Source organism: Pseudorasbora parva, chromosome 2 (assembly GCF_024679245.1).
Source record: "Pseudorasbora parva isolate DD20220531a chromosome 2, ASM2467924v1, whole genome shotgun sequence".
In the NCBI taxonomy this organism is placed as follows: domain Eukaryota; kingdom Metazoa; phylum Chordata; class Actinopteri; order Cypriniformes; family Gobionidae; genus Pseudorasbora; species Pseudorasbora parva.
Genome location: NC_090173.1, coordinates 1,148,291 through 1,217,720, shown reverse-complemented (window position 1 = coordinate 1,217,720; position 69,430 = coordinate 1,148,291). Strand labels below are relative to the sequence as shown.

Below are 69,430 nucleotides of genomic sequence, written 5' to 3'. Positions count from 1 at the left end.
CAGCCCATAATTCCCTCAGTTCAGTCTTAACTCCTTTCCAGTCAAAGATCGTATACGGCCCCAGATTACAGATGTCAACATTCAATACACGTTAAAACATCACACTCTAACTTCATCTGGAAAAACTTGGTACAATTATAAAAAAAGCCTTCAGCTTCGTTATTCGAACAAGGTTTATGAAAAACTAAGTTTGCAGTGACAATAATTTCTTAATGTCAGGAGTGCATTATAATCGATCTGCTATGAATGATATTTTGAATGGAATATCAACAAGAATCAAAAGCCAGTCACGTGTTCTCCATTTTATTTCTGATCTCATTCATGCACTAAACAACATCCGCTTGGGCACTTAGTCATGTGCGCATATTTGGACAAATATAGATTTATCAACACGTTCTCAAAATATTTCGTTATATAGAATAACATTTCTATTAATTTCTCACTGAATCTGTAGTGAAGTCAAACTACAATCAATATTTCAACTGGTTGAGGCGGCCAAATATGAATCAGATTCCGATCAGAGAATCAGGAATGGAGAAGAGATTGTTGGTAACGAAGCATTTATTTGCAATCTTGAATATGCATCTGTGGTATACAGCTGTGATATTGTATGGTCTACAGAAAGAAATAAACAGAAATAATTTATAATGATATTCGTCTAACACAGTGGTTTTCAAACCCTGGGTCGCGACCCTCGGGTGGGTCGCGAGACCTAAAAAATGGGTCGCCAGGACAATTAAGAAAAATGGAGTTAGCTTACATTAAAAATTAAAAAATATATATTTTTAAAAAAATCATTCTATAGGCCTATATAAAAGTAATAAATACATTAAATATATATTGACTTAAATAATTAACAGATTAACAAACAAAACAAAAAGGACAAGAAATGTGTGACAGTTGCTGCTGACTGGTTCATTATCGTGAGGCGCGACGCTCCTCCAAACAAGTTCACGGAACGGAAACCCAGAAGACAGAAAGCAAATCTTGTTTTCTTTAGGCTATTTTATAGCACAATGTAAGTAAACACTTTTGCTATTTTAAATAATGTCCTTCTCTTCTGTATGACTATTACAGGTTTTATTTGTTTCCTCTGCTCTTACGCACGGGCGCCTCGATCACGCGCACACAACATGCGAACTGTGATGGCATTGCAAACTTGACATCGCAGTCAGTTCATTATCAAAATAAAAGAGCCAACCTGATATATAAAGTTACACAGCTCAGTTTAAATAGCCAGTAGTAGCCAACACTTCGTGCCATTCAGCGTGAGCACTGCTCCTGAGGTGTTTCCAAGTAGAGACCCGCTCGCAACATGCATGTTCTGTCCCGCTCCTGGCCGCATACAAGTATAATAGTTTTTTTTTTCTGCGTGGTTTGGCGTGGCAGAATACGCGCAAAGTGCGCTCGTTATTCCAAAAAAGCTCATCTCAGTTCAACGCGATCTCACAAAGCTCTGTTATCAATAAAAATGACTGCACAATGAATCTTTTTTTATAATGTCTAAACTTTCTTTGTTATAATCAGAGGATTTGTCAGCATGGAGAATTCAGCACTGCACAAAAACTCTTGAGCGGTGAAGGGATTCTTCTCTTAAATGCATCTGTTTGGCCATTGCGTTCTAGAAACCAATATATTGGTTACATTGCACAACGCGGCAAAAACGTGTTATACTCTGCCTCCATCTGTAATTTGTTTTTATTTTCTTTTTAGATTTTTTTTTATTTTGCTGTAGGCCTAGTCATGCAAATAGTTTTGTTCTCCCGAAATCCGCACACACACACACAAGTAGCTACCGCCCGCACTCAGCCATCAAATCTAGTCCAACGCCGCACTCTATATGCGTTGGGTTCCGCGAGTCCCGCGCCTCACTCTATATGCGTTGGGTTCCGCAAGTCCCGCGCCGCACTCTATATGCGTTGGGTTCCGCGAGTCCCGCGCCGCACTCTATATGCGTTGTGTTCCGCGAGTCCCGCGCCGCAGTCTATATGCGTTGGGTTCCGCGAGTCCCGCGCCGCACTCTATATGCGTTGGGTTCCGCGAGTCCCGCGCCGCACTCTATATGCGTTGGGTTCCGCAAGTTCCGCGCCGCACTCTATATGCGTTGGGTTCCGCGAGTCCCGCGCCGCACTCTATATGCGTTGGGTTCCGCGAGTCCAGCGCCGCACTCTATATGCGCTGGGTTCCGCGAGTCCCGCGCCGCAGTCTTTATGCATTGGGTTCCGTGAGTCCTGCGGCGCACTCTATATGCGTTGGGTTCCGCGAGTCCCGCGCCGCACTCTATATGCGTTGGGTTCCGCGAGTCCCGCGCCGCACTCTATATGCTTTGGGTTCCGCGAGTCCCGCGCCGCACTCTATATGCGTTGGGTTCCGCGAGTCCCGCGCCGCACTCTATATGCGTTGGGTTCCGCGAGTCCCACCCGCACTCTATATGCGTTGGGTTCGGCGAGTCCCACCCGCACTCTATTTGCGTTGGGTTCGGCGAGTCCCGCGCCGCACTCTATATGCGTTGGGTTCGGCGAGTCCCGCGCCGCACTCTATATGCGTTGGGTTCCGCGAGTCCCGCGCCGCACTCTATATGCGTTGGGTTCCGCGAGTCCAGCGCCGCACTCTATATGCGCTGGGTTCCGCGAGTCCCGCGCCGCAGTCTTTATGCATTGGGTTCCGTGAGTCCCGCGCCTCACTCTATATGCGTTGGGTTCCGCGAGTCCCGCGCCGCACTCTATATGCGTTGGGTTCCGCGAGTCCCGCGCCGCACTCTATATGCTTTGGGTTCCGCGAGTCCCGCGCCGCACTCTATATGCGTTGGGTTCCGCGAGTCCCGCGCCGCACTCTATATGCGTTGGGTTCCGCGAGTCCCACCCGCACTCTATATGCGTTGGGTTCGGCGAGTCCCACCCGCACTCTATTTGCGTTGGGTTCGGCGAGTCCCGCGCCGCACTCTATATGCGTTGGGTTCGGCGAGTCCCGCGCCGCACTCTATATGCGTTGGGTTCCGCGAGTCCCGTGCCGCACTCTTAATGCGTTGGGTTCCGCGAGTCCCGCACCGCGCTCTATATGCGTTGGGTTCCGCGAGTCCCGCGCCGCAGTCTTTATGCATTGGGTTCCGTGAGTCCTGCGGCGCACTCTATATGCGTTGGGTTCCGCGAGTCCCGCGCCGCACTCTATATGCGTTGGGTTCCGCGAGTCCCGCGCCGCACTCTATATGCTTTGGGTTCCGCGAGTCCCGCGCCGCACTCTATATGCGTTGGGTTCCGCGAGTCCCGCGCCGCACTCTATATGCGTTGGGTTCCGCGAGTCCCACCCGCACTCTATATGCGTTGGGTTCGGCGAGTCCCACCCGCACTCTATTTGCGTTGGGTTCGGCGAGTCCCGCGCCGCACTCTATATGCGTTGGGTTCGGCGAGTCCCGCGCCGCACTCTATATGCGTTGGGTTCCGCGAGTCCCGCGCCGCACTCTATATGCGTTGGGTTCCGCGAGTCCAGCGCCGCACTCTATATGCGTTGGGTTCCGCGAGTCCCGCGCCGCACTCTATATGCGTTGGGTTCCGCGAGTCCCGCGCCGCACTCTATATGCGCTGGGTTCCGCGAGTCCTGCGTCGCACTCTATATGCATTGGGTTCCGCGAGTCCCGTGCCGCAATCTTTATGCGTTGGGTTCCGCGAGTCCCGCGCCGCACTCTATATGCGTTGGGTTCCGCGAGTCCCGCGCCGCGCTCTATATGCGTTGGGTCCCGCGAGTCACGTGCCGCACTCTACATGCGTTGGGTTCCGCGAGTCCCCTGCCGCACTCTATATGTGTTGGGTTCCGCGAGTCCCGCGCCGCACTCTATATGCGTTGGGTTCCACGAGTCCCGCGCCGCACTCTATATGTGTTGGGTTCCGCGAGTCCCGCGCCGCACTCTATATGCGTTGGGTTCCGCGAGTCCCGCGCCGCGCTCTATATGCGTTGGGTTCCGCGAGTCACGCGCCGCTCTCTACATGCGTTGGGTTCCGCGAGTCCCGTGCCGCACTCTATATGCGTTGGGTTCCGGGAGTCCCGCGCCGCGCTCTATATGCGTTGGGTTCCGCGAGTCACGCGCCGCACTCTACATGCGTTGGGTTCCGCGAGTCCCCTGCCGCACTCTTTATGCGTTGGGTTCCGCGAGTCCCGCGCCGCACTCTATATGCGTTGGGTTCCACGAGTCCCGCGCCGCACTCTATATGCGTTGGGTTCCACGAGTCCCGCGCCGCACTCTTTATGCGTTGGGTTCCACGAGTCCCACGCCGCACTCTATATGCATTGGGTTCCGCGATTTCTTTAGTAAATTATTTTGTTTTGACTTTATATAGTTATAGCCTTCTGTTCTGAATACCGTTAAATTTGAAGGATTTGTTGTGGAGTGAGGGGAACTAAAATAACCTATGTTTGTAGTACAATATTTCGCTTTATTTAGCCTACTGGTATTATTATGAAAGCAATCAAATGCGACTTATTCGTGACTTACCTGTTTTTCTCTCTCTTTCAAAAGTCTTGTTGGTTAACAGTTAACCAGTTAACAGCGTCCCATAGATATGCCTAGCTATCAAATTAGTGCAGAATCAACTTTGCGTTGCGAACGCATCAAGGATCAAAAGCAGTTGTGTGGAAAAGTGCTGAGCTGAATATTTGTGCCATCTAGTGGTTTAATGGAGAATACAGTCAAATGGCCCATTGTATACAAGGATTGTTATGCTTGGCTTGACTTATTTGAATGTAAATGTAAATTAAGGCAGAAAAAAGCGGAAAAACTTTAACAATATAAACATCGGAAACGATCAATCACATGCAGGACATATACAGATATGATATAAATGTACATATGTACTTACATGTATTGCATTAACGCATTAAACATTGCATAACCAGCAGCATAAACGAAGATTGACAGTCATCTTCTACCGGTGCGCGTCACTATAAACGGAACGTGCGGAAACGATAACATTAGTTCCTAGGACAGGCTTTCTGACAGATTCTGAATGCTGATCTGAAGGGCTATTTCTCTGAAGCGCAATCTATGAGTCTATTTATGTCCTACTTCACGTCACTTATGATCTCTCTCAGAGCTTTCTCATTCGCTGTTCAGCTGTCAATCATCTTATGTTCTCAGAGCTTTCTCATTCGCTGTTCAGCTGTCAATCATCTTATGTTCTCAGAGCTTTCTCATTCGCTGTTCAGCTGTCAATCATCTTATGTTCTCAGAGCTTTCTCATTCGCTGTTCAGCTGTCAATCATCTTATGATCTCAGAGCTTTCTCATTCGCTGTTCAGCTGTCAATCATCTTATGATCTCAGAGCTTTCTCATTCGCTGTTCAGCTGTCAATCATCTTATGATCTCAGAGCTCTCTCATTCGCCGTTCAGCTGTCAATCATCTCATGATCTCAGAGCTTTCTCATTCGCTGTTCAGCTGTCAATCATCTTATGATCTCAGAGCTTTCTCATTCGCCGTTCAGCTGTCAATCATCTTATGATCTCAGAGCTTTCTCATTCGCTGTTCAGCTGTCAATCATCTTATGATCTCAGAGCTTTCTCATTCGCTGTTCAGCTGTCAATCATCTTATGATCTCAGAGCTTTCTCATTCGCTGCACAGCTGTCAATCATCTTAAGCCGGGTGCACACTGTGCGATTTTGCCCACGATTTGGCCGTCTGAGACAAATTTAGCAAATCCTAAAAGATTCCTCTGATCCTAGGCTAAAATCGGACGTCTTTGGTCGTTAGTTTGACATGTTCACCGGCAGCCGATTAATGAGCGCTGTGATCAAATTTTACCTCAGGCGAAATTCTGGCAGTGTCAGAAGATTTGGCGCACTTCTTCAGAGTGACTTCTCCTATGACGACAGTCAAATCTCTGTTTTTCTAGACACACTATGACCAAAACGAGAACTAGAGATTTCTCTGTGGCCACCATTTCAGTCCCGCGTGTAACGCAGCTCACCGCCACCGAACGCCTCATTCATTGATGATATAAAACTCCGGACGAGTTTTCTTGTGCGCGTCCGGAGTTTTAGCGCCGTCAATATCGTGCAGTCTGACATTAATGATAACTGAGATCTTACAGTGTGCCATGACTTGCATCGGGAATCATGTTCGTACAGTCTGACAAGGGACAATTACAAATACAAATCTTATACACGGAAGCTTATACACGAATGTTTACAGTGAATTATTTCGGTTTTAAAATCAAAATGGTTCCACGCCACACTTCGCGTGTGACCTCTTCATGAGTAACGTTATTCTTTTGAAATCAAAACGGAAGATCACTGATAACAGAGTATGGTGTCAAATATGGCACCCTGGTGGTAAAATGTTTAATTGCTGCCACACAGTGAAATTCATTTCATTGCTTCAAGACTCACACTACAACCTGCATTAAAAATAAAATAAAAAATGCATTTGATTAATCGATAACTATGGAGCCCCTTACATGACATGCAAGAATAAAAAAGGTAAATAGTGCGCACAATTTACTATTTTGTTCCCTCGATTTATAAATTGTGCGCATGATTTAATAAATCGAGGGAACAAATTAGTTAAACGTGTGCACGATTTAGCAAATCGAAGGAACGAAATAGTAAATTGTGTGCACGATTTAGCAAATCGAAGGAACAAAATAGTAAATTGTGTGCACGATTTAGCAAATCGAAGGAACGAAATAGTAAATTGTGTGCACGATTTAGCGGGGCTCTATAGATAAATTAACATGATCACTGAAATTCTTAATGATCAACTATCGATCGATGATTAATCATGCCCATCCCTAATGGCCACACTTGTGGCTTCACATTAGTTGTGGTTATAAGTTGTTATACTGGAAGTCACATAATAATTTTATACATTTAAAAATATTTTTTATTTTTGTTTAAATGTTTGAGCCTACATATCTTCATATTTAAAACAGTCTGAGTCATTCTGAGTCTTGAATTGTAAACCCTTAAGCGTTGGCTTTCTAGATATATGTTACTTATGTGTCTACTCATAAAGACTTGCGAGCACCAGCCCTTTTATTTGGGGTATGTCAAAATGGCTCATTTGCCAAAATGGGGTGACAGGCAATGAGTTAAACTTCATTTTCATCAAACGTTGTGTGTTTCAGATGCCGTCAGTACATAGATATTCCACATTTCAGTGTTCATGCAAACTTAGACATGAGTGTGTGCTAGAACTGCACTTAACATGAATATGTGTGAATGAATAAAGCATCAAACAGATTTATTTTTGATTTCCTGAGATTGAAATAAGATGATAATAGATGACAGACGGATGACGTGCTGCATTATGTTTGAGCTGAACTAACACACATGATCCACAGATCCAGGAGAAACTGAAGTCAGTGTGACTGCTGGATTATTAATCAGAGGTACGACACGTTGATTTATTCTGACAGCTTTATATCACTGAAACTATCAGTCAGTCTGTGAATGTTCATAGTTGAATCCCCTTGACTTCAGTTTCTCCTCTTCCTCTCATGTTTCCTGCAGTGATTGTGAGTATTGTTGAGATGGCAGTGTTTGCTGCTCCTACTGTGATTCTTCTTCAGATCATCTGTGCAAGAAGAGCTGGTGAGTTTGAGCCGCACACAATCTGATCATTCACACTCATCTGATCTGGATCAATCTGCAGTCATGATAAAAACACACACCAGAGGTCAGAGGTCAGTCAATGGCTTTATTTTACAGGGAGGAAGGACTCGCAGCGGCCAGAGGAAATAGAGATGCCTACAATATTACAAGAAAATACTGCTGAGCTGGAGCGAGATTAACAGGCCAGATTTATTTTCATTTTATGGGTTTTATGGATATTTGCCTACAGTGTTGAATGTCATTTTCTTGTGCTTCATATGTAAACTGCTTTAAATATGAAATATTAAATACAGTAACGGACAGACTCAGACTGTGTGTAAAAGCTGATTTAGTGATTTTTATATCATGTCTGCTCATTCCTGTTTTTAGCTTCTTTTTTATTTTGCATGATTACTACTAGATGTCTTGCATAACCATGTAAGAAGTGTTTTATCTTGACTAAATACCATGTAAGGAGTGTTCCCTTTCGATACGGTTCACTGTCATTGTGTAAGAGTTTTCTCTCTCTCGCTATGGGGAAACGGCGTTTTCTCCAAATACTGAATCCTGATTGGTTCACGTCTGTGAATTTACTGGTGCCGCCCCCACAAGCTCACAGCTGACTCAGGCAAAGCACAGAAGAGCATTTCTTCTAAAAGAACAGCGACATCGGATGCAACATTTCTGACCGTGATTGTAGCTCTGCTGTCACTTGCCAGCAGGGGCGTAGCCATCTTTTCAGAAGTGAGGGGGACAGAAATGTCGTAATACCATTTTTTTTTTTTTTGGACCAATATAATTTATCGCATCTCTTGCTTTTAATTGGGCAAGATATCAAATACACTGCTGAACAATAACCAATAATTAATATCTATAATATTATTCTCCTATTCTCCTTTTTTTGTGCCAATTTTATGATTGGTTTATATACTACAAACACTTCTGCATTAAGACTCCATAGATTTTATGCAATGTAAAAAATATATATATATTCTGATGTAACTCATCTGTTCTCTATGTGAATATATAGTAAAGTGTGATTTATTCCTGTGATCAAAGCTGAATTTATCATCATTACTCCAGTCTTCAGTGATCCTTCACTAATCATTCCCATATGAGGATCTGATGATCAACACACATTTAGGATTATTATCAGTTGTGCTGCCCATGGTGATGCTTAATTTTCTAAACATTTGTGGTAAAATTAAAAAAGAGAGAAATTAATACTTTTATTGATCAGACATGCATTCAATTGATCACAAGTGATATTTTTAATATTACAAATTAGATAATTTATTTAATAAATGCAAATAAATGCTGTCCATTGAACTTTCTATTCATTAAAGAATCCTGAAAAATAACATGTAGGCTATCATGGTTTCCACAACATTTTGGGAACTGTTTTCAACACAGATAATAATCATAAATGTTTCTTGATTATGAAATCATCATCTGAGAATGATTAGTGACGGATCATGTGACACTGAAGACTGGAGTAATGATGATAAATTCAGCTTTGATCACAGGAATAAATTACTATATATTCACATAGGGAAAAAAAGCGGTTTTAATTTGTAATAATGTTCAAAATATTACTGTTTTAACTATTTTCGATTACATAAATGCAGCCGTGGTGAGCAGAATACTAAACATTAAAAAAGCTGCATTATTCATATGATACTTTATTGTCAATAAATAGCCTACATTGAGATGACTTAAAAAACACACATAAAGCATATATTGTCGCACTCGTCTGATTGTCGTCGTCACGTTTCATCATCATAACGATTGTTTTCCTTCAGCTGCAGCTCCAGCGTGACTGGGTATTACGAATCCACTTTTGGACTTTCTATGAGAGCGCCCTCCTCATATTAAGATTCGGAAAAAATGACAGGTCATGCATAGATAATTTTTTGTCTCTGAGTTTAAATCTTGATGTATTCACATTGGTTTCTATGTAAATACACTTGCCCCTGACCTCAAGAAGCGTGCTATCAACCGAGTTTAGAGAAGGCTGTCCTTAGCGTCCCTGTTAACTTGTCCGCCCCCGCACAGGGTAACACCGGTTTGAATCCCGCTCGGAGCGGGTCGACTAGGATCGGTGAGACCCAGTAAAAGTGCGGGGGACGAAAATAAATTTTATTAAAAGTGAGGGGGACACGTCCCCCGCGTCCCCCGCGTAATCTACGCCCATGCTTGCCAGCCATGAACACGATCTCTGATCCAGGTCACCTTCTACCAGGCGCCTCTATAGACAAAAGTGGGCCATATTTTCCGGCTGGTGCGCAGCCTGGCTTATAAACCCCATATCCTGTGAGATCGAGTCCATTTTCTCTTTTCTTCAGGAGCTGTTGGGTGGGTAAAGTATAGATGGTAGCTGTTGCAGTATAGCACACACCTATAGCTGGCCTGTCATTTGGGAAACACGACCTGGAGGTCAGATTTCTCAAAGGTGCCAGGAGGCTAAACACGCCTCGTCCCAACTCAGTCCCTTCCTAGGACCTGTCCATTGTCTTGAGAGCACTCAGATGCCCTCGGTTTGAGCCACTCAGACAGCTGACCTTCAGCCTCTGTCACTAAAGTCCACTCTCCTGCTGACATCGGTCAAGTGAGTCTGTGACTTTCAGGCTGTCTCAGTGGACTCTTCCTGCCTGCTGAGGGTGAACAGACACCACTCTGCCCAGTACGGGCTTTTAGGGTGTGCATTGAGCACTCTAGCCTAATCAGGTAACCAGAGCAGCTGTTTGTGTGCTTCAGAGGCCGTTCTAAAGCGCTGCCAGTTACAAAGCAGAGATTGGCCCATATTGGTTAGTGGACACAATAGCGCTAACCTACAAGTCTCTGGACTTACAGTGCCCCATTAAAGTGAGGGCTCACTCCACCAGAGGAATGGCCTCCTCTTGGGTCTGGTCTAGAGGAATATCCATGGCTGATATCTGTGCAGCGACCGGCTAGTCTTCGCTGTCCATCTTTATCAGGTTCTACAACATCGACGTCTGGGTTTATCTGTTTTGTTTTGGATATTCTGAGTCCTTGACTCTAGAAGCCTGCCCTCGTCTCTGAGTGCTCCTGGGCTCCGGCTGCACAGCGTTTTGCAGTCGCTCCCCACAGCGAGAGAGAGAAAATCTCTTATGTAATACAAGTGAACCGTATCAAAGAGGAATGCTCCAGTTACTGACGTAACCTTCGTCCTTGAGATAACAGGAACAAGCATATATATCTCACACAATGCTTGATCAGCCTGAGATTACGCCAGTAACCGGAAGTAAACGCCAGTAAACTAATACCATGTAAGTTGTGTTTTCTCTGATTATCAAGAAGCCCTCACCCATCCTCTGTGGACGCTGGGTGGCCTATAAATATGTGACTCTGACTTCCCTTTCCTGTCTCATCTTGTACTGCAGATTATGTCTGTATGTCAGAGGGAACTTATTGCAAGAATAAAGCCTTTTAAAGACACCTAGTTTGTTTTTCTGAATCAGCCTCATCATGACTTTACCACACTTCACCTTCACTCACAGCCGGGTTACATGAGCACAGTTATTGGGTTTAGGCTTGTAAGTGCAATTATTTTTAAAAGATTTTTAAATGTGTACAGAACTGAGGAAGTTAACTACTACTGGAGGAGCTGATGATGTTTAAAGAAAGAGCTGTAACTATATGATAAAGAGAATGAATGACAAACAGAAAATGTCTGATAAGTGTGAGGACACAACAAGACAGAGACAGGCACCCTGTGCTAACTACACGCAACGCCGCGACATGCGATAAAATGTATCTTTTCCATGTTTATTTCGAGTTTTTGTCCTAACCAGCCACGACGGCGACACGATGGATCTATTTTAGAAACTATTTTTGTGTGAGACGTTGCGGATAAAACAACAACACAAAACAGGCAATGTTAATCTCAGGTAATGTTTATGTACTTTATTTAATGTTAAAAGTGTGTAATGTTAATTTGAATATCATGTAGCGCTCCCAGCTTTGTCATACTAAAAGCAGCCAAGGATAATTCACCTCAGATCTTGAAATTAAACACAGAGTGTTTAAAGTGTGAGTGTTCAAACTGTGAACTATCTGTGAACAATAAAGTATATTCCATGACAACGATTGTTTTAGTAACTCAGTATATATTTTTTGTAGTTTAAATGGTTTAATATTTGTGAATTTGAATATATACTTATTCATTTCCTTGCAAATGTGTCGTCAACATTAATCTCTAGTGCTCTTGCCGCTAGAGCTCCGTCCACTTGCTGTTTTGATTGGCTGTGGTTTTTAGAGCTTCGTCCACTTGCTGTTCTGATTGGCTGTGGTTTTTGATTGATTTGTTGCATCTCGTAGTTGCATCACGTCTGGTGTGGACAGACAAGTTGCTTTTCAATGAAATCTTATCACGTTGCGTGTAGTTAGTGTAAAGCTAAGCAGAAGCTGACCCATCCATGGAACAAACAAAACAAGCCCTGAAAATTGATAAAAGAACACATATTATACAGACACTTGATATTTAATATTATTAGATGATTAGTTAATTGCATTTGATAGATTAATTATTGTTCAGCCTCTCTGAAGCATTGTGTTGGATCCTGCTGTACGCATGCTGTACGCATGTAAGCTTCCATTCATTTTTCACTTACTAGACGATTTTTTGTTAATTGACTTTCCATCTTCCCACTCTTCAGTTCTCGATACACTTAAGCAGGTTTTCACTAACTTAGCCGTTCCCCTTCTCCGAGGAAAAAAACGCAGGGTCCCTCTACTTCGCTAAAATTCTTAGGCATTTTTCTTGATACAGTCAATTTGCAGGCTTCCCTTCCAAATGAAAAGCTCATTAGAATCAGGTCATTTCTGGAAACATTCTCCACCTTGCACGTCTTATCAAAGCGTGACACGCTCTCACTGCTCGGTCATCTTAATTTTGCTACGAGCATTATACCTCAAGGCAGGGCATTTATTTCTCGGTTGTTAACACTAGCTCACTCCGTACCAAATCTAAGTGACAAAATTCAGCTTGATGAAGGGTGTTTGTCTGATATCAGATTCTGGACTTGCTTGTTAAATGAATGCAATGGTATCTCTTTTTTCTATAATGACATTTTTGAATCATCCGAACAACTAAATTTATATACCGACACTTCCCCCTCTATCGGCTTTGAGGGATTCTTCCAAGGGAAATGTTTTGCAAATAAATGGCCAAACGGTTTTCCCAAGCCGGCATCTGGCTCTGTTTCATCCGCGCTTCATGAACTGTACCTGTTGACAGTAGCTAGCATCATCTGGGGCCCGGCGAGATCTAGGAAACGCATAATGATGTTTTGTGATAATGAAGCCACAGTCGCAATCATTACCAAAGGCAGATCTCATTCCCAGACAGTCATACCTTTCCTGAGAAAATTGATCTGGCAATTAGTCACTTTGAACTTTATCATCAAAGCTGCATATATTCCAGGGCATTGCAACATCATTGCTTATTGCGCTTCCTCGTTTTTGTTTTCAGACATTCAGCAACTTTGCCCCTCAGCCAACCAGGATCCAACACCCTGCCCTCCACTATCAGAAACAATGCTAAATTAGACGATCTGCTCAAATCAGCTAGACCACTCTTAAAGCTTATACTTCTGCCTGGTCTGCATTTTTAATGTTCTGCTTTTTCTTTCAGATTCCTCTTTTTCCCATCCTGATTAGGACAGTCTACTCTTTTCTCGTCTACAACCATGAAAATCGCAATTAAAAATGTCTTTCATTCGTAGATTGCTTGCAGGTATTCAATTCCATGCAAAGTATTTTAATCCTACATATCCAAGCATATTCACTATTCCTTCTGTTAGGTTATTACTCAAAGGCCTGGCTAAATCTTTAGGTACAATGCAAGGGAAATGTCTGCCAGTCACATTGCCTTTATTGCACAGACTAATTTGGGCCATTCATAGTGGCTGCTTTCCCCTATATATTGATATTTTGCCAGAAGCTGTGTTTCTATCAGTCTTTATTTGGTTTAATGCGTTTAATGCGGGGAATTCACCTCGGAAACTAATCAATTCTCTCCTACTCGCGTTCTTTCCTTTTCAAATATTCACTTCTCACTGAATTTATGAGTGATTCAGTGAGGTCAGGGTCCCGTCAACCCATTATTTGTCCGATTACCTACTATTCTTCGCTTTCCGTGGCTTTCCATTGGACCAATCCTTGGATGAGTGGGTAATGCCACGCCCCATCCCACGGACAAATTACATGGACACGAAAGGACACGGCTCCTTAATATTCGAGTTCCTGGCCCCGCGGGGGCCCTCCAAAGCGCGGAGCTCTGTGATGTTGCGAAAATTTTCCCTACGTCCCAGGGCCACGCCCTTTAGTTATGCTGTTCGCCCCCCTCCCCTCCCCTACGGACCTCCATAGAAAAATCCCTCTGCCACTTTCACAAGGGGCTCGCCAGAGCGGATTCGCGGACACCACTTTGAGAGGGCCGATCGGAAAGGGGGTGGCATTCTTGCCTCTTCCCGGGGGCGAAAGGTCAAAAAAAGAGGCAGAGCGTAAATCCAGATTCAGGCAACCTCTGAAAGATCAGAGACGAAAGATCGCGCCACCGTGAATCGTGACAAGTTAGGTCTTCCGGGGAGAGAGCTGGCCCCTCGCAACTAAGAATCTCTCAAAAACCTCTGAAGTCACTTTGAAAGGTCCTATCGGCCAGGGGGCGGCGTTTTTCTTCTTGCTGCAGCCCCCTGAGTCAAGGTGGATGGATGGGTCACCTGCCTCGATGGATGTTAGTCATCCAGAGTTCCAGAGTGTTCAAGACATTCACCCAAGCCCAGCAGAGGCTTCACTGTTAGAGTCAGACAAGGTGGACAGATGGGGTCACCTGCCTGGATGGATGGAAGTCATCCAGGGTGTTCAAGGCAGTCACCCAAGCCCAGCAGAGTGAGCCCTCAAAATCCTAACATGCCTGGGAGCTTCATGCTCTCTGACCTCCCTGGCCAGCCCCAGAGAGGGTGCCCCTTCCTGGGTTCGGTCGGGTTGGCGGGGCCTTCCCTGGAGGGCAGTGGAGTGCCGAGTCGGACTCAAAACATCCCTGTCTGATCTCTGAAGGGGAGAAGGGAGTGGAGTTGAGTGGAGTCTGGAAGCCTGGAAGAGCAGATCCAGGGCGTACAAGGCAGTGAAAACAAGGCCTGCCCAGGGAGGGTGCCTCGTCCCTTGTCTGGAGGGTGGGTGCGAGCAAAGCCGGACTCAAAACGACCTGTCAGGCTTTTGTCGGGGTGAAACTGGACATTGAAACGCGCACCTGACAACCAGACCCAGGGAATGGCGTGCTGGAAAGCCTGTAAAAAGAGATTTGCCCTGGGTTGGGCTAGAGACTTCCAGGAACGAACCGCCGGGAAATGAGCGGATCCGTTAAGAAAAACGGACAGATTCCGAAAGCTGTACTTGGTGAAAAGCTCCAAGCTGAGGAACCTCCCCAGCTGGCGACCGGGGAGGGTGCCTCCGTCTCAGGCACGGTCAGAACGGTGGGCCCTCCCGGGGGTCGGCAGAGCTGAGACGGATTTAAAACAACCGTCAGGCTTTTGTCGGGGAGAGGACGAAACTGGCCGTCCGGGTTTTGTAGAGGAGAGGGCACAACAAACCCGACGTTGAAACACAGATGAACGAGGATGAGGATGTGCTGATGTGCACACCCGCCACCAGGCCCTCTCGAGTGATGCTTTCTTTTTTTATTTTCACCTGGTCGAAAGGAACTTGAGACGTGCCAGGAGCAGGCCATTTCCCGGTTCGACGAGAACCGCTATGGGCAAAGTGTACCTCCCTGCTCAGCGCGTCGAATGTCAGGCACCACTCCGGCCAGAGCGAGCATCGCCCACAAGAGACTCAGATGGTCCGTCAGAAACAAAGGTTCAGAGCTGCGTTGGCACACATGCCGAGGCAGGCTCGGGCACCGGGGGCTCTGCTGACACACCCCCGGCCGGAGAGCTGAACTCGGCCCACGCCCTCGCAAAGAAAGCACCCTTTCCAGGTTACGGCCTCAATCCAGCGGCCAACCCACTCTGTGGGGGTGCGCCTGGGCGGAGCGGGACCCGTGTGTAGGAAGCCAGAGCATCGCGGTTCTCCGTCCCGGAGGCAACCTGGTGGATCCTGCCAGTAGCATATGCTTGTCTCAAAGATTAATCTCTAAGTGCACACAGTTCAGCGAAACTGCCAATGGCTCATTAAATCAGTTATGGTTCCTTCGATTGCTCCAACCGCTATTTGGATCCAGAGCTAATACATGCAAACGAGCGCTGACCTGGCCCTCTCGGGGGTCTGGGAATTTATCAGATCCAAAACCCATCCGGGTGTGTCCGGGTGTTCTTAACCGCTTTAGTGACTCTAGATAACCTCGGACCGATAGTGCCCCCTCCGCGGCGGCGACACCTCATTCGAATGTCTGCCCTATCAACTTTCGATGGGACATTCGGCGCCTACCATGGTGACCATGATAATAGGGAATCAGAGTTCGATTCCAGAGAGGGAGCCTGAGAAACAGCTGCCACATCCAAGGAAGGCAGCAAGCGCACAAATTACCCATTTCCTACACGGAACGTATCGTAAACCCATGGGCGAGGACCAATTGTAGGGCAAGTCTGGTGCCAGCAGCCCAGGTAATTCCAGCTCCAATAGCGTATACTAAAGTTGCTGCAGTTAAAAAGCTCATAGTTGAGATCTCGGGAGTGGGCTGGCAGTCAGCCGCGAGGCGAGCCACCGCCTGTCCCGGTGCCTCCCGGCGCCCCCCAGATGCCCTTAGCTGAGTGTCCGGTACAGGGGCCCGCAGTGTTTACTTTGAAAAAATGTGTGTGTTCAAAGCAGGTGTAATGGAATAGGAATAATGGAATAGGACTCCGGTTCTATTTTGTAGGTTTCGGGAACCCGGGGTCATGATTGAGAGGGACGGCCAGGGGCATTTGTATTGCGCCGCTAGAGATGAAATTCTTGGGCCGGCGCAAGACGGATGAAAGTGAAAGCATTTGCCAAGAATGTTTTCATTAATCAAGAACAAAAATCGGAGATTCATAGACGATCAGATACCGTCTAGTTCCGACCATAAACAATGCCGACCCGCGATCCAGTGTGATTATTCCAATGACCCGCCGGGAAGCGTGCAGGAAACCATGAGTCTTTGGGTTCCAGGGGGAGTATGGTTGCAAAGCTGAAACTTAAAGGAATTGACGACAGGGCACCACCAGGAGTAGAGCCTGCGGCTTAATTTGACTCAACACGGGAAACCCGGCCCGGACACGGAAAGGATTGACAGATTGATAGCTCTTGCTGGACTCTGTGGGTGGTGTTGCATGGCCGTTCTTAGTTGGTGGAGCGATTTGTCTGGTTAATTACGATAATGAACGAGACTCTGGCATGCTAAATAGTTACGCGGCCCCGAGTGTTTGGCGTACAACTTCTTAGAGGGACAAGTGGCGTTCAGCAATGCAAGATGAAGCAATAACAGGTCTGTGATGCCCTTAGATCTCCGGGGCTGCACGCAAGCCACAATGGGCGGATCAGTGTGTGCCTACCCTGCAACCAGAGGTAAACTGCTGAACCCCGCTCATGATCGGAACTGGAGATTGAAACTGTTTCCCATCAACAAGGAATTCCCAGTAAGCGCGGGTCATAAGCTTGTGTTGATAAAGTCCCTGCCCTTTGTTCACACCACCTGTCGCTACTACCGATTGGGTGGTTTAGTGAGGTCCTTGGATCGGCCTCGCCAGAGCTTATCAACTCCACTTCTAGAATAGTTGGCTCTAGAGTGGAGTGTCTGCAAGAAGTTTGGTCATTGGCTTAAAAGACACGCATTCTCTGTCTGGACAGATAATAATCCTCCAACATATATATTGACTAAAGCGAAGCTTGATGCCTGCAAACATTGCTGGGTCGCAAAGTTAGCCCCTTATACCTTTTGAGATACATCACATAGCAGGCAGCAAGAACATTGTGGTTTATTCTCTTAGCCGAGACCCTTTTTCAAAGACAATTGGCCATAGGGTGCTCAACGAAGAGTATGACATTTTGCTGTCTGAGGCTGAGGGAGTCAGTGAAGAAGGGATACAGGATACTTTTCGATTGGAAGCATTGAATTGCATTCATGATCTAGCTGGACATCGTGGGCAAAGGAGAACACTTCATTTCGCGAGTCAGCGATTCTATTGGCCAAAGATGGAGCAAGACATCAAGTCTTATGTTAAATGTTGCCAAAAACATATTCTCGCTAAATCGGAATAAATGTGCGATTTTATAGGACTCTAGGAGCTATGTTGTGTTCTCTGCTGGGCCCACACAAAGTTTTATATGAAAAAGAACATTCTCTGGGTCAAGAGTCTAGGTCTCTGTTCCATCTCTGCAGGCAGCTCTCGATGGGTCGAAGTCTTTTATATCGGCTAGCTTCTCTAAATACCTCTGCTTGGTGCAGGTAGTGAGTTTCGCCCTGCAAGGGCCCGTTTCTTTTGCTGCCTTCTCCATTTCTTCATTTGTTCTCATTAGTTATCGTGTCTGCTGATGTCTTCTCTTTGATCAATGTTTGACAGGAGAAGGCTGATTAACTTTGCACAACATTGAATGCAACATATTTACTGCATATTTTCAACTCATGCAAATAAAATAACCTCTGAACCAGCAATTCGACTCTTTATTCACCACACAACACAACGCAACGCAACACAATGCAGAGTTGTAGCCGAGCCGTGGTGACAGAGACACGCGAGCCCAAACCGGCTAGACTGACAGCAACATAGGCAGTACAGAGACAATAAATACAGAAAGACCGTAACATACTGCACAAACACAACATCATGCCGACAAACACACTGGCATCATCTTAATCAGTGAAAGGCTTCTGTATCATAGAGACAGCACTAAACACTCAGATGGTCAGATCAGAGGAAGTTAATAAACCACAGGAGGAGCTGATGATGATAAAGGAAGAGATGTGACTATATAAAGAACAGAAAGACTGACAGAAACAGAAAATGGCTGATAAGTGTGATTTGGGTCTGCTGGGACTGATCGTCCTCTCTTCTCTTCTCTCAGGTAAACACATCTGTTTATCTATAAGATATCAAAAAAGATCTGTATGATGTGAACATATTCAAAAACTGATAGTTTTTGACATCGACAACTTTAATCTCTTCTGGAGTCAGAGACAATTCATCCTTCAGCTGTGTGTTTTAAAACACTCAACCTGATATAGAGTATGGATGACCACAGGAAAAAACCCCCGGCATAAACGGGTTGAGAAAGGCAGGACACTAGTCAGTAGGAGGCTAAGACTATTTTTATTTGACTTTACACACGGCACACAGCCACCACTTTTAATAAAGTGATTAAAACTAGGCAACACTACACATTTGTTAATTAACCGTTCTCTCATATCATTTAAAAGCCGCGCTCGAAACAAAGAACATCACACAAATATATAAAATAACATTTTGATAAATAAACCAAAAACAAATACCTGCCTAGAGAGGAAAAGAACACTTTGAGTGCGTTTAAATGCACGTTCTTAAGCCGATTGTGCCTGAAGGGGGTCTCACACCGGACTGAAGCTCAGCGCCGTGTCTCAGGTAATGTTATCTCACTTCAGGCAGACGTGAACATTATATACGCGCAAGTTTAATTTTGAATCGACTTCTGACAGAAGATCTGCACGATGAGTGTCTCTTGTAGTACAGGGTGAATTCAGCACGTACATTCATGATTTGAGGGAAATATACGCCGTGGACAGGCGTCGAATGTCGCCGTCGGTGTAGGCTATATGTGTTCGAATTTTAAAGGCGCGGCGCGTCCGGTGCGAAGCTCAGTGCCCTTAAAGGGGCGATCGCTCAGCACCGCAACACGTCTTTATAACACTAATATTGAGCACCCACATATTGCCAAAATGGCATGATCCTCGTTTCATAACACCCGCGAACATTCGACCATGAGATCAGTGGTCGAATCCGGTCCTGCATATCGATGCATCGAATCTTCGACTATTAGGGGTCACCCCTACAAACAACCTTGATTTATTGCTTTTAAATGAAACTTGGCTAGAAGAAAACTGTAGTGCAACAGTCCTCAATGAAGCAGCCCCTCCTAACTTTACTTTTATGAGTATCTGCAGAGCTGTTAGGAGACGAGGAGGTGTTGCTGCTCTTTTTAAAGATTTCTTTCAATGTAAGCAAGTATCATTTGGTGAATATTTGTCTCTAGATTATTTGGGTATTGTGTTAAAAGGGGCTCCACGCATCCTGCTTATCATTATTTACAGGCCTCCGAAGTACTCTGCAGGCTTTATTGAGGAATTTACAGAACTGTTATCAATAATTTCCTCAGAGTTTGACTGTTTTGCTATTGCTGGGGATTTTAACATTCACATAGACAATATCTATCAATCAATCAATCAACTTTATTTATATAGCGCTTTTACAATGACAATTGTTTCGAAGCAGATTCACAGTGTTAAATAGGACAACATTGCAACAAAATTTTATTTGGCTAGTTTAATTTGGGTAGTTTATAGAATCAAATATGAACAAATGAATACATTTTATTTGTATATTTAGTTAAATTGGATCATAATTTTAGTGTCCCCAACTGAGCCATCCAAGCCAAAGGCGACCAAAGGAACCAAAACTCCATCAGGGCATGATGGAGAAAAATAAACCTTGGGAGAAACCAGACTCAATCGGGGTGCCAGTTCTCCTCTGGCCTATTAAGACACCATGGAGGATTATTATTCTGGCAACCTTACAGGTCAGAAATCATATTAGAAAGGAATATTCAAAATTTTGGGTATCACGTAAGTGACGGGTTCATTTAGGATAGTGCGTCGATTACGCAAGAATATGAATACTTGAAAGATCGGAGTTATTCCATAGACGGGTTTATTGAGGATGACGTGCCGGTAAGGCAAATTCAGAGAAGACATCAATTGACACGGTCTCAGCAGACACACCAGGATGAGCTGGTTATATCCATGCGCAGGTCCACAATCCGATCTGGACACGGCCTGGATCCGGCCGACTGCAGTAAACCTCGGGTTAAACATAGAGACTAACATTAATGTGGATGCCACTCTTTTTATGATGTAACGAGTACATCAGGTGTTATGGGAAGTATTCCTAGGCTGACCTAGTTAATGCAGCCTAACAATCAGTCAATTGATTTGAATAATGAAAGTTAAAAATGTTCTGTTTGTACTACGCACACATGTTCTACGCACTTTGGGGCCGGTAGTGTTTTTTTTTTTTTTGTACCACTGACAACATGCAGCGACAGCGGCTCATTGGTTTGTCTTCTGAATTGGCAAGCTGAAGCGAGAGAGACCTCCCCTCCATATTAGGCGCTTTTTTCCATTCATTTATTTATTAGTATTTGAGCGCATGGAACTGCAAAGGTGAATATCCGCACAACGCAGCCGCTGAAGAACGTACGCTGCGTTTAAATGCTGCTCTATACGGCACTTTGACTCCGAATTTAGTTTTAAACAATCGTATGATATGGAAACATTACAGGTTCTGTGTTGAATCAGCTGAAAACAGCTGCGAGCATGTATTCATGACGAGGTAAAGTGGAAAACAACCACAGTTTACTTTGCAGCTAACAGCGAAGAAATATGGTGTTTTGGAAGAAGCATTTATTAAAAATGTTGCTATATTACTTAAATTAATATTGCAGAATATAAATCACTTTTATAGATGCTGTTTTCATATTTTCTACAGCTGTTTAGGCTACATTTTCTTACTTACAAATATAATAGTTTATTATATATGTTTTATATACTTTTAGAAACCATATAGCCATATAATGAGGAGTAAGGTTTTTACAGTCTATGTTTTTTACCCGGTGACTACCATGATCTTACATTTAAATGAAACTGGCCTAGAGTTAAACTTTAGTCCATAAAACAGTTTTAAAGTCTGGATACCATGAATTAAGGAAAAAGCTTTTTTTTTCCTCTTTAAAAGTTTTATTAACTTTTTTCAATAGATTTAATGAAATGTAATAGCCTCATGAAAGATAAATATCAGTGTCTTACTTAAATGATGTGCTAACTCTTGAAAAATATGATTGTTCAACCCAAAAATGTGATCATTTACTCACCCTAATGTCATTCCAAACCTAAATGAATTTTTTTCTGTGTAGCATAAAATAAAATAATTTGAGCCTGTTTTTTGTTCATACAATATTCAAATGGTAGCCTAACCAACATTCTTCAAAACATCTTATTTTGTGTTTCAATTCAATTCAATAATTTATTGCCATGTCAACAAGTTGATAGGAATTTGTCTTGGTACCTCTCTCAGACGTAAAAGACATAAAGGACATAAGACGTAAAAGACATAAAGGACAGACATCATAAGTACAAAAACAGACAATGTTCCCCAACAATACCCAGCAAACAGTATGACTTTAGACCAAAACCCCGCAGACATTAAAAAGACAATACCCCTGGACAAGAAAAAGAAAGTGCACAGTGCATACAGTTGATAGTGCAGCTAGCTGTCAGTGCAAATTCAGATTATTTGTTTAACAGAAGTCATACATGTTTGGAATGACACGAGAGTGAGTAAATGATGACAGCATTTAAAATCAGTAAATTTACTTTACTGCATCCTAGCTGAAAATCATCAGTGCTTTACTGCCAAGGGCATTTCTGTGTGACAAAAAAAGCAATATTAAGTTTATCTGCATTTGCAGCAAATTCGATAATATCTATCATTATTTGTCCTTGTCCTAGTTGTATTTATATACTCTAATTTAATCTATCTATCTATCTATCTATCTATCTATCTATCTATCTATCTATCTATCTATCTATCTATCTATCTATCTAATCTATCTAATCTATCTATCTATCTATCTATCTATCTATCTATCTGGAAAAAAATCTGGATTTTGATAGCTATGACATGTACTAACTGTTCAGAATTTGGCATTGAAAGCATGTGCCGTAATTTAGATATATTTTTAAGATGGTAGAATGCAATTTTACAGATGCTAGAAACGTGGCTTTCAAATGAAAGATTGGCATCAAAGAGCACACCCAGGTTCCTCACTGACGACGAGGGCTTGACAGAGCAGTCATCAAGTGTTAGACAGTATTCTCGGTTACTACTTGTGGAGTTTTTCTGTCCAATAATTAAAAATTCAATTTTATCTGAATTAAGTTGCAGGAAATTACTATTCATCCAATGTTTTATATCAGCTCTGCATTCCGTTAATCTTGTGAATTGGTAGGTTTCGTCAGGGCGTGAGGAAATATAGAGCTGAGTATCGTCAGCATAACAATGAAAACTAACGCCATGTTTCCTAATGATATCTCCCAGTGGAGCAGATACAGGGTGAAGAGCAGCGGTCCTAACACTGAGCCTTGCGGTACTCCATACTGAACTTGTGATCGGTGTGACATCTCTTCATTTACTGCTACAAACTGATAACGGTCAGATAAGTACGATTTAAACCATGCCAAAGCAGTTCCACTAACGCCAACATAACTCGAGTCTATTCAGAAGAATATTGTGATCGATAGTATCGACTACAGACATGTGTACATCCAACATGAGCAAGCACAACAACAATAACCGATGAAGGACAGAACAGAATAGGGAGTATAAAAACACAAGGCGATGGAGGGAACTAGTTAGACACAGGTGGAGATGATAAACTAATCAGAGACAAACGAGCACAGGTGACGACAGAACAGAACATAATTGTGACACATGATTCTATATGATTTTACTTTTCCTACTTCCACAGTTTCAATATAAATTCAATTCCTTGTAGATATAAATTAAAAATATGATAACACAAAAGAATAATGTTGACAATATGTTTGCTGCAATGCTTCTCCAAACAGTTCCTCACATCGCTGTAAGATACACTACATATGTAAGATAGTTTTCTGCTAAATCAAACACTGTATTACACAATGCCATTAATTGGTACTTTTTGTTTTATAAAATGTACTTATTTCTGCAATGTTTCATGCTACTTTTATAAGCCAGATAAATAATTGAATATATTATGAACAAGATAATAACACTATAACACTTTTTTTTCTTTTGAAAAACAAGAAGAAAATTATTTTCCCTGTGGTGTTGGAATTTGTCTTTTTTCAGGCATGTTACAATCAAGCAGTACAAGAACCAAACTAAGTATATTTAAATGTGTTATGCGATATTCGTACACTATAGTATCATGTTTTCATGCCATTTAGTATTTTTTACTAATGCCTTATGCATCAGACTCCAGCTAGTTATCAGATAAGTTATTTTATTACCATTGTCTTTTTTATTTAGTTTTCCTTTTTTATTTTTGGCATAAAAAATATATCGATTGAAGCTTATTGTCATTGCTTCTTCCCTACAGATAAAATCCAATCATGTTCTTTGTAGGAATTATGTGTGCACAAAACTCGGGTGTAAATTGAAGAGGCCTAGAGTAACTAAGAAACCAATGGCATTGTATAAGAAAAAGTGTCCACTTTATTGTGATAGATACATTACATAGATATATACATAGATACATTTGTGCATTTAGCCTTATTTGGGTATTATATATGCACAAATCCCTATGTAATTCAAGATGAAATTTACACAGAGTACCATTTTATGTATTCATAAATTCGAAGGAACAGATGTAACCATGCAAAACCCAATGGTAATAAATAAATGAAATAAAGCCTAACATCATGTACACATAAAATTCCTTGTTCTAACTCTTTCACACACCGACTAATCCCAGGTAAGTAAACCTCAAATACCTGAAATCACACAATAAAAAGCTGATATTTGTTGATATTGAGTTGGGATACGGGTAAAGTTAGGGTCAGGTGTGGTGATATTGGTAAGTTTAAGGGTGGAGTTAGGGTCAGGTGTGGTGGTGTGGGTAAGTTTAAGGGTGGAGTTAGGGTCAGGTGTGGTGATATGGGTAAGTTTAAGGGTGGAGTTAGGGTCATGGTGTGGTGATATGGGTAAGTTTAAGGGTGAAGTTAGGGTCAGGTGTGGTGGTGTGGGTCAGTTTAAGAGTAGAGTTAGGGGCAGGTGTGGTGGTGTGGGTAAGTTTAAGGGTGAAGTTAGGGTCAGGTGTGGTGGTGTGCGTAAGTTTAAGGGTGAAGTTAGGGTCAGGTGTGGTGGTGTGGGCCAGTTTAAGGGTAGAGTTAGGGGCAGGTGTGGTGGTGTGGGCCAGTTTAAGGGTAGGGTTAGGGTCAGGTGTGGTGGTGTGGGTCATTTTAAGGGTAGAGTTATGGTCAGGTGTGGTGATATGGGTAAGTTTAAGGGTGAAGTTAGGGTCAGGAGTGGTGGTGTGGGTAAGTTTAAGGGTGAAGTTAGGGTCAGGTGTGGTGGTGTGGGTAAGTTTAAGGGTGAAGTTAGGGTCAGGTGTGGTGGTGTGGGCCAGTTTAAGGGTAGAGTTAGGGGCAGGTGTGGTGGTGTGGGTAAGTTTAAGGGTGAAGTTAGGGGCAGGTGTGGTGGTGTGGGCCAGTTTAAGGGTAGGGTTAGGGTCAGGTGTGGTGGTGTGGGTCAGTTTAAGGGTAGAGTTAGGGTCAGGTGTGGTGGTGTGGGTAAGTTTAAGGGTGAAGTTAGGGTCAGGTGTGGTGGTGTGGGTAAGTTTAAGGGTGAAGTTAGGGTCAGGTGTGGTGGTGTGGGCCAGTTTAAGGGTAGAGTTAGGGTCAGGTGTGGTGGTGTGGGTCAGTTTAAGGGTAGAGTTAGGGTCAGGTGTGGTGGTGTGGGTCAGTTTAAGGGTAGAGTTAGGGACAGGTGTGGTGATATGGGTAAGTTTAAGGGTAGGGTTAAGTGTAAGGGAAATGTCAACTGTGTAATTACAAATGTAAGTACAGAAATTAATTACAGACATAATTACATGCAGGTATTTTTTAAAATTTAAGTACAATGTAAAAACATGTATGTACACAATAAGTGCATTGTATTAAATGATTAATTACAATGTTAGTACATAGTAGTTAAGGCCACCTAATATACAGTGGGTCCATATTTCTGTAACTCCTATCTTGTCGCTACAATCACACATCAAGGCAAGGCAAGTTTATTTATATAGCACATTTCATACACAATGACAATTCAAAGTGCTTTACATAGATATTAATTAAAATAGCGATAACATATGCATAAGAAAAAGAATGCTATGTATAAAAAATAAACAGTTGTAAAGAGAATTAAAAATAAATAAATAAATAAATAAATAAATAAATAAATAAATAAATAAATAAATAAATAAATAAAGGATAAAATTATAATAAATAGAACCCTATCTGCCTGATTCTAAATTTGGGTATCTGAGATGGAAGAGATGGAGCAGGTTCACAATGTCTCCTGGACCTTACAAGTTGGTCCAAGGCGGGCTTGTAACACTCAGCCTGGTAAAGGCAGTTTACACAAATATCATGGTTTTTTAACCCTTTTTTAAAAGGTGCTCAAATAAATTTCTCACAACAATCACTTAGATATTAACCCAAAGTGTATTGAACAAGCAACCCCAAACCCCCAATATATACAAAAATATATATACAATATAAACAAAGGTAAGAAAAAATGCATAGAAAATTCTGTTCAAGTCCTGTGTGTGTGTGTGTGTGTGTGTGTGTGTGTGTGTGTGTGTGTGTGTGTGTGTGTGTGTGTGTGTGTGTGTGTGTGTGTTGAATCGGCCTCACCGGCTTCTTTTATCCGATGTGCCACATCAGCTGTCAGGCCCTATGACATCACCGGGGATTCCCTGATACTCCCGACGGAAATCACACGTGAGTAAGAATGGGAACAACCACTTATACGGGCTAAATAACGACAAGGAGAAATACATATACAAAAAAGCTGTCTTGTGTTCATAATTAAAATGAATTAACGGCAGTCTATATATCTCCCTTTTATGTGGCCACGCGACAGGCTCCTGTAGGGGTCGTGACCTTTGTTCCTGTAGGGGTCGTGACCTTTGCCCCGCAGGGCTTCCCCTTTCTTGAGTCCTCTTCTTTACACTGTCTGCTACCACAAGCAGAATAAAGCGAAGCACACTCCTCTACTTTTCCAATCTCTTCCAGTCAGAGAGCCCTAACCAAAAATAATAATCAACAGATGCACAAGAAATAGAAATATACAGTTGTTAAGAGAATTAAAAATAATTAAATAATTAAAACCAAAGATAAGAACAACGGTAAACAAAAACAGTTATAAAAAGATTAAAAAGATGATGCATAGATAAGATAAGGTGCAATCAGTGGGACGTACAGTGGCTCAGTGCTCATTCAGTAAATGCACCGCTAAACAGATGTGTTTTGAGTCTGGATATGAATGTGGCTACTGTTGGAGCACATCTGATCTGTTCAGGAAGCTGTCTACTGTATGCAAATGAGTTCCACAGGGGAAAGAATGGTGGGCCACACTGTGTGCCCCCTCTGATGCCAGCAGCCAATAGCCACACTGGAATGGAGAAGCGCCAAATTGCAATCTCCTCCTATTCGGAAAAGGATAAAGGTGCCCTTTCAACAGACACGCCTTGTTCTGAGTCTCCCGCGAGAGACAAACAGTTCACCAAGTTCTGAGTCTCCCCATGCGAGAGACAAACAGTTCACCACGTTCTGAGTCTGTCTGGTGAGGATGAGGCTGTGACAGAGCAACCAAGTTCTGAGCCTCTGGTTTAATCAGAGAGACAACACAAGATCCGAGGATCTGAATCTACAGCTTGTGAGGCAGCAACAGATACGACAATGTTCTGAGCCTCCAGCCTGTGAGGAAAGAGACATTAACCAACACTACGTTCAGAGTTTTAGTCCAGCGAGACGACTACTGGCCGTCCCGAGTCTCCATGCTAAAGAGACCAGAGCAGATTGACCAACTTCTGAGTGTCTGGCCCAAAGAGGCAGAAGACACACAGAGACATATGCAACAAGGTTCAACTCAGGAGAGCAAACCTTTACTTCAAGGTTCCTTCATCTCCGTGTTCCAGATTAAGGACCTTCTGCTCCTACTTCAGGGCCTCATCTGCTTGTTCCAGATTAACCTGTTAAGCTGATTTCTAAATTTTGAAAAAATCCTAAGAAATGTATACTCAGACTAAAACAAATACAGTTTGTGAATCCTTTGCACTAAAAGCATAATTATGGTCTCATTTGAAAGCAGACACCTGGCAGTTTACTGTAAAGTCAAAATGATAATATTTTTTATAATAAAAAAAAGCTATAATAAGCTTCAAAGTTTTGTAAAGTTATTAGAAATTTATTTGTATGAAATATCTTTATGAAAATAAAATTGAAGTGGGCCTTGGAGAAATCTAGAAATGCACTACAGCTAAAGCCACAAGTCTGACCATGTTATATTTCAGATCTGAAGATGATCAGTCTAAAACTCTGAATTTTATTAAACGTTTTACAAGATCGTTTCATGTGATTTTATTTTGAGATATCTCTAAAATATCAACTGATGTTTATTGCCACATCTTCTCAGCTTTCATTCTCTATTTTGCCTCTATTGTTTAGAGGTGCAAACTGCCCCATTCAGTTTTTCTCCCCAACACACATTCACACTTCTGCGGACTGGTTATGGCTCTAATTATTATTCTTTTGTCTGCATTATAATTACTAACGATTCTCTATTCAAACTGTTCTATTCAAACCTCATTTCTAAATCAAACCTCTCACTTTACCCTCACTGAGACTCTATTGAATGCATTTCGTCCAAATAAGCATTTCAGTAGTTTTACATTTAGAAAATGTTCATAAAAATAAAGTATTTACTCAGTGGCAGGTGCATCTAGGGCAAGCTAGCATGTTAGCTTAGCACACCAGCAAAACAACAATTTATACGATTAAAATCATGTTTTATTCAAAACTTGCTTCATATCACTTTATAATTTATAAGTCGAGTGTTTTATATAACAATATGTGATCTCATGTAGCTTCGGGTCAAAAAATCTGACAGAAAATATACAATGCTAAAAGCTATGTGGAATAGCATTGCATTATAAATATCATCTATTATGAAACCACCCAACATGGCATAAAGAACACAGACCAACCATATATTGCCGCGATTGTGTGTTTATTGTCTTAAAACGTGTCTATCTGCATAAAATAGTGATCTAACGATCGCTAGAAAGCAGCTTTGGTCATGTCAGATACTTCCTGAATGTCACATGGTGTGTCTGTTCTTCATGTGTTCCACAAGGGAGTGAATTTTCAGTAGTACAGCTTTCCAGCGCCCTCCGGCTGCCAGAATGAATTGAAAACACAGCATATCACAGTCTACTGCGCTCATAATCATACATCCGCGGATTTTGGATAAAGATTGAATAAATAATACTTCTCTGTATAGAAATTTGACTCAAACATGTGAGAATCTATCAATATTTCTCCACATCTGCACACATTTGAAGTAAAAGCCCTGAGGGAAGTTGTTTTGTCGAGTGTATTCATGACGATCACAGAGGAGTATTTTATGAATGGGAGCAAATGACGCGCATATTACAATCAAAAGGTAGCGACGCCCAAGATCATATTCATAACTCCTGGCACATATTAACACATTACGGTCATTATAAGACTTTGAGAATAAAACAGAGGAAACAAAATTAAACTTTAGTCTTAGATCTTTTTAATGATGTATAGTTTGTCAAGGTAATTACTTACATCTGATAGTAATTTTGAGCTAATTTAAGCAAAGAGAGTTTCAGTGCGTCACCGTCCTCGTGACGGTTATCAGGTTAAGGACCTTCTGCTCCTACTTCAGGGCTTCATCTGCTTGTTCCAGATTAAGGACCTTCTGCACCTAATTCAGGGCCTCATCTGCTTGTTCCAGATTAAGGACCTTCTGCACCTACTTCAGGGCCTCATCTGCGTGTTCTAGATTAAGGACCTTCTGCACCTACTTCAGGGCCTCACCTGCGTGTTCTAGATTAAGGACCTTCTGCACCTACTTCAGGGCCTCATCTGCGTGTTCCAGATTTTAGGACCCTTTGGTGCCCCAGGAGATCAGCATCCCACAGATCTTTGTGTTCAAGGCTGTTGAAACGGATTACAGCTCCTTTCCCCACTGAATTGTCTCCCAGAAAAACCAGTGGAAGAAGTCATCACCATCGGACTGCTTACTCAACCACGTGGAACGTAAATATCACTTAACCAAACCTCTTTTTAGAGACCTTGGCATTGCTGTATATTATCAGTATATGATTTTCTAATTTACATTAGAGGTAATATAACTGATGCTAGTTAATAAGAAATAATCTTTCGTTTATTTGTTTGATGCATAATAAGGTTCTTCACCTTAGTTTCAGAGAAACAACAGTTTATCTTTCCATAAGATAACGTAACTCTTCTATAACCACACTTAACTTACTCACATGTATTTTATACATCTTATGCACTTTATTCCTTTATCATTCATTGTATTCATTTAGTAGTTGTGTTAATTGTTCTGTTTATCTTTTGTTAATAAAATCTATTTTATTACAATTGTGTCTTCCTTGTGCTTATAATATAGTAGAGGCGCTAAAGTAATCTCACCTTTGTTTCAGATAAATCAGCTGACCAACTCTCCCCACTTTGCATTAATTCTGAATGACTGGGCAGCCTCTTGTTCAGAGTGTTCTCATACAGCCAAGGTAAAAGACCTTGACTAGTGTCCCAAACTACGAGGGGGGAAGGTGGTCATCTGATGTACTCATAACCACACCTTAAAGGGTTACTTCACTGCTTTTTCTTATTAAACTATGTTATTCCTTTAACTAAAACAAGTTGATACATACCTCTCTTGTCTCAGTGCATGCGCTTAATCTCTCTGACGTGCGGTGACATTCTGATAGCATTAGCTTAGCCCACTAAGCCCAGTTCATTCACTATGGAACCAAACAGAGATCAAGTTAGAAGCGACCAATCAACTCCACGTTTCCCCTATTTAAATACAGTTACACGAATAGTTGAACGATCAATTATGGTGACAAAATAAAAACGTGCCGCTTTTCTAATTGGATTAAAAAGGACAACTATAATGTATGGTGGAATAGCACTTCTGAGAATACTTCGGCTCGGTGCAGTAAAAAGTCCCGGCCGAAACATCTCCCCTCACATCTCCCCCTCACCCTCTCATTTCTGTCAATACGAGGAGATGTAAGGAAAGATGTTTCGGCCGGGACTTTTTTCTCCACCGAGCCGAAGTACTCTCAGAAGTGCTATTCCGCCATACATTATATTTCTCCTTTTTAATCCGATTAGAAAAGCGCCACGTTTCACTCCTTTTGTTAAGCACCAGCTCGTCCTCACGGCCCAATCACAGCCACCGGACTGATATTCAAATCAACTCTCACTCATGATATATGGATTAAATATTGGAAAGATGATGAAAGCAGGAAGATCCAAACCTACAGGAATGACGTTTACTGACTATTGACTGCTAAGATCCTCAGAGAGTCAGGACAACTGAAGAATGGAAAGAGTGTGTGAGTGAAGGAGGTTGTGAATGTGTGTAGATGTGTGTTAGTTACAGGATCAGAGAATGACACCGTTCCTCTGTCATAGTCCAGACACACTCTCACACGCTCAAGCATCTGATTAACAGGAAAACCATAATCTAAAGAGAGTCCACCCTGATTATACTCCACACACCAGACATCATCATTGTTGAAGAAACCTGACCCCTTCCTCTGGTTTAATGCTGTAGTTACTCCAAGAGTCCACCAGTAATTCTCTTTAACCTCCACATCCCAGCTGTGTGTTCCTGAGTTAAAACCCTCTGAACCCAGAACACAGAGATGATGGTCAAATCTCTCTGGATTATCAGGAAGAGATTGATCGTTCCTGCTGTATCTCACACTGGTCAGATCATCAGACAGGACGAGATGTGAATTCGCTGTTTTTGGATCCAGAATCACAGGAGCTGATGAGACACAATCAACAGATCAGATTCTGATCTTCATATCATGATCAAGACTGAGCACACACACAGATTATTATGGATAGATTATGAAGACAGCGCCGGTGTGTGTGGCTTGCCATCTTCCGCCTGCCTGTCTGTTTATTATTGTTCTGTTTTTATCTCTATCTTTCAACATGTTTCACTTGCTCTTGTCTATGACAAGCAAACATTATTTGATATCAAAATTCTGTCGAAGTATTGATCAGGCAGGATCTAAGGGAATCTGGGTCCAGTCTTCCTCCACTTTTGTCCAATATTCCGGAAAGTTTACGTCGGTTAAAAAACTTGTTTACTAAGTTTAAGTTTATTAAGTAACTCTGGTTACTTTAATTTGCTGTGTGTGTTTGAGTTTGATATATCTTGCTCTCTGTACAACACCTTGGGCAACTACAATTGAATTAAATATTGCTTTATAAATAAAATGCATGAAATTATGAATTATGATCCTGTTGATCAAACATCTCAGATCTTCTGCTGTCAGACTCACTGTTGTGGACGATGTCCTGCATCTTCTTCCAGACTCTGAACTGCAGGTTGCCCAAGTACCATGGCACATGAATCAAAGCTCCAGAAACCATCCGTGGATCCGGCTGTGATATCTGGACTCTGGAAGAACATTCAGGAGTCAGAACTGCAGTGGCTTTGGATCAGAACCAGAGAGACCAGAGACAGGAGCAGATCACTCACCTTTCCATTGAGACTGGAATCTCCTGCAGAAAAAACACACCATTAATCATCAAGAACTCAATCAATGAACCAATGATCAATCAATGATCCGAAATCAGACCTTCAGAAAGCAGACGTCACTGGCTCTCATCATCTCCTCCATGTCTTTGATTGTGTGTGAAAGAGCTGAGATGTGTGTGTTCATCACCTCCAGCTTCTCCTTCGTCATCTGCTTCTTCTGCTCCTCTTCCTCCCTCAGTGCAGTGATTGTAGCTTCTTCTTCATCTCTGAGAAACTGATGAAGCTTCTCAAACTGCTGTTTAATCTGACGCTCTGTGTGCTCAGCTTGAGTCTGAAATCACATCACATTCACTTCAGTCATCTCGAGCCACACACATCAACATTTCACATCATTCATATCAGAGAGAAACTCCCATAGCCGACATATAACGGATCCAGAAGCAGACGCTGCTCGTAATTTACAGAAATAATCAACTTAAATATATCAGATCATAACTGTATGTAGAGATCCTACAGCTGTGATGAAATGACTCTTGACTCTGTTTCCTCACCTTGATGTGTTGAGCGGTTTTCTCAAACTCTCCTTTAATGTTTTTATTGTGTTGAAGTTTCTCCTGTAAGGACTTCAGTGCTGTATCGAGCTCCTCCTAGAGTTGAACAAAAATCCAGCTGAAGCTCAAGCATCAAGAAAATGATTCAAAGCACAGGAGTAAATCCACATCTGAACGGCTCAGAAAAGCTCAATTAAAGTTTAGGAGTCCTGACTTGAACCCCTTTGAGATGATGTGGCAGGAACTTAAATAGGCATAAGGCTGATAAAGGGGTATTTAGTTTATATAGCCCCGTTTCCACCACAGGAACTTTACCCAGGAACTAGGAACTTTGGGTGGTACTTCGTGTGTTTAGACCGCAGGAACCAGGGTAAAATTGAAGTTCCGGGTAAATATTTCCCCCTCCAAACGGCCCTGCTCGCGAGGTAGTACTTTTTGAAAGTTCAGGAACTTTCGAGGGCGGGACTTGGGCGCTGAACATGCTGATTGGTTGAGCTCACGCAGTTCAACCGGCATTTTTAAAAGTCTTTTGCGAGGTTCGTTCTGCGTTCAGTAAATATCAGTCTTTGCTCTCTGTCTGGTGGCGCGCGGTCGTCTCAGCCATCTCACGTTCAATGTCCGTAATAGCTGATAATAATATACATTGTCATTTTAAATCTAGCTTTACAAGCTTTCTGAATATGCTGCAGCTGCATGCTGCTGAATCTGCATATTAGTGCTCTTTTCTGTCGTTGTTAATTACCTCTTTAGTAAACCTATACATAACCAGCAAAAGCAGCAAAGCTTGAATCTCTTCCATACTCGTTATTAATTTTTTTTCACCATGTAAACGACCTGACCGATTACTTTTAAGTGTGTGTCCTTACATGACGTGACGGCGCGCGCCGCGCTCATGTTGACAAGAGAGGAAAGCTCATTTTTCTGAGGGGTAAACTTTTTATTTCGTAAGTTATGAAGATAATGTTGGAGTAATGACACAGCGTATATTGCCCCAGGCAGTTTTTACTTTAAATGCGCCTGACAGAAGATTTTTTTTTCTGAGATGATTATTACACTTTACAACAAATAGCTATAAATAATACTGTTCAGTCCTGGTGGCCGTTAAGAGTTGCTATGGCTACAGTCAACACACTCCAGCTGCTGGAGAAAACAGCGTTGACATTTTTGGTGCGGCAGACAAACTGCATGTGACAAAATGATTGCGATTGAAAGTCATCACATGTAAACACCAGATCGGTTTAGATAACGTCTCATGTAAACAGATCACTAAATCTTTCAATCGGTACACACACAAATGATTACTGTCCTTCACTGATTTGGAGGAACAGTCGCGCGCAGTCCTACATCACCGGACTAATTTGCCTAATCTTCTCGGAACTTTATCGCGGTCGAAACGCAGACAGCTGCAGGTCTGGGGGGGAGAAAAGTTCCTGTAAAAAAGTTCCTGGTACAAATAGTTCCGGGTAGTTTTGGTGGAAACGGGGCTTATGAGTGATATGAGTTAAAAATTGTATTCTGTGTTAACTCAAGTTGTAAGATTTAACGGGAAAAAATATTTAAATTAGTATGAGACACAAAAACAAGGAATTTTTATTTTATGTATTATTATTGATTTTTTCCCCTTTGTTTTACCAGGGTAGTCACATTGAGACAGTAGTCTCTTTTTCAAGTGAGCCCTGGCCAAGAAAAGGCAGCACAAAGTTAAAAAGACACATAAAAGCAAAGATGGACACAACATAAAACATAAATACAATTTACAAGTGAGAATATGCAGGCTGTAAACAACAAAAAGTCTAGACTGTGATGAGTCTCTGGTTCTTCCTGCTACAGCTGGCCAGTGGGTGTGGCTAGGAGACTCATCAAGAGAACGATGGCCACATGTTCTTCCCTCTATAAAGCTTAGGCTTTGCTGGCACTTGAGGTCTCACCCTTCACCCGTTGTTCCTGTTTTTCTCCTTTGTTTGTGTAGTTCGATTCTGTCCTGTCTGATGTTCTGATTGATCAGGGGTTTGACAGGAATGGTGCTGTTTGGTGTTGGTTCTTTCTTTTATATATCTTTTTTAATTACATTAATAAATCTTTTGCTGCAACCTTAGTAGTAGTGATGGCGAAGTGAAGCTTTCTGAACCAGTGAAGCTTTCAGCACAGTTGTATCAGAAAAATGTTCATTAATCGAAGCTTTTCAAGTCAGAGCTCAACGAGGACCTCTGCTGGTGAAAGTGAGGTAAAGCGCTGTGGCACAAAATGTTTTGCAACCGACACATTATCTAGAAGCAAAAAGTGAATTAATGGATTGATTCATAAATTAATGTATTAATCAATATATTATATATGACATTATATGACACAATCTGTTCCCTTGCATACTCCTAGTAACTTAAACCAATAAAGATATGAATTTGTATTGTGAATGTGAACATTTTTCCTGTTTGTAAACAAATAAAACTCACGAATAAAGGAAGTATTCTAAATAAATGCATACACACAAGGACAAACACACACACACTTTCACATGATTATAGAAGGATAGGCCTATACTTGTCTCTAATGTATGAAGTTATAGGCTAGTGCGGATTAAATAAATAAATATATGCGGCAGAACAAAAGCCAAATAAATGATCAACCTTATTGGGCGAAATCAAATGAAAGTGTTAATACATTTCAGAACGCCCTCTCTTTGCTGCAGGTTCCATAACAAACTCGCGCAATACAAAAAACCCGCTCAATGCAAAGCAATACACCTCAACAACCCACAAGGGATGATTTCTGAATCAGTCACGTGCAGAGGTGTCAAGTAACGAAGTACAAATACTTCGTTACCTTACTTAAGTAGAAATTTTGGGTATCTATACTTTACTGGAGTAATTATTTTTCTGCCTACTTTTTACTTCTACTCCTTACATTTTCACGCAATTATCTGTACTTTCTACTCCTTACTTTTTAAAAATAGCCTCGTTACTCCTCTTTTATTTCATCTTGTTTAAAAAAAACTATGCAGATAAATCGCGTCATCTGGATAGTGTGAATTTGATTGTGGTTGGATGAGAAGTGTAAACATATACCATTCCAACACCCTATTGGTTACTACGCGATCCATCGAGCCTGCACATGACTCAAAGCACAAATCACACACGGTGTTGACAGATTGGGCGGGTTCCAGCGCACGAGCACGCACTTTCAGTCAATCAGCAGCAGACGCGCTCATTCATGACAGCCAGGTTTTTAGTGCGATAACTCGTCGTAGATGTATTCAAGTGATCGCTATGCTAAAGTGGCATACATACAGTATATATATATATAAAAAAGCCGTTTCTACAGAAAACGTGGATTACACCTGTGACTCGAAGACTCTTTATAAATATAATCATGATTCCTGTCCATCATAATATACACACTCAGGACATCTGCAACTAGCAACCCCAACAGCTGCTGAAAGAGGTTTGAATCAATGATGAATCAGTTTTGACTGGGCTAAGTGCATGTTCTATGAACTTCACAAGTGTAGGCTACTGTAGTTTTGTCAGAGCAAAGCTAAGCGCATTGTTGTTATTTTTTTGTCGGCGGATTATTGTACAGTATCAATGAATTACGCATTTTGGCAGTGGCATGGGCGTAGATTACGGGGGGGACGTGTCCCCCTCACTTTTAATAAAATGTATTTTCGTCCCCCGCACTTTTACTGGGTCTCACCGATCCTAGTCGACCCGCTCCGAGCGGGATTCGAACCAGCGTTACCCTGCGCGGCGATGGCCAAATTAACAAGGACGCTAAAGACAGCCTTCTCTAATCTCGGTTGATAGAGCGCTTTTTGAGGTCACGGGTAAGTGTATTTACATAGAAACCAATGTGAATACATTAAGATTTAAAATCAGAGACAAAAAATAATCTATGTATGACCTGCTGTCATTTTATTCGCATCTAAATATGAGGAGGGAGCTCTCACAGAAAGTCCAAATTCCTAAAGCGGATTCGTAGAAGTAATACCCTGTCACGCTGGAGCTGCAGCTGAAGGAAAACAATCGTTATGAGAGATGAAACGTGACGAAGACAATCAGACGATTGCGACAATATATGCTGTATGTGTGTTTTTCAAGCCATCTCAATGTAGCCTATTTATTGACAATACAGTAGCCTATCATATGAATAATGCAGTTTTTTAATGTTTTGTATCTTCTGCTCACCAAGGCTGCATTTATTTAATCAAAAATAGTTAAAACAGTAATATTGTGAAATATTATTACAAATTAAAACAGCTTTTTTCCTATGTGATCAAAGCTGAATTATCATTACTCCACTCTTCAGTGTGACATGATCCTTCACTAATCACTCTCATATGAGGATTGCATAATCAAGAAACATTTATGATTATTATCAGTGTTGAAAACAGTTGTGCTGCTTTAAAATGTTGTGTAAACCATGATACATTTTATTTGTCAGGATTCTTTGATGAATAGAAAGTTCAATGGACAGCATTTATTTGCATTTATTAAATAAATTATTATCTTTTGTAATATTAACAATATCACTTGTGATCAATTAAATGCATGTCTGATCAATAAAAGTATTAATTTCTCTCTTTTTTTAATTTTACCACAAATGTTTAGATGGTTTCCACAAAATGTAAGCATCACCATGAGCAGCACAACTGATAGGCTAATAATCATAAATGTGTGTTGATCATCAGATCCTCATGAGAATGATTAGTGAAGGATCATAGGACACTGAAGACTGGAGTAATGATGATAAACTCAGCTTTGATCACAGGAATAAATTGCATTTTACTATATATTCACAGAGGAGGAAAGTGGGCTGGTTTTGTTGAGCTTTGAGCCCTGCACAGGCCCTGCACAATCCTATGACACACTCCTGCAGCCATTAAAATAGTTCATCTTTGTTCGTAATGTCCAAGTAGTTATATTTCGTTTAGTTTCTTTATTAAAGTTGATTTAGAAAAATGTTTGGATAATTTGTTTGTTTGTTAATTTTTTTTAAAAGTGACAACCAAGCAGTCAGCGGCCGACAGTGGGTATGAGATTAGGGGTGTAAAAAAAGTCAGGGCCCCGTAGGGCTCTAAAGCGTCGACCCAATCTGGCAACACTGATCACACATGTAGCCTACATTTACATTCCAATAAAGGTTATTGATAACATTACTTATAGGCAACTAGTCATCATATCTTCCGCTTCAGGAAACACATGTTAATGCTTAGCAGAACTCATAATGGTATATTTCCATTGTACTAAAATGCATTCATTTTCAATGGGTATATATGCGGCTGAAACAGGTAGCCAGTGCCTCCCAAATTTTTCAACATTAACATTTTAATATAACATTATAGTCATTATGGCCTTTAGAAAAATGTTTTTTGAGGAGGTGGGGTAGTGCACTATAGGCCCCTGTGGTGTGGCCTAAGCTTTTGTCTTTAATGGCATTTTTTTCCTTACATTACTTTTACTTTTATACTTTAAGTAGTTTTGAAACCAGTACTTTTACACTTTTACTTAAGTAAAAAGCTTGAGTTGATACTTCAACTTCTACAGAAGTATTTTTAAACACTAGTATTTATACTTCCACTTGAGTAATGAATGCGAGTACTTTTGACACCTCTGGTCACGTGGGTGTTTGTGAAATGAAGCTTCGGACGTCATTGGTCACGTGGTTTTGATAGAACGAATCAAGCATCGATACAAAGCTTCACAGAAAATAGGTTCCTTTGTTTTGACACACGCTTCGGAGCTTTGGTGTCACTGTTAACATCACTGCTTAGTAGCCTGACTGTGTCCTCCATTTCATTTGTTACGGCTTTGAGCCGGTCGTGACAAATGTGGGGGCTCGTCCTTAAATTTTTTGTATTTGTAAGATATTTAGTTTTGATAGTTTTGCAGGATACAGTGGGGTTTTTGGCTGCTTCGCGGGAGTTCGGCTTTGGTAAGTCTGGTTATAATCTATCTGTATGTTTGAGGGGTGGTTTATTTGTTAGATATACTTTTCTCTGGTTAGGTTAAGCAGGGAATCCTTAACGGGATGCTCTGATCTTTTTTATTTTAGTTTGTTTTGTTTGTATGGTGAAAGCAGTTAGAGCGGTGGTCTCGGGAACACATCCGTGTTTGAAGTGGTGACTTGTTAATCGGTTGCTATTTCAAGCACTGGTTTATAGTGTATAAAAACCCACTGCAAGTAACTGTACGAAGATCAGGGATGAGTTTAGATAGTTCTCAAATCTAGATAGAGGGAACTGTTTATCCATGTTTTGTTGTACCCCTTAAATATATATGGATCAAAAATTTGGGGGGAAATTAATTACTTTTCTTTAATAATGTCTTCAAAGGTCGAGGAATTTATTAGTGCTCCGTCCGATGGGTTGTTAAATGTTTTGACTAAAGATCAATTAGTACAACTTGCAGATCACTATGAGATTAATGTGTTAAGCCAAGATAAATGTTTAAAGGACAATATTAAATCCTTGGTAAAAATGGAGTTAATTCAACATGGAGTTTTAGAATCTGAACCGTTGCCCGACGTGTCAGATTTGGTTAAAGGGGCGGTGAAATGCTGTTTCATGGATACTGAGCTTTTTACACTGTTAAAGACTTGGATTCCCATCCTAAACATAGACAAAGTTTCAAAAACTAATGTTGGACGTTTGATGGAGTATTTCTGTGTCAAAAATACTCCTTCCGGTTTCTCACAAGTTTCGGCGAGTTTTTTTTCCGAGTATGGGTCGACTTGACGTTAATGAAAGCATTTGAACGGATTATTCTGGCATACCTGAAATCCTGCACTTCCTTGAAGATGGACTCTTATCAATTTGCCTACCAAGCCAACCGGTCCGTTGAGGATGCAATCAGCATAGCAATCCACCATACCTTGCAACATCTGGAATCACCAAACACCTATACACGCATCCTGTTCATAGACTTTAGTTCCGCTTTTAACACTATTAACCCATTTAAACTCTTTACTACACTCTTGGACATGAACATTGACCCAGCCATATGCCACTGGATAAGGAGCTTCCTGTGGAAGAGATCACAGAGGGTGAAAGTTAATAACATAACCTCAGACCCTCTCACCCTCAGTACAGGAGCTCCTCAGGGCTGTGTTCTCTCCCCTTGGCTCTTTTCCCTTTATACATCGTACTTTAGATCCATGAATACTTCAGTGAAAATAATAAAGTATGCGGACGACACAACCATTGTAGGCCTCATCTCAGACAATGATGAAACACAGTACCGCATGGTGGTGGACCAAGCTGTAAATTGGTGTTCGAACAATGACCTCCAGCTCAACACAGCCAAAACCCAGGAATTCATTGTTGACTTTAGACGTAGGCCATTTCCTAAAACACCAATACAGATAAATGGCAATTCAATCACCATCACTGACTCCTTTAAATTCCTAGGAACACACATTAGCAATAACCTGAAGTGGAAAACTAATACTAATCAAATCATTGCAAAGGCTCAACAAAGACTTTACTTCCTCAGACAGCTTAAAAAATACCGGATCAGACATCAGCTCCTTGTTCTGTTCTATTCCGCTATCATCGAGTCCATCATTACATCATCAATAACAGTATGGTATGGTAGCACAGATAGCCAAACAAAGAAAAAACTACAGCAGACTGTCAACAAAGCATCCAAGATCATAGGGAAACCACTGCCTTCAGTCGATTCACTCTACACATATCGGACTGTAAAGCGGGCAAAGGAAATCATCTCTGACACCTCACATCCAGCGAACCACCTTTTTCAGCTCCTTCCTTCAGGGAGGCGCTACAGGTCACTATCTACCAAGACCAAACGCTTCACAAACAGCTTTTTCCCCATAGCCATCAGGACTCTGAACTCCTCTCTTTAGTTTAGTTTTTTCCACTCATACACTACGCATGGTCATGTACCCACTGTATTATTACATGTTGTGAAGTGTATTGTCTATTTTTGTCTGTAATGTATGATGATGTAGAGCTTAAACATAGTGTACCGAAAAAAAATTCCACCGGCATTGTTGTGTGGCTAAAATAAACAATCTATCTATCTATCTATCTAATCTAATAGAACGGAAGGTCCTTGTATGGGCCGTACGGGCTCTTCTCCCGGTAGGGTGCACGCGCGTGTGTGTCTAGAGCGAGAGAGTAAAAACTCTCTCAGGTGCAGATCCAGTCGTCCGTGAACACTTATGTCGGTTATAGTCCGCGCCGCGCTCCACTTTATTCCTATGGGTGACGTCGAGCGAATTCAACGCTTCAGCACAGCATTCTGGGAAGGCAGCGCTGCATTTGAACCGATTTGAACGCAGAAATGACTGGAAGCTTCACAACAACGCTTCAGTAAACATCAGTAAACGACACGATCGCATGCTTCGTCATTCAAATGCGCTAACGGTTACTCCATTGTTGTTCTCTGTATAATGTTACACTAGTCTGACGTGCAAAACCGTGCTAAGGTCTTGCTTGCTAAGGTCTAACGTTAGTCGCATACAATAGTCCATAAACCGAATCATGTCCTCATAAACTGCTAGTAAACACAGTCTTTTTTGTACAGTCTATGGTAAAGACACACAAATGTTGACAGGCCACTAAATACAGTCCATACCACAGAGACGGACGTCCTGATTGCTGTTTCTCCTGTTCAATTTATTTCTGCCTCAGATTTGATTCTGGATCATTATCTGTATTAGCTGAGATAGCCATGGGTTTCTCCACGCTTGAGGACGTCACCGCTTTGTTCGCGATCGTCATTCTTTAGCTCCGCCCACCAGATACGCCTCCAGGCGCTCGTTTTTTGCCGGAAAGACTCGGTACAGCCTATATTTTTTTTTATAAATATAATAAAACTATAGACTTTTCGGAGATATGAAGGATGCAATACTACTCTATAGGTACTCAAGATTGACATGAGATTGACTGAAACTGAGTGTTTCACCGCCCCTTTAATATGACGTCTACAATGTCCCACTTAACGTTTGAACAACAGAAACAATTGTTGGAGATGAAAAAGAAAATGTTAACCGTGCAAAATCGTGTTGAGATGTCTAAACTTGAGGTACAACAACAACAGCTCGATCTTGAACGTTATCGTTTAGATCTGATTAAAGGAGGAAGACTTCCTTTAACTGGAGGTATAGAACATGATTTAACTTCGTATAAATTTGATGTAGTTCCTAATATGAGATTAATCCCTAGATTTGAAGACAAGGATGTTGAACACTTCTTTTTGTCGTTTGAACGAGTAGCTGATGCACGTAATTGGCCAGATGAGGAGCGCACGCTAATGTTACAGTCGGTGTTTGTGGGTAAAGCTCAAGAAGTGTATGCGTCCCTTTATATAGAAGATGCTAAGGTTTATTTGGTTGTTAAGAATGCAGTGTTGAGGGCATACGAATTGGTTCCAGAGGCCTATAGACAAAAATTTAGGTCCTGGAGGAAAGTTGCTAGTCAAACACATGTTGAGTTTGTACATGACATTTCAGTTTACTTTAATCGCTGGTGTACAGCTTCTGACGTGACAACATTAGACGATTTGAAAGAGTTGATGTTGCTTGAACAGTTTAAAAAATCTGTTTCGCAACGTGTAGCAACATATATTAGTGAGCGTAAACCCAACACGGTCTATGAGTAAAATACAACCTGATGTTAAATCTGAAACAAACCGGATGGTGAGTGCAACTCTGGAGATTCCTGCCCTTTTGTCTGTGTCATGGAATGAGTTGATTAAAGAGCAGAAATCTGATGTTACTCTTACAGAGTTGTTTGACCGAGTTGTCCCTTATGATGTAATCGACAATCTTCCTTCTGAATATTATCTAGAGGAAGATGTGTTGGTTTGAAAGTGGGTGCCACATGGAGAATTTGTAATTGGTGATCCCGTGCTACAAATTGTTGTTCCTCAGCCACTCCCTCAACTTGTCTTACAAACGGCCCATGACACATCTGGACACTTGGGGGTAAAAAAGACATACAAAATGCTTTTGAAGTTTTTCTTTTGGCCAAAGTTGAAGCGGGATATATCCAGGTATATTAAGTCTTGTCAAACATGCCAGCTTACGGGAAAGCCAAATCAGTCTATGAAACCTGCTCCTCTGTATCCAATTCCTGTTATCGGCCAACCATTTGAGCATCTTATTGTGGACTGTGTTGGGCCTTTACCTCGATCCAAAGCAGGACATGAGTATTTGCTTACTGTTATGTGCCAAGTGACTAGATATCCAGCTGCGTACCCATTACGTTCTCTAACTGCAAAGTTAGTTGTGAAAGCACTGACTCAGTTTATCTCAGTGTTCGGAATACCACAAATTATTCAGTCCGATCAGGGTAGTAATTCTACTTCCAAATTGTTTGGTCAAGTTTTGAAACAGCTTCATATTCAACATAACCTTTCCGGTGCTTATCAAGTCAGGGAGCACTGGAAAGATTTCACCAAACCCTAAAGTCTTTATTAAGATCATACTGTGTTCAGATGGGTAATGATTGGGAAGCTGGGTTACCTTGGTTAATGATGTCGGCTCGAGAAGCCGCTCAGGAGAGTACCGGATTTAGTCCAAACACCCTTGTTTTTGGTCATGATGTGCGCGGTCCCTTATCTGTTTTGTCTGCAGATTGGAAAAAATTTGATCCCCCAAAGAATATTTTATCCTTTGTGAGTGATTTTCGCAGGCGAATTTTTGAAGCATGTCAGTTGGGAAAGGCATCTTTGAGTAAAGCGCAAGATCGAATGAAACAACTTTTTGATCAGCGTACAGAGTTGCGTTTGTTTCAATCGGGTGATCAGGTTCTTGCTTTGTTGCCCATTGTGGGATCACCATTCCAGGCCAAATTTGGGGGTACATATACTGTTGCTCACCGAATTTCTGATCTTAATTATTTGATCAATACACCAGATCGGCGAAAGAAGACTAGAGTATGTCATGTGAATTTGTTAAAGCCTTTTTATGGGTCAGAGGATTTTGCTGACAGAACAATGAGTGAAGACAAAGTTGATATACCTGATTCTTGTATTAAACCAATTCTGCTTACAGGTTCCTGTTCCGGTAATGATGATGCTGAATGCTCAACCAATCCAATCTTGATAAGGTGGGACCAGGATGAGATTGATCTTGGAGATGCTCTTCTTCAGGACCGGTTACATAATTCGGAAGCGCTAAACTCTTTGCACCGTCGATTGGGTCATTTAACTGAGGTGCAGCGTACAGATTTAATTAATTTGATTTCTGAGTATGTTACACTGTTTCCCGATACTTCAACTCGGAATAATGTAATCGAACACGACATTGATGTTGGAGATTCGACTCCAATTCGTCAGCGTTTCTATAGAGTGTCTGCAAATAAGAAAAAACAACTAGAGAATGAAATTGACTACATGTTGAGAAATGATATTGCTGAACCTTCTTTTTCTAGTTGGGCATCCCCATCATTGTTGGTGAATAAATCTGACGGGTCATTCAGATTTTGTACTGATTACCGAAAGGTAAACGCTGTAACAAAACCTGATTCATTTCCATTGCCTCGAATTGAGGACTGTATTGATCAGGTGGGAAATGCTAAGTTTGTTAGCAAGAGTTTGACCTACTCAAAGGTTATTGGCAAGTGCCTTTAACTGAAAGAGCTCGAGAAATTTCTTCTTTCACTGTACCGTCAGGATTATTTTCGTATAAAGTTATGAGTTTTGGATTGCGCAACGCTCCCGCAACTTTCCAACGTTTAATGAATCGAGTCATTTGTGGTTTGAAGAGATGCGCTGTGTATTTGGATGATGTTGACATGTATAGTCAAACTTGGGATGAACATTTACTTCAAATTAGAGCACTCTTTGATCAATTTGTGAAGGCGAATTTGACTGTTAATCTGTTAAAATGTGAGTTTGCCAAGGCTACCATAGTTTATCTAGGAAAAGTGGTTGGGCAAGGTAGAGTACGCCCTGTCCGTGCGAAAGTAGAAGTGATCGATAGTTACCCTACGCCTTCAACCAAAAAAAACCTCATGTGATTTCTTGGAATGGTGGAATTCTATCGTTGTTTTTGTAGAAATTTTTCTACAGTGGTGGCCCCCCTGACAAATCTGTTGAAGGGAGGAACAGACTTCTGCTGGACTTCGGCTTGTCAGCAAGCATTTGAGAGGGCAAAAATGCTTCTTTCTGAGGGTCCTGTTTAGAAAGCACCGAAATTTGACCGACCGTTTCAGTTGCAAGTAGATGCCAGCAATGTGGGTGCTGGTGCTGTCCTGCTACAGACTTCTATAGATGGCATTGACCATCCAGTTGGCTTCTTTTCTAGAAAATTGAATTCTTACCAACTTAATTATTCTGTGATCGAAAAGGAATCTCTGTCTCTAATTTGGGCTTTGCAACACTTTTTTGTGTATGTCCATCCTCTGGTGGTTTTTACTGATCACAACCCTTTGGTTTTTCTTCATTCGTTACAGAACCCTAACCAAAGGTTAATGATGTGGCGTTTATTTTTACAGGGACACCTGTTAGATATTCACCAAATAAAAGGCTCAGAAAATATAACTGCTGATGCCTTATCTCGTATTCATTTGGCCTAAGTATTATAGTCTCATTAGTTCTTTTCTTAACTTGCTTTCTAGGTCCCAAAGTTGTTGGAAGCAGTTGGAGAATTGATAAGACTGACTCTGGTCTCTTTTCTAGTGGGGGTGTGTGACGAGTCTCTGGTTCTTCCTGCTACAGCTGGCCAGTGGGTGTGGCTAGGAGACTCATCAAGAGAACGATGGCAACATGTTCTTCCCTCTATAAAGCTTAGGCTTTGCTGGCACTTGAGGTCTCACCCTTCACCCATTGTTCCTGGTTTTGGCCTTTGTTTGTGTAGTTCGATTCTGTCCTGTCTGATGTTCTGATTGATCAAGGGTTTGACAGGAATGGTGCTGTTTGGTGTTGGCTCTTTCTTTTATATATCTTTTTTTATTTACATAAATAAATAATTTGCTGCAATCTTAGTAGCCTGACTGTGTCCTCCATTTCATTTGTTACGGCTTTGAGCCGCTCGTGACAAGACACATTCACATGTATGATGCAAAATGTCTGCCAGATACGACTTCAATCAATCAATCAAACTTTATTTGTATAGCACCTTCCAACAACCCAAAAGGAGGACCAAGGTGCTTTACATTTAAAACAGAAAAACATCTACAATAAATAATATATTAATACATGAAGTAATAACCAAAGAAACAGTTACATAAAATACAAAAATTAAATTCAAAGTGCCACTGTGCTACTGTGCGTTAAAAGCCAGTTTAAATAAATGCATTTTTAACCTGGACTTGAACAGGGCCAGGTCTGTAAGAACACGCAGGTCTACTGGTAAAGTGTTCCAAAGTTTAGGAGCAGCAAAAGCAAATGAAAGATCGCCCCACTGCTTGCACCGGGACCTCGGAACAACTAGCCTCATCTGGTCAGCCGACCGGAGGGCTCTGTTTGGACGGTGGTCACTTAAAATCTCTGATAAATAAGGTGGTGCAAGGCCATTAAGAGCTTTAAAGGCAAACATTAAAATTTTAAAATCAACACGGTACCGAACCGGGAGCCAGTGGAGGGAACAGAGAATTGGACTAATATGGCTGTGTCTAGATGTACCGGTTAGAAGACGAGCAGCTGCATTCTGTACCAGTTGGAGACGATGGAGTGAAGACTGTGTGATGCCAATGTAGAGTGCGTTACAGTAATCAATGCGTGAGCTGATCAGATCACTGCGGCACAGAAAAGGCTTTACTTTGGCTAAAAGTCGCAGCTGGAAAAAGCTTGCTTTGACTACAGAGTTAATTTGTTTGTTAAAATTCAGAGCTCTGTCAAAAATCACCCCCAGATTCTTTATTGCCTCACTAACTTGAGGGGTTGTGCTTGATGATAAATCGTGGTGTAAAATAGAGGAACCAAAAATAATGTATTCTGTTTTACTCTCATTCAGATGAAGAAAGTTTCGTGAAAGCCATAGTTTAATATCAGATAGGCAACTATGCAAGGAGTCTAGAGCTGAACCATCATTTGGAAGCACAGGCATATAGACCTGGAGGTCGTTTGCATATAGGTGGTAAGAAAGATTGTGCTTGGCAATAATGGAACCAAGAGGCAACATGTAAAGTGAAAATAGAACAGGGCCAAGAATGAATCTTTGTGGCACTCCAGAGGACAGAGGAGCAGTGGATGACGAAAATTCATTGATCATAACTGAAAAGCTCCTGTTGTTCAAGTAGGAGCAAAACCACTGCAGGACTGAACCCTTGAGGCCAACCTGTTGAGCAAGGCGGGCGATAAGGACTGAATGGTCCACAGTGTCGAAAGCTGCTGTTAGATCCAGCATCACCAACAGCACAGATCTTTTAGCATCAAGGGATAGAAGGATGCTGTGTGGACTTTCAGCAGCGCAGACTCAGTGCTATGTCGTGACCTAAAACCAGACTGAAACTTTTCTAAAATTGAGTTATTTTCTAAGAAAGGCTGTAACTGTGATAGAACAACTTTTTCTAGGACCTTTGATAAAAATGGTAAATGAGAGACAGGTCTAAAATTAGACAAAATGTCGGGATCCAGGTTGGGTTTTTTTAAAAAGTGGTCTGACCACTGCGTGCTTGAAGACAGTTGGGACAGTCCCTGAGCTGAGGCAGCTGTTAATGAGTGAGAGGACGCATGGCCCGACAGTATCAAAGACCTGTTTGAGCACCTTGGTTGGAACAATATCGAGGGGGCAGTTGGTGGGCGACAACCCCTGCACCACCCGTGATAAAGACACGGGTTCAAATCGTTCAAACACTGCAGGGGAGACAACAGGAGGGACAGCATTGGTGTAAAAAGTACTGTTCATATTCTGCCTAACAGAGGACACTTTCTCAACAAAATAATAAAAAAAGTTTTCACAGATGGATTCTGACACCTTGCTCAAGACATTGCAAGGTGGATTTATAACAGACTGTATTGTGTTAAATAAAGTCCTTGGACGATTGCAGCTGGTGGAAATAATGTTCGACAGATATTGGCGTTTGGCCTCTTTAACAGCCTTTTGGTAGTTAGCCAAACTGTCTTTTAGTATATCCAGTAACACATGCAATCTATCTTTCCTCCACCTGCGTTCGGCCTGTCTGCAGCAGCGCCTAAAGGTGCTGGTGGTGTCATTTAGCCAGGGTTCCGGTGCAGTGCTGGCGGGTTTACGCCTAAAAGGCGCAATAGAATCCAAAATCTCTGAACAGGAAGAATAAAAAAATGGAAATCAGGTCATCCGGACATAGCGGAGAGGCCAGATCAACCTGGGTATATAAGCTAGTGTTCATGAAGGCAGCTGTAAATTGCCCAGCCGTGGATGGAGTAATGACACGGCGGCGACAGGCAGGAGTAATAGACCTGGTTCTGGGAGGGGTTACAAAATCAAATATAATAGGAAAGTGGTCTGAGGTGAAAGTATGGCATATCCTACTGAGGGACACAGGGAGACCATGGGAGATAATGAGGTCCAGAGTGTGTCCTAAGTGATGTGTGGGACCATTAACTGATTGTATTAAATTAAAAGAGTCAAGAAGGCTTAGAAACTCCCTTGCCATTGGGTTAGATGGGCAGCATACATGAATGTTAAAATCACCACAAATCAATAGATCGTCAAAATTCGGCATGAGATCAGCTAGGAGCTCAGAAAATTCTTGAATAAAAGCCTTATTAAATTGTGGTGGACGATAGACAACTGCACATAGAACAGGAGACCCTAACTCAATAAGAAATAGTTGCAGCTCAAAACTACTGAAGTTATTTGATGGAATTATGCGACAGAGGCCAGACCACCACCGCGGCCAGATGCTCGCCGGGTCCTGAGGAAGAAATAGCCGGGAGGGAGGAGCTCAGTGAAAGCACTGTTGTCACCTGGTTTCAGCCAGGTCTCAGTCAGCAGAAGAAAATCCAGATCGTTTGTGGAGATGAAGTCGTTCAGAATAAAAGTCTTATTTGTGAGCGATCGGGTGTTTAGGAGAGCCAAACGTACTGCTGTGCAGCTCTCAGACTGCAGCGCAGCGCGGTTGAGCGGGCGGAGGTGCTCCAGCACATAGCCCCGTCTCTGAAGCCTGACAGGCTGGCAACGCGGAAGCGAGCAGCCGACATCGGAGATAGCTGGCGTGAGCCAGCGGTGGGAGTAATCCAGAGAGCGGCAGTAGTAAAACCTGCCGTGATTCGATGGTAATCTGTTCCGTGAACGGCGAGGATCATGTTCACCGGAGGAAACCAGGTAAGCTTTGAAGTAAACGAGGACTCCTCCTCTCCTTCCTCGTCTCTTGTAGCGTTTATTCCATGGTAACGGAAAGATAGACCACCTTAGATAGGCCGGGATAGATGCTAGGAGAGGTGGCGGCGACTTTGAATATTCATTGATGCCGTGAACGGGCAAATTGTTCACGGAGTCCCGGATCTTTAACAGCGTCAGGCGATCATAAACCAGCAGCGACGACACATTTTGAATTGAAAATAATATGGATAAAATAAACAACGATAAACTCAACAGAAGAGGACAGCAAGCCATACACAGCGGCGCCATCACTCATCTTCTTAAAACTTAAAATCAGAGATGGAGATAAACATGTTTAGTTTCAGTGTTTTTCTGTAGTGCGTTCCAGGTTGATGGAGCATTGTAATGGTAGGCTGTTTTACCAAATTCGGAATGAACAGCAGGCACATTAAAAAGTATGCTATTCTTTGACCTGAGGTCATTTCTATTGTTTGTTGCCAATGAAAATACTGATAAATATGATGGTAATGATCCAGTAATTGCTTTATAAATAAAAATCAACCAATTGCGTTTTCTGCGTCTAGACAGTGGTAACCAACCAGATAAGCTGTACAAATTGCAGTGATGTGTATTGTAGTCTGCTCCATCTTAGGGCCACTTTTGTTTACCGTCTACATAAATTCTATGTAAAAACAAATTCTATGTTTTTACATAAAATTTATGTAGACGGTAAACAAAAGTGGCCCTAAGATGGAGCCTTGTGGAACCCCGATTGTAATTGCAGCCTTCCATGATGTAATACTATCACATGTAATACATTGAAATCTCCCTGTGAGATAATTTTTAAACTTTAAACTTACCGCATTTGAGGACACCCCAATTTTAACTAGACATTTTAAAAGAATGCTGTGATCCACTGTATCAAAAGCCTTAGAAAGGTCAATAAACAATCCTGTGCATGAGTTTTTGCAATCAATGGCAGACACAATGTCATCAATTACTTTAGTGGCTGCCGTGACGGTGCTATTCCCCTTCCTGAAGCCTGACTGAAAGGGGGTGAGGATACAATTACAGGTTAAAAACTCTTTTAATTTTTCACTTACTAATTCCTCAAATATCTTAGCCAGTAGTAATCATTTAGATATTGGGCGATAATTGTCCAATAATGTGGGGTCCCTACTTTAAAAAAGAGGTATCACATGTGCTGCTTTCCAGGATTCAGGATAAACATTTTGTTCCAAAAACAAATTAAAAATCTGAGTGAGTGGTTTGGCAATATTAACAGCTGCAAGCTTCAGCAGAGATGGATCAAGCCCATCTGGTCCAGCTGACTTTCTACAGTTTACACATTTCAATTCTGACAGGACTATTTTCCTTGTAAATGGCTTAAAAGAGAAAGTGTTAACATTTCTAACATTCAGGACCTCTATGTCTAAGGGTTGATCTGGCCTTGACTGGAAAAGATGCCCAGCAGAGGCAAAGTGCTGATTAAAGGAGTCCACTTTTTTATCTGTGATTTGTCTAGAATCAACACTTTTTTGCTTTGGTAAACTTGATGATGAGGAGTTAGATTTTAAAGATTTAATAGCTTTCCAAAATTTTGCTGGATTATGCAAATTTATGGTTGTCTCTTCTAGATAAAACTGTGCTTTAGCTTTACGTATCTGTGCTATACATTTGTTTCTTAGGCATGGGAAGCTGGACCAATCATTTGCTAAGCCAGATTTCCTTGCCTTTGCGCAGGCCAGGTCCCTCTCATGTAGCAGAGAGGATAATGCACCAGAAAACCAAGCGTTATCCTTCCCTTTAACCTTGAACCTCCTTAGAGGTCCATGTTTATTTAAAACTCCCATAAATAGACCCTTAAAATAAGTCCATGCCAAATCAACATCAGGAATGGATGATATTCTATCCCAATCACAATGATATATATCATGAATGAAAGCTTGTTGGTCAAAGGTCTTAAAGTGTCGTTTCTCCACTATTCTTGAAAGTGTTTTCACAGGTTTACAGTTTCTAATAATCCCAATAACACAGTGATCACTTATGTCATTTGGGAAAATACCAATCTGTGTACATTTATCAGGTCGGTTTACTAAAATAATATCAATTAATGTAGATTTATTTAGATTTTTTGGAGTATTTACTACTTGTGTTAAATTAACAGAATCACAGTAAGCCTTTAAGTCCTTTGAATCATCTTTCATCCAGTCCCAATTTAAATCACCAAGCAGAATTATTTCTTTGTGATTTACAATCTCTGTAAGCACAGCTGAGAGTGTTGATAATGTTTCTTTAAGAGTTGACTGGGGCCTATAACAACAAGCAACAGTCAAACTGGTAGTTCCTAGTTTCAAATCACTAACAGATTTTTTTAGCCACGTTTCCGATAGAACAAAAAGGTCTGCATTTGTCGAATTTGCCCATATCCTAACAAAATCTATCTTTGGCACTAGACTACAGATATTTAAATGTAAAATTTTCAAGACAGATCTATTAGCGAAATCTCCTGGTGTGTATAAACATTAAGCCTCGGGTCCTGGGTTTGGCTTAACATTTTCGGCCGGCAGTAACATCAATATAATAAAACGATTTTTCCAAACATGCTTTAATATATCATCTCGTTTGATTGCACAATGCTGAAGACATGATCTTTGTCCAAACCCTATAAAATCGTCTCTAATCAGATGCAAACAAACAAGAGAAAGATGAATATCAGGTTCATGCATGAAAAGTTTGGCGCAATACTCCTGTTTTGGAGTATGTGTGTGTATTGTCTTCTTTGACGAAGTGTATGTAGTGTATCGCAAAGACGTCGGAAAGTCCTCATGATACGCACAGGTTGAACAACTCAGATCCAAAGTAAAAAGTAACAACCAGATTACCTGTAGAGTTCCCATGTTGGGGAGTAGCTTGTCTATGGGACACCAGGAAGAATTCAGCAGGCAGCTTCGCAGGTATGTCCACAAACGCTTGTAAACGACGGTGTAAATTCGGCTATTGGGTGTTTGTCCATAAGCCCAGCACGACAATATGGGAATTGTGGTAGGAAATGGCAATTATGGAATGGGTAAGGGGAAATATGTACTTGTTGTTTGGACTGAAGTAGGCCTCCTGCGCATTTGTAGAAAGTTTTCAACAACCGGAGCCTGGAGCACTTAGCTGCAGGAGGTTTAGAAGCTACCCGCAGCCGACGGTAACACAGAGTTTCAAATTTCGTAAAAAACAGACTGGGTATAGGCATATATCGTGTCCATAAACAGCCAGTTTAAAATAACGTTGAGCAAGACAAACAGGACAGAGACGAGAGAGAAGAGAGACATGCTGCCATCTTGGATCTTGAGTGTATACTATTAAAATTTAGGAATCAGGCAAATAGTTTTTCACAGCACAGTAAATGTTATTGAATATGAGTAAAATGATTAATATTTAGTGCATGAATGTAAAATCTGTGTTTATGACTAATTATTGTTCTTTACATGAGAAACAAGAGACATTTGTCTTACCTTACATGATGAAACCACTTCACTGATGGGTCTGAATTTATGATTGTCATGTTTTTGTAAAGTAATACACAATAAACATTTAGGCTGTTTGTCTTCCTGACCGAAGAGTTTGAGTTTCTCACTGTGTAAACTGCAGATCTCCTCAGATCCTGATGAACGTCTCTCCTTTCTCTTCTTCAGGTATGACTCACACAAGTTCTTTAATGCAAGATTAATTGGAGGATTTTGATATGAGGATCTTCCCCTGCAGACGGGACACTCCTGAGTTCCCTTGATTCTCCAGGACTGTTGAAGACACTCTTTACAGAAACTGTGACTACAGGATAAAAGAACAGGAGCCTTGAAGATTTCACAGCACACGGGGCAAGAAAGATCTTTTACAGACAGTGAATCCATTTCCCCTGTTTGAGCTCCAGCAATCTGAACTTTACTTTCACTTCCTGAATGACAGCTTCAAAATGATGGGGAGAGTCTTCTTCTTCTTCTTCTTTCGTTTATTGGCGGACTGGTAAAATGAGCACATACAGCCATCTACTGTTCCATACAACCCATTTCCTCATTTCATACATAATTCATAAAGAAAAAAAGTCTGAATTACGGTATAAGCTGACGCTGCGTCTCCAGCTCCTCCAGCCCATACACAGAACCCTGCAGAATCAAACTGCCCTTAAATACATTTTAAATCCTATAAACTATTACTGTACTATATATATATATATATATATATATATATATATATATATATATATATATTCCATTAAAACCCTATACCCTAAACTATCACTATTAACCTCCTAATCTATTACCCCAAATCCAAATCCTTTTGTCCATTATTACTAAGATACTCCATTAATTCTGTTCTCTCCTGAATATATTTCCTACAATGACATATTACATGTTCTACTGTTTCTTTTTCCTTACAGAATTCACATAAACCACTCTCATGCACTCCTACTAAAGCTAATGTTGCATTTAACCCTGAATGACCAAGCCTTAATCTTGTTAACATAACCTCTTCCTTCCCATTTCTTCCCCTTATTCTCTTATTAGACTCTACATATTTCCTAATTTTATACAAGTGTCTGCCCTTCATGTCCTTATCCCAGATTTCCTGCCATTTTCCTTTAATATTTTTTTTGTTGATAATTGATTTAATTTCTCCTTTACCTAGAGGTACCCTCACATCAATTGAATCTCTTTCCAATGCCTTTTTTGCTAGCTCATCAGCAACTTCATTTCCGTTAACTCCTTTATGTGCTGGAACCCAACAAAATCCAACTATCCCTCCTTTCTTTCTCACTTGGTATAAAAAAGAATATAAATTTCATTAATTACATCTACTCTAACTGACTCCTGTGAATCTAATGAACTTTAATCAGAACATATCACTACTCTATCAAGCCTGATTTAAAAGCATCCTTGATGCCGCACCATAAATCATACAACCATAATCCATTACTGATCTAATTAAAGCTTGATATAATGACAACAATGCTACTCGTTCTGCTCCCCACTCTTTGCTAGCTATAGCCCTCATTGCATTTAATGTCTTTATACATTTATTCTCAATTTCATCTATATTTCATCTACTATCAAACCACACGAGGGGGAGAGTCGGAATGACAGAAAGGAGAAATAACAAGTCAGTCTCTTCCTGCCTCTTCCTCTTCCTGAAAAAAGTGTTCTTCTTCTTCTTTGGAGTTTTACAGCAGCTTGTATCCAGTTTGTTGCATTACCACCACCTATTGGTAAGTGTTGTAAGAGGGATGAGTTCATGATCATCTTTGGGCATGTTCAAACAGGTCAAACAGAAATGCCAGGATTTCTTCCGTTTAAATGTATTCAAAATGAACTTTTGAATTAAAACATTTAATATAATGCTGTACAACATTGGATAAAACACAAAAGAATAATGAAGATACAAAAATATTAACAAATAAATGACCTCTAACCCTGATAGTGGCTATAAGGCTTATAGCCGCTGAGAGACTAAGACAAAGACTATAAGCATTTGTGACACAAAATACACTCACCTAAAGAATTATAAGTAACACATACAAATCTGTGTTTGACCCCCTTTCGCCTTCAGAACTGCCTTAATTCAACGTGGCATTGATTCAACAAGGTGCTGAAAGCATTCTTTAGAAATATTGGCCCATATTGATAGGAGAGCATCTTGCAGTTGATGGAGATTTGTGGGATGCACATCCAGGGCACGAAGCTCCCGTTCCACCACATCCCAAAGATGCTCTATTGGGTTGAGATCTGGGGACTGTGGTGGCCATTTTAGTACAGTGAACTCATTGTCATGTTCAAGAAACCAATTTGAAATAATTAGAGCTTTGTGACATGGTGCATTATCCTGCTGGAAGTAGCCATCAGAGGATGGGGACATGGTGGTCATAAAGGGATGGACATGGTCACAAAACAATGCTCAGGTAGGCTGTAGCATTTAAACGATGCCCAATTGGCACTAAGGGGCCTAAAGTGTGCCAAGAAAACATCCCCCACACCATTACACCACCACCACCAGCCTGCACAGTGGTAACAAGGCATGATGGATCCATGTTCTCATTCTGTTTACCTCAAATTCTGACTCTACCATCTGAATGTCTCAACAGAAATCGAGACTCATCAGACCAGGCAACATTTTTCCAGTCTTAACCCTTAAATGCATGACTGTTTTGCCAAAATTTCTTACACATTCGGGTCGTTAGCGACCCAGATCTATATTTAACATGGATAGACCTCTACCTGTCGTGATAATATATAAAACTCCTGATATTAGAGTAACAGCTACAGAAGAATACAATAAATCATATTTTATTACCTTTTGGAGCTTGGAAGGATTCAGTTTGAGCAGATGTTTAATACCATCATCATCTGTCCTCTCGTTTACCAGTATATTCAGCATCTGCCTCAAATTCATGATCTCCAGCATATTCTCCAAACTCATTTTCATTGTCTTCAAAATCAATATTTTGATCACTGACACCTTCTTGACCACATCCATGATCAAGAGACAGTGACACTAATATTTGATTGTGTTTAGTACTTCCTCTCTGCTGTAAATCACTGAGACATTTCAAGTTTTGCAGATTATAATTATTATTGTTTTGTTTTCTGTCAGAGGTAACTATGAGGGAAACGTCACTTCATCATTGCGTATCAGACATTGCCACCTTGTGGAATAAATGTGAATTGCGCCTTATTTCATCATTATAGATTCATTTATTATTGTGCAAAAAATATATACGTACAATCCTACACACCTCGGGTCGAGAGCGACCCTATACAATTTTGACAAAAACTAGTGAAAAAACAGGCATTCAATTATAATTCAATTATTTTTTTCTTGTTATATTGTTTAAAATGGATAGATTGAGGAATACTAAGAAGGTTGATGTCTAACTTGAAAAAATGAATGAGGAGCAGGGTAGTGAATGACTTCTCGGGTCGCTAAAGACCCGAGGTATGCATTTAAGGGTTAAACTGTCCAAATAAACTGTATCGTGCACATTGTAGCCCCTTTTTTGTATTTGTAGTGGAGATGAGTGGTACCCGGTGGGGTCTTCTGCTGTTGCTGCCAATCCACCTCAAGGTTGTGCTTGTTGCTTCACAAATGCTTTGCTGCATACCTCGGTTGTAACAAGTGGTTATTTCAGTCAAAGTTGCTCTTCTATCAGCTTGAATCAGTTAGTCCATTCTCCTCTGACCTCAAGCATCAATAAGACATTTTGGCCCACAGGACTGCTGCATACTGGATGTTTTTCCTTTTCAATCAATCAATCAATCAATCAATCAACTTTATTTATATAGCGCTTTTACAATCACGATTGTGTCAAAGCAGCTTCACAGTGTCAAACAGGATAATATTGCGACAAAATTAGATTTGGCTGTACAGTCGTACTGGAGAAAACAGTGATGTTATCAGCTTATTTTAATTTATCATATAGCGACAATGTTGGCAGATCAGTATTATTGTTTATAGAATTAAATAAGACCTAATTCATATATTTTATTTGTATAATAAGTTGAATAACTTTAATCATATTTTTAGTGTCCCCAACTGAGCAAGCCAAGCCAAAGGCGACAGTGGCAAGGAACCAAAACTCCATCAGGGCGTGATGGAGAAAAATAAACCTTGGGAGAAACCAGACTCAGTCGGGGTGCCAGTTCTCCTCTGGCCTATTAACACACCGTGTAAGATTATTATTCTGGCAACCTTACAGGTCGGAAATCATATTAGATCGGATTATTCAAAATTTTCAGGGTATCACGGAAGAGACAGATTTATTTAGGATGGGGCCACATCCATTTTCCACATCATTCTTTGTAAACTCTAGAAATGGTTGTACGTGAAAATCCCAGTAACTGAGCAGATTGTGAAATACTCAGACCGGCCCGTCTGGCACCAACAATTCCAGCTCCCCATACAAGGGGAGGTTTCCAGTCCTGGGGTCCAGCCCAGGGGAGGATCAGGGGATTCCCACACGGGGTCTCGGGGTCTCGAGCGCCAACTAGAGCCGTCTGAGCATCCTCCAGATCCGGGTCACATTTCCGTTCTCTCTCCACAGCAATTCCTTGGCTCACTTTGGGTATAGTCTGGGCCGGCCTGTTGGTGCTGTGGGGATCCGGGTTATTTTATAGATAGGTGACCCATGATGGAGATGGGAATGCTGATCTGCGTCCTTTTATAGATAGGTGTCCCATGAAGGAGATGGGAACGTTGATCTGGATCCCGACAAGCTGGGCTGTACCAAATACCAGTGAGTATTCAAGGGGGTACCTATCCAGCTTTGGTGGATTCAGGATGTAACCAGACCTCAATCCATCAAAGGCTGATACAATCATTGGCATTGGATAATTGCTGCATGGTTAAGGTACGGAGTGTGCACGGGGATGTGGTGAATTATCCGCTCATGACTGCTATAATTCATTTACGGGGACAAAAACAGAGTGTTGGTGGCAGTTAGTCCGCACCTCTGACATGTCTCTTGGGACAAAAGAGTGTAGGGAGAGAGAGTGGTTGTCCAGGTCGGAGAGACTGAGCTGGGACCATCAGGTACTGTTGCAGAGGAACTATCCTGGTGTAGAGAGGCTGAACCTGACTGACCGTGATGATTTTCCTCTGTAGCAGTTCCAGGATGAGCTGCTAAAAATGCTTTTGCACAGGTCTGATCGATTGACGGACAGGTTCTCCACCCTGAACAGCCACTCTCTTATCCTTATTTTGCCATATTGAAAGATAGGTTGTATCGATTGACCCAAGACACTCAGTCAAAACAAGATACAACCCAGTTGTTAGTTCCGAAAAGTCTTCTGGAAACGCTTTTTCAGGCGGCTCATTCTAATCCAATGGCCGTTCAAACGGAAACACTAAATCGTTTGATGGTCCAGTTCTTTTGGCCAGGCATTCATGAGAATGTGCGCAGGTGGTGCATGTCATGTCAGCTGGTAAATCCACCGGCCTTTCCCAAAAGTTCCATTGTGCCCTCTACTGCTAATGCAGGTCCCCTTCAAGAGAGTTGACATGGACTTCATCAGACCATTAGAGCAATCTGCATGAGGGCATTGTTTTCGAACTGTTCTATCACCCACAGATGGATGGGTTGGTGGAACGATTTAATTGAAGCACATTGAAGACAATGATTCAAAAGTTCGTACAGGAAGACGCTAAAAATTGGGATAAATGGTTAGAGCCTCTACTGTAACGCAAGCCTCCACCGGGTTTTCCCAGTTCAAGCTTCTCTATGGACGTCATCCGCATGGGATGTTGGACATGCTCAGAGAAGCTTGGGAGGACTGACCTTCACAGGGCAAAAACTAAATTCAGTATGTCATGGTCCTGAGAGCCGAACTCCACACATTGGGGCGGCTCTCCATGGAGAATTTGTTACAGGCTCAAGACAATCAAAGCCGGCTCTACAACAGGGCAATGAAACTGCGTGAATTTACACCAGTGGAGATAAAGTGCTTGTGTTACTCCCAACTTCTAACTTGAAATTGCTTACCAAGCGGCAAAGTCCCTTTGTGTTCACACGGCAAATAAGAGATCTCGATTATGAGGTGATTCACGAGTTCACACTTATATCAAATTAAATAGAGTAAAGATTATGCTTATTTGGTGTGCTGTCCGGGGAAGAGCTCAGGGCTCTGACAATTAAACAATTTATACAATACAAAATCAGGCAAATATACCAATAACAAAAACCATAATATAACAGCAATTACATCGAATCTTTCAATTGAATATCTGACAGAAATTACTCCAAGAGAAACCTTTTTAAAAATGTCCATTAATATGTTTTCTGAACTATTTCTAATATTATTTAAAAAAGGAAATTCTGTTAAAATATGTTTTACACTCATGAAATTCTTACATAAATCACAAACCGGTTTCTCTTCCCCCTTCAATAAATATGAATGAGTGAGTCTTGAATGTCCAATTCGGCATCTCGTATACACAACCAGGTCATATCTATTTTCAAAATAATAACTAATAACACCTTGATTTAAAACTGGATTCACCTCATATCATTTGTTATTTACACATTCGTTCCATTCCATTTGCCATTTGTTGTAAATATACAGGTTCAATATGGTTTAACGTCAGATGCTGGTATTTTACATTCAGTAATTTCCTCTGCTGCTTTATCTGCTTGTTCATTACCAGTCAGTCCCACATGGCCTGGTGTCCAACAAAAAAACTATATTAGCATTGTGTTTCTTTAAAGAGTCCACTTTTCCTATTATGCTGGTAATTATAGGATGTTCAGTTTTCAAAGAATCAAGTGCTTGTAGGCAGGATTTCGAATCGGTGCAAATTAAAAAATTACATTGATGTTCCTGCTGTATTTGTTCAAGAGCGAAAAGTAGTGCACAAGCTTCAGCTGTGAAGATTGAACTTTGTCCAGAGATACACTTGCCATAGCATTTTGACCCCTGATAGACACTTGGATAATTTATCTTTTTTTATACTGAGCCAGGTTCATCATGATGATGGGTTTTTAATATTCCAGAGGGGGATAGGGTACAGATGTTAGGATATCCAGATTAATGTCCATATTTTCCAAGTTTGATTTTATAGGAATTCCAAAAGGACTGATGTATCTGGGACTGGCTTCATACACATGTGAATACTGAGGATGAAAAACTGAAGAATACGCTAGGTTACTTTCATTAGCTTTAGCTTAACTACATCGCTGAGAGCTAATTTCACTTCTTGCTTCTCTTGCTTCTGTATGCAAGCTCTGGGGAAGTCCTAAATTCTTCTAAGGCAAGTCTCAATCCTGTGGGATGTACTGTGCCCAGCATTTTGATGTATGACAGATCCATAAACAATACTCCCATAGTCCATTTTTGATCCAACAAGTGTCCTATAAAGTCTCAAGAGAACTTCACAATCGGTATCCCATTTAATCCTTGCTAGCACTTTTATAATATCCATTGCTTTAAAACATATATTTCGCAGTATTTTTTATATGAGGATTAAAGGATAGTTTGCTATCAAAATTAAGTCCTAGGAATTTTGTCTCTTTTATGACTTTTATAGGTTCTCTTTCTAAAAAAAAAAAGCTCTGGATTACGGTTTTAGATTTAGAAAATTTAAAGCCATTTTTTACTGACCACTCATACATTTGATTTATACATATTTGTATTTGTCTTTCAATTACGTTCATATTTTTTCCTTTATAACAAATACACACGTCATCTATCATATAAAGTATGAAATATATTACTCCATGACACTTACAATACCATTGATTTTAATAATAAAGAGTTACTGAAAGTATACTTCCTGAGGCACTCCTGATTCTTGTAAAGAATGTACGTCAGATAATACATTTATTACTCGAACACGAACAACTCTATTAGATAAGAAATTGGAAATAAAAATGGGTAAATCAAATCACAAATCTTGTAAAATACCATACTTCCACATAGTATCAAAGGCTTCTTCTAAATAATTAAATACCGCTACTCCATGCTCTTTTCTAATAAAACCGTCTCGTACAAAATATTCTAATCTTATAAGATGATCAAGAGCTTTTTCCTCGTCTTAAACCACATTGATAATCACTGATCTTCCGATCTTATTCAAAGATCCACACCAGCCGGTCATTGATCATTCTTTCCATGTTCAACTAGTTATGGCTATTGGACGATAATGATTTGAGTCAGTGTGGTCTTTTCCAGGTTTAGGTATTGCCTCTTTCCAGTAATATGGTAATTCACCTGTTTTTCCCGTTCTTGCTTTATTTGCATTTCTTTAAATCTGGGAAGACCGTTTTCTAATGACAATTTCTCTCAAATGTCTCTGCCAATTTATAAGATATATCATGTTTCATTTTTGTATTTGTAAATCCTCCGTCCTTATTTTTCATCTTTCGTATCATATCCCATACGTATTTTTCCAGCTTTGCCTCGTTGTTTCATTAATAATTCTTCGTGCTTGTGCTCTACAGATTTTCAGTCTGTGAGGTTTTCAGTTGTTGGATGTTTATTAAAGTTTCTTTCTGCCTTCATCCGATCAGTCTTCAATAATCCATGGGTTTCTCCAACGGCATGGCTTCGTTGATGTTTTGGGAACTGCTCCTCGGACAGCTCGCCAAACACCAATAATTCCATCTGACTTATTTGTAAGTGTGAACTCGTGAAATGATGTTTTCATTCCAACCAGCTGTCAGCAATCAGTAATCAACATGTCCACCAATCAGCTCAGGTGGAGGATCCCATAAATACCCAGTCAACTCACTAATGTTTCTTGGCAGGTTTTCATCATCCCTCCACCACCGCATCTTCCTCACACTCACCTGGTTACTTTCCTAACCAGAGATATGGAGGGAGTACTCTGGGGTTGGGCCAAATACAGATCCAAAAATATATATTTTTTCAGAGAACAGGAAAAGATGCATGGATATCAGCACACGGTGTGCCACATCATATGCAAGTCTGTTAACTTTTTCCAGAGCAAATGTTTGATATAGTAAAAAAAAAATGTTCATAGCAAAATCATAATCATTTAAATATGATCTTTTAAAATTAAAAGTTTTTAAATAAAATCTTTAAAGTTTTAATAAAATCATACCTTATATTCATCATCCTATAAGTCAGCTATATAAAGCAATTTTGCTCTAAAGTATAATTTTTACTAAACAGCGTCTGTTCCAAAACTTAAGATTGTTTTAAATTTAAAAGCAAAAGCTGTGCTTAGTCTTCTTAGATCTTATTTTTACAAAGTTTCAAGCAGCTCGATTAATATCATTAACCATGGATGAATCCATGATATTAAACAAATTTAATTTTACTCGTCTTATGTCTCAGCATGATTTTACTTTAAATAATAACTGGTTTTATCTTATCCTGCTATATTATTCAACAGTTTGTGGTAGCTGTGATCTAGGCTTGTATAAGTTGTATATGATTTTACTTTTCTTCTGGCCTTTATCATTGTGGAAACACCTTTCACTGAAAATATACTATTAGTTATCTACTCAAAAATACGTATAATTTTACAAATGTAACCATATGTTGATGAGACACTTCGCCTGTTGGCCATCATGATCAGACTTTGGAGAGAGCTGATTACCCTAGCAGGGAGAATGCACTTTGACCCCCGACGATTTTGCAGGGTGTTAAAGATCCTACATGCTAGTCATTCATTTCAATTGTTCTTCGCAAAACATATTTCAGTGAATATTTTACATTTTAAAAATTTTTAAAAACGTACAATTAAATTTATATTTTAAGACGCTACATGTCTCATGGATCTACATAATTTTACTTTTTCTACTTCTACAAAGTTTCAATATCAATTGAATTCCTTGTGAATATAAATTAAAAATATGATAACACAAAAGAATAATGTTGACAATATGTTTGCTGCAATGCTTCTCCAAACAGTTCCTCACGTCGCTGTAAGATACACTACATATGTAAGATCGTTTTCTGCAAAATCAAACACTGTTTCACACAAAGCCATTAATTGGTACTTTTTGATTTATAAAATGTACTAATCTTATTTCTGCAGTGTTTCATGCTACTTTTATAAGCCTGATAAATATATTATGAAAATATAGCTGCAAGCAGCCATTATCAGGACCAAGTGCAAATAAGAAGTCAAGACATGCCAGCATGGCTGGAAGTGTCACACCAACTGCAACAATGAGCCATTAAAGACTTATTAAGTTGATTTTAGGCAAAATAGCAGTACAATTTTAAATACAGTCAATAATAATGATTTAATGGTTTATCACTTTCAACCAATAGGTGGCACTGTTACGAAACTAATGTGGCGTAGTCAGACTGAGATGCAAAGTTGCATACTGAGTCAGACACATGCAAAGTTTGATGTCAATATGTCAAAGCATTGCAGAGATGCAGCCTCAAGTGTCATTTTTGCATCATGGCTCAACTCTGTTGCAGTGGTATATGAGAATTTTTTTGTCTATCAACATGAAATCCATAACTATTTGTCGGCATGGTCTGAAGACAATACGGTTTAATTTTGGTGAAAATCGGACAAACGGTCTAGGATGAGTTTGAAAAGTAGGTTTTTAACAAATAACCACATGGAGGACAGATAGGTTTGCAAAATATGGCAAAATTGGTATCCATGTTCTCGGCATGAGCCAATGAATGTACTATGACCAGTTTCATTACAATGGGTTAATTTAATCAAAAGTTATTTTCATTTCCGTACATTTTATTAAAACTCACAAGGTGGCACTGCCCCAAAACTTTTTGAGTATCTTCAGGACATGGAGCGGAAGACACATACTGAGTTTTGTAATGATATGCTAATGCATTCATAAAAAACCTCTTGGTGGCGCTATAATAAAACAAAACATGAGATTCCCATTGACTTCAATGCAGTATTATGGTTTAAAATGCTAATGCTATAATTTACGAATGCATTAGCATTTTAAACCATAATACTGCATTGAAGTCAATGGGAATCTCATGTTTTGTTCTATTAAAGCGCCACCAAGAGGCGCAATCCCACCAATTTTTTATGTGCTCTCATAGTGAGCCCATACATATGTGTGTCGAGTTTGGTGAAAATATCTCTTTTTGTTTTGGAGTTAGACATTTATATGAAAAAACATGTAAAAAATTACTGACACCTGACTTTGATTGGATTTTACTACCCCTTACTATCAATATTTTGAGATTTGGGCATTAACATATGAATATCGACCTATGTTTCCGAACTTCTGAGGCTGGTTTCGTCTCGATCGGACTAGCGGTTTCGAAGATATCAGCAAATGTTTTTTAAGCGCTAAATTACAATGCTGTGCAAACCATATGTCGAAACCCGGCAAGTCTCCACTAGGTGACGCTGTTTTGAAACTTCTCAGGCTACTTCAGGGCATCGTGGTGATGACTCATACCAAGTTTCGTAACAATCTGTTCATGCGTTCATAAAGTACAACATTTTAGCACATAATTCAAAATGACCGACATCCAAAATGGCCAACATGGTGAAATTGGATATCAGTCGACTCGACATGACGCCGAGATTTTTATAATTTTTGGATAAACGGTTCAGAAGTTATATTCCAAAATAGGCATTTTTCGTATCTTCAGACCAGTAGGTGGCGCTGCGCCGAAACACTGCACGTAGCTTCAGGTCATGCTTGTGATGACATGTACCAAGTTTTGTTTGAATACGATAAAGCGTTGCGGAGATATAGCCTTTAGTGTGTTTTAGCAGCTGCTATGTAAAATTTGTTTGTGCGTTTATTGAAAACAATATGACGAATCAACTTGAATTCCATAACTTTTGGTCAGCATGGTCTGAAGTAAATGGCTGAAGTAAATCCCGCCCTGGTTTATAGACCCCATATCCTGTGAGATCGAGTCCATTTTCTCTTTTCTTCAGGAGCTGTTGGATGGTGAAAGTATACATGGTAGCTATTGCAGTGTAGCACACACCTATAGGTAATGTTTATGTATTTTATTTAATGTTAAAAGTGTGTAATGTTACTTTGAATATCATGTAGCGCTCCCGGCTTTGTCATACTAAAAGCAGCAAAGGATAATTCACCTCAGATCTTGAAATTAAACACATTTGAGTGTTCAAACTGTGAACTAACTGTGAACAATAAAGTGTATTCTATGACAATGATTGTTTTAGTAACTCAGTATGTATTTTTTTGTAGTTTAAATGGTTTAATATTTGTGCATTTGATTATGTACTTATTCATTTCCTTGCAAATGTGCCGTCAAGATTAATCTCTGGTGCTCTTGCCGCTAGAGCTACGCCCACTTGCTGTTCTGATTGGCTGTGGTTTTTGATTGATTTGTTGCATCTCGTAGTCGCATCGCGTCTGGTGTGGACAGACAAGTTGCTTTTCACTGGAATCTTATCGCATCGCGCGTGTTAGTGTAAAGCTAGGCAGAAGCTGACCCATCCATGGAACAAACAAAACAAGCCCTGAAAATTGATAAAAGAACAAATATTATACAGACACTTGATATTTAATATTATTAGATGATTAGTTCATTGCATTTGATAGATTTTCTTCAATAAAACACTTGAAGTGTGTTTGTAAAAGGTGTTTTCATGCATGTTTGGCCTGAGTTGCTGTTGTATTTACACTGTTCTGACCAGCAGGGGTCACCAGAGTGTGGCGTTTCCAACACTTCCAAACACTGAATCATTTTGGTTCAATTGATTCAAAGCTTTGAGAAGATTTGTTTCTCCCATCACTACAAAACACGACTAGAACAGGCAGATTAGATCTAGGCGTACCTCAAGAACTAACTACAGACTATCAGCAACAACAGTAACGTGACACAACCAACTGGCAAAACAAGAGAGAAAGAGAGCACATTATAGAGAGAGCAGAGAACATGAGGAACAGGCGAGCACACTCAGACAAACAAGGACTCAACAAGAGGAGCACATGGCCAACACAAACTGAGACAGAGCCATGTGCTCAAGAACAACACTAACAAAGAGACACTGAACAACGATACGAGAACCCATACAGTGAAATAGAAGAGAGAATGATCAGTCCCAACAGACACAGATCACACTTATCAGACATTTCTGTTTCTGTCAGTCTTTCTCTTCATCATATAGTTACAGCTCTTTCTTTAAACATCATCAGCTTTCTTTTATCCAAAGCGACTTAAGCCCAATTTATACTTGAATATGCCGTAGCTCCGGGTAGGCTGTGTTGCGTGCGTACCCTACACTGTACCCCGACGCGCACCTCTCCAAAAATTAAACAACGCGTCAATTCTACACGGACCGCAAACGCCCTGATTGGTCTGCCAGAACCCCTCCTTCAGGTCTATAAAAAATTAAATATGCAATAGAAGTGCATGTGTCCAGAAATGATAGTTTCATCCTATATAACACAATATGTTGTAATGCAGATGTAACCTTTGCCTAAAAGTATCAAGAAAAATCCGGCTATGCCACCTAAGTTATGTCTTACCCCTGGAAATAGAAGTACCCCAAAGAAAATTACAATAATATGAAGGACCCTACAGGTTCAGATTGGGTTAAATACAGAGACATGATTTACAAAAGAATACACATTTATTTTGCAGTGAGCATCAGTAAAAGACATCTAAAATGAGTCTAAAACAGTTTACCAATTAAATATACTGTGGTCCCATCTTTCCAGTCTTTGTTCATTCTGTCATTTGATATTTGTTCTGAGTTACCCTGAATATTACTGTATTTATTCACAAGTCATTTTACTGTATAGTTTTGCGGAAAAGTACAGTCAAACTCGCCCCAAAATTCATTCAAGCACTTACAGTCAAATTTTCACAAATTCATAAAAATCTTTCCTTTATAGGGTTGCTCATCCTGTCAATTGATATTTGTTCAGAGTGAACCTGACTATAACTGTATTTATTTACAAGTCATTTTACTCTATAGTTTTGGAGTAAAGTACAGTCAAACCCACTCCAAAAATAGGTTTGCTCATCATGTCATTTGATATTTGTGTAGAGTGAACCTGCTATCACTTTATTATGTTTCCAGTAATTTTACTGTATATTTTGGAAAAAGGTTCAGTCAAACTCGCCCCAAAACTCATTTTACACCCTCCAATTTTCAAAAACCCATAAAAAAATCTTTCCTTAACAGGTTTTCACATTTTTCCCTTGATTCCTGTTCAGAGTGATCCTGACTATTACTGTATTATGTTTGAAGTAATTTTACTGCACAGTTTTGGAGATAATTAAAGGTAAACTCACCCCAAAGGTCTATGTGCATTCAAGCACTTCCCCATGTCCAATATTCAAAAGTTCATAAAAAAATTCCTTTATAGGTTTGCTCATTCCTTCAAGTGATTCCTGTTCAGAGTGACCATGAATATTATTGTATTAATTTTGTAAGTAATTTTACTTTATAATTTGGGAGCGAGATATAGGCAAAATCACCCTACACATCAAAGTGTATTCTAGCAATTGCACCATGTCACATTTCCGGACACTCATAAAATGTTTTCTTTATAGGTGCCTTTTAGTGACATTTTAACTGCAGTGACTTATATGATATATGACAGGGATATATGACATTATTCTACTTCAGAGGCCTATAAAGACAACTTCAGAAGAATTATTGGCCGATCATGCCGGCCGTGGCACCTGGGGGTAAGGACAGAGGGGCGAGAGAAATGTAGACGGGAGCACGAGAAGCCCGCGGACGAGAGAGGGGAGAGAGGGAAAAAAAAAGAAAGAAAGAGAAAAAAAATTCTGGTCCGGTTCCCAGACACACTGCTGTTCGACCCTCCGCCCGCCGAGAGGCTCTTCCTCGCGGTGCTGTGCGATGGCACTGGATGCCTGGTGGGCAGCTCGATCCTCCTCCGCCCCCTCGCGGCCGGCGGTGACTCCTCCTTCTGAGGGACCCTTCTGAGATCTTTCTTCCTTTGAACGCAGCCTAAACAATTCACATCACAAACAAATCTGCATTTAGTGTTATAAAAAAGCGAAATACATTTTCAGTATTATAAAGTATAATAAAAATATAGTATATAGTAAATTATATTTTTATTTTTACAAATGTAAGGAAAAATGAAGTGTAACACTAATTTATATGACACTACAGTACCACTTTGGCTGTCTTGAAGGCTTCCTTTCTCTCCAGTGTTCAACATTTATCCTGTATGTCTTAAATAAAGGCAGAGTCATTGGAAGGATTACTTAAGTACTTATACTGACAGTAATTATTTTGATAAACATACTTTTCTCTTGTGTGCAGAGTCAGAGAACTCCATTAAGAGAGCATTATGAGTTTTTTTTATAAATCTGCACAAAGTCGTCAAGCCTTGTGAGACGGCGTCTTTGAAATCGATATTTTTTCAGATCCCATTGGCTTTTCTCCATTATACTCTGTATTTTGTTGTCCTCAGTGTTGTTCTACATTATTGAATAAAATTATTACTGACAGTTAAAGAGTACACATGTAATACTGAACTAGTTATACATGCACCTTGTAAGACTTTCCACAATCAATCAGGGGTCAAAAGTTCAAAAAAGGGAACGAACACGTTTTTGGAATATTCTGTGAATATTTTTGTATTTTTTTTAAAAGGCATTTCCCAAAACCAGTGGAATTCGGAACTTTGACACGTGGTACCCGAGCGCCCCATCTACTAGCATTCGACGGCACTAGCGATTCGGGCCTTTCAGTACGAATGGGAACGGAAAACGCAAAGACGTCCCTGTTATATATTCCCATTTATATGGGGGCAGTCAGATAGCGGTCAACCGTACACTGCCTTTTCTATGCAAATTAAGGAATTTTGGGACATTTTTGGAATGAAAATGGTCCGGCTTGTGGTCTAGCCCATGAAATGTGACAAGTGCGGTCGAGGTGTTTTTTTTTTTTTTTTGTGGAAAAAGTGTGCACAAAAAGGAATACAAGGCCCCTGCTCATGCTTTTTGTGTGTTTCACATATGGGCTCGTGTCTCAGAAATGCCCCGGGGAAAAACTCTGAATCTCGGGTGAAGGTGATTCCTTGAGGGCCCTGTGGTATAGGAGTGACGTGTGGTTAAAAACATTGGATTCTCGGCCTTATTTCTCATGAACGCAGGGGTCCTAGGAGCTGAAGATGGAGGGGTTGGAAGGGCCCCTAGGGCTCCTCCCAGCACCAGAAATTTGGAGCTCCAAATCGGTTTGGTTTCTGAGAAACGGCCCTTCAAAGCTGGGTGGGTGCGAGCAAAGTCGGACTCAAAACAACCTGCCAGGCTTTTGTCGGGGAGAGGGCGGAACTGGACATTGAAACGCACACCTGAGAACCAGACCCAGGGAGTGTCATGCTGGAAAGCCTGTAAAAAGAGGTTCGCCTTGGGTTGGGCAAGAGACTTCCAGGAACGACCCGTCGAGAAATGAGCGGGTCCGTTACGAAAAACCAAAAGCCGAACTTGGTGAAAAGCTCCAAGCTGAGGAACCTCCCCGGAACCTAACCAATCTTGGGCACGGTCAGAATGGTGGGCCCCCCGGGGTTGGCAGCGCCGAGACAGACTCAAAACAACCGTCAGGCTTTTGTCAGGGAGAGGGCGAAACTGTCCATCTAGTTTTTGTAGAGGAGAGGGCACAACAAACCCGACGTTGAAACACGGATGAACGAGGATGAGGCCCGGCGGATGTGTACCTCCCCGCTTAGCGCGTCGAATGTCAAGCACCACTCTGGCCAGAGCGAGCCTCGCCCACGGGAGACTCAGATGGTCCTTCAGAAATTAAGGTTCAGCAGGAAGGGGGGGGGATCGATTCCACCGCGAGGCGAGTCACCGCCTGTCCCGGACCCTGCCTCCCGGCGCCCCCCATATGCCCTTAGCTGAGTGTCCGGTACAGGGGCCTGCAACGTTTACTTTGAAAAAATTAGAGTGTTCAAAGCAGGAGTAATGGTATAGGAATAATGGAATAGGACTCTTTGTAGGTTTCTGGAACCCGGGGCCATGATTAAGAGGGACGGCCGGGGGCATTCGTATTGCGCCGCTAGAAGTGAAAT

At 41.0% G+C, this 69,430-nt stretch overlaps 2 protein-coding genes across 2 annotated transcripts in view; one reads left to right on the top strand and one right to left on the bottom strand.

Annotated features, from left to right (window-relative positions):
- LOC137089779 (uncharacterized) overlaps window positions 1-1,573 on the top strand; it is a 2,577-nt gene extending 1,004 nt beyond the window's left edge. The window contains exon 4 of the mRNA XM_067453351.1: window positions 1,528-1,573. Coding sequence (XP_067309452.1) covers window positions 1,528-1,573 — 46 coding nt within the window. The remainder of the gene's footprint in view (window positions 1-1,527) is intronic.
- Window positions 1,574-30,802: 29,229 nt separating this feature from the next.
- LOC137090048 (nuclear factor 7, brain-like) lies at window positions 30,803-52,863 on the bottom strand. The gene is made up of 6 exons (XM_067453732.1): window positions 52,446-52,863; window positions 32,728-32,823; window positions 32,277-32,507; window positions 32,177-32,199; window positions 31,977-32,095; window positions 30,803-31,450 (listed from the first exon to the last, which is right to left on the bottom strand). Exons 1-6 carry the CDS (start codon window positions 52,839-52,841, stop codon window positions 30,951-30,953), a joined length of 1,365 nt encoding a protein of 454 aa, XP_067309833.1. The 5' UTR covers window positions 52,842-52,863; the 3' UTR covers window positions 30,803-30,950.
- Between the last annotated feature and the right edge of the window lie 16,567 nt (window positions 52,864-69,430).

Excerpts from the sequence above, each read along its gene's own strand:
- LOC137090048 (XM_067453732.1), bottom strand. The coding sequence starts at position 52,841 with ATGGATTCACTGTCTGTAAAAGATCTTTCTTGCCCCGTGTGCTGTGAA. Across the intron at positions 32,200-32,276 it reads GTGACGTCTGCTTTCTGAAG|GAGATTCCAGTCTCAATGGA; the intron begins GTCTGATTTCGG and ends TTTTTTCTGCAG. Across the intron at positions 32,096-32,176 it reads ATTCCAGTCTCAATGGAAAG|AGTCCAGATATCACAGCCGG; the intron begins GTGAGTGATCTG and ends ATGTTCTTCCAG.